The sequence below is a fragment of the Alosa sapidissima genome, chromosome 16, assembly GCF_018492685.1.
Source record: "Alosa sapidissima isolate fAloSap1 chromosome 16, fAloSap1.pri, whole genome shotgun sequence".
NCBI classification, from domain to species: Eukaryota; Metazoa; Chordata; class Actinopteri; order Clupeiformes; family Clupeidae; genus Alosa; species Alosa sapidissima.
Window position 1 is genome coordinate 14,858,871 of NC_055972.1, and position 72,089 is coordinate 14,930,959.

Below are 72,089 nucleotides of genomic sequence, written 5' to 3' on the forward strand. Positions count from 1 at the left end.
GTTTTTCACATTGTCATGTGTCATTCTATCTAATGCCATTGAGAGTTGAATAAATTACAACCATAACTGCAATCATATTGAACATGAATGTGTGCATTGGTATAGAAAATAAGTTCAGATATTGTGGCTAAAGTTCAGTGAATATTCAAAAACTTGGATGTTCATGATCATGTAAACAATATTCAAACCAATTGTAACCCCCCCCCCCCCCTCTGTAATATATATTACCAGTAGACAAGTCTCTTGCATGATGCTCAGGAATGGACAACTGATCATTTCTGACCTGAATGGCAAATCAAGAAATATTGACTAATCTAGTATAATATAGTGTTATAGTTGAATGATTGATAGCAATTGCAGATTGACCCACTTTCACCAAAAACTTTGGTTAATCTTTTGATCAACTGTCATACAATGATCATCTGGTATCAAGGATTTTTATTTGTCACATGCATAGATATACATTTGTAAAATATGTAGTGCAATGGCATTTAGCTACTTATCTTTCCTGTGCATAGGTGCCTATTTATATATAAGTATATACTCTTTTGATCCCGTAAGGGAAATTTGGTCTCTGCATTTAAAGGGGTGGTTCAGGATTTTGGACATAGGACCTCATTTCCAAGTAAGCAAGTGTGATATTTATCAGTGGAGACCGTTTTCAACACGTTTCATCCAGTCCTTCTAATTGCAGAGTTCGCAGGTGCTAGGCTAGCGCAAGTCAACGGTATGTGCTAGCCTGCCACTAAAGACAGTCTTACCCACTCCAAAGTACACCCGAGGCAAATAAATTATAACGCCAGACTATCGATGTAAATGTCTGTATTGACAGTGTTATTTCTAACGTTATTCTATCCTTGCATTTCAACGATCGCATTACATTTTGAGGGACTAGTTTCTTAGCAGCGGCGGAATTATACTTGCTCCGGTTAGTAGTACTGCGCCGAAAAGTAAACAGTAAAGCGCACTCCAATGGGGATACCTAGTAGTAGCCTTGGTAATATCAGTCCGCCGCTGAGTTGCAAAATGACTACTTTAACTTTAGGGACCAAAGTATAACTATTGCAACGCGATGCAAGGGTAGTTGTATTTCTTACACTATTCTATCAACACAGACATTTACATCGATTGTCTGGAATTTGCCTCAGGTGTACTTTGGAGTGGGTAAGTCTGTCTTTAGTGGCAGGCTAGCACATACCGTTGACTTGCGCTAGCCTAGCACCTGCGAACTCTGCAATTAGAAGGACTGGATGAAACGTGCTGAAAACGGTCTCCACTGATAAATATCACACTTGCTTACTTGGAAATAAGGTCTTATGTCCAAAATCCTGAACCACCCCTTTAACCCAATCCGTGAATTAGTGAAACACACTCAGCACACAGTGAGGTGAAGCACACACTGATCCCGGCGCAGTGAGATGCCTGCAACAACAGCGGCACTCGGGGAGCAGTGAGGGGTTAGGTGCCTTGCTCAAGGGCACTTTAGCCGTGCCTACTGGTCGGTGTTGTTACAAGTCCAAAGCGCTAACCAGTAGGCCACGGCTGCCCTTCAATTTATAAGGATACAGAAAAATATTTAAAAGAATTTAACAAATAGATTGAGAGAGAAGAGGGTAAAAGAGCAGTGTTTGTAAGTGCAGTATGGCAAGTCCATTTAATGTAGTTTGAAGAGTGTTATGTGTGTTCAGAATGTGGGTGGCTTGAGGAAAGAAGCTCCTCCTCAGTCTTTCTGTTTTAGCCCTGGGAGAACAGAGGCATCTGCGTTTTAAACAGTCCATTGTCAGGGTGTGAAATGTCCTTTAAAATATTCTGGGCCCTTGTTCGTAGTCTTTTGTTATATACAACCCAAATTCTGAAAATGTTGTGACGCTTTGTAAAATGTAAATGAAAAAGAATGCTATGATTTACAAATCATGCCAACCTTATATAGGATAGTTTAAAGACAACATATCATCTGTTGAAGCAGAGCAATTTCACTCCTCTACCAAGAGTACAGGTAGATGGCTTTCATTCATAGTTAGCATAACTGCTAAAATGATAAGCTTGGTTAACTAAGTCACATGGTTAACATAGTTAGCATGTTAGCATTGCTAGCATAGTTAGCATGTTTAGCAAAACTGCTAGAAAATGTTTAGCAAAACTGCTAGAAAATGTTAGTTAAGTTAGCTAAGTAGCATGGTTAGCATGTTAGCATTGCTAGCACTACTATAAAACATCAGCTAAGTAGCATGGTTAGCAGAATTACAAATCTTAGCATAACTGCTAGCAAACATTAGAGCCATTCCAACTTTCAGTTATCGTCAAATATCTACCTATACACAGCCATTAAACTATTTGAATATCAACATTCATTAAACTGCTAGAAAACGTTAGCTAAGTAGCATGGTTAGCAGGTTAGCATTGCTAGCACTGCTATAAAACATTAGCTAAGTAGCATGGTTAGCATAGTTAAAAATCTTAGCATAACTGCTAGCAAACATTAGAGCCATTCCAACTTTCAGTTATCGTCAAATATCTACCTATACACAGCCATTAAACTATTTGAATATCAACATTCATTCAACTTCCAGTCTGTCAACAACGTTTAAACTATTTACCTTCAACTTTTAAACGGTCTACTTTTAAACTATCATTAAATCTATTAAACTAGCTGTCTATCAACAACTTTTAAACTATCTACATTCAGCTTTTAAACAGTCTACTTTTAAACTATCAACTTTTATTAAGCTATGCAACCACCATGTCTATCCTAGCATCACCGTAGTAACCATCTCTGTATTATCTGTTTTAACTATACATGATATTTTACATCACAACTTTAGCATTTTCATGCACTGGTAATTCCTTGGAATTGCATTTATAGTTGTAGTTGTTGGCCCACCACCACTGTGTCATCTGCAAATGTGATGATGGAGTTGTGACTGCTGCTGACTCATGAGAGTCGATGTGATCTATCGTCTTTTGGACCCACTGCTGACTTCAAGGCAGCGCTGCCTGGAAGATGCTAGGGTTACACATTATGGCACATTATATCCCTGCCCAATTGGCATTTTCTTGATAGGTGGTGGAAAAGTTGAAGAAATAAATTAGAAGACCTGTTTAAAACCAGCAGATCAATGCATCTTTGGCTAAGGGAACTTCAGAATTTTTAAGGAAACCCAAAGCATTGAATTCTGTAAAATGGACCTCTGCAATTCCCAGAAGACTCCAGGTGCATTCAGAACAGTATTTATTATATTTCTTGGAATATCTCTTGGAATGTCAGCAGTAGCCTCTTTTGCTCACAACGGTTTTCATATACATATATCTTTTGCACAATAATGTGGGTGATATATCTGCTGATATATACAGTATATACAGTATGTGTGTGTGAGTGTGAGTGTGTGTGTCACTGTGTCACGGTTTTATGTTAGAGTTAAATACACAACATTGAAATATCTGATTGTGGCCTTAATTATGGAATACTACAAATGTTTATATACAATCTCACTAAGTAGCATTAATTGAGGCTGGACACAGTATCTCATACTGTATATACAAACCTTTCGAACATAAAATCAAATTTTGGTGTCTCTTTTCTCCATAATATACTTTTGAATTCGCCATCTGAGGGCTCAGGTGTTGCCATGAATCTTTTTGCATGAACAGCAATGGCACAAGGCCAATAGTGTTAGATGTGTGAGTATCTAATGTTAATGATTAACATTAGACTAATTTAACCCTTACTACTTTATATATTATACATTCTTTGTTTCTTGCATACATGTTGCATACTAATCAGGCAAAGGCTTTATACAATGTTTTAATTTAGCTGGATTATCCTGGCCCCTGGTGTCCACTTATCTTGGTCCACTCTCCCACAATGATCATCTGGTATCATTAGCCATAATATTTCCACTAACCCATGTTGCCATACAAACAAAATACATTGAATATCCATTGAATAAAAACTACTGTATGTAAAAATATGTGTGGGTTGTGGACAACTGAAATTCTTACAACATAGCTAGATAAACAAGCTAATGGCTAGAGGCTTGTCTTAAAAAATACTAGGGCTGATGAAAAGCTAACTAACTAGCTTACTAAATGATGCATCTGGCTAATCAACTGTATTTGTGCCACAGCTGTGCCAGACTGGTCATCTGCTCCAACTCCAGTCCCTGATTCAGCTCCAGTCCAGGTTCCTGCTCCAGCTCCATATTCGGATCCTGTCCAATCATCCAACCCAGAGTTTTATCCCTGTCTCATGTTTAGTTAACTTATCCCTGTTTGGGATATACATAAAGAATAATGTATAGAACGCCAGTCAATATCGGGAAATAGGTCCCGGCAGGGAGAACCGGACCCCGATGCGCAGCGGAGGGCTCTTGTTCCGCCCTGAAGGGACCTATTTCCTATGGGGGGCACAGAGTGGTACAGGCCACCCCCAGAATTTAGTTGGACACCCCAAGTGCCACCCCACTAATGAAGTGATTGTTGGGCATGTCAGAATAAAAAGTAGAATTGTTTTCCTAGCCACAACAAGTGTTTCACATTGATTTAATGTTGGCAAAATTATTACGTTCTATCCACGTTCATCTAACCTATATGGTGGAAAACTTCATTTTAATTGGCTACTGCTTTAGTACTTTCTTTCTTGTTGCATTGCATCTTCCAAGTTATATGCTTTCGATGTTCTACAAAAACAAACAAAAATGTTTGCTACTTCATCATGTTAAATTGTTTATTTTCAATTCTTCTTTACATAAAATAAACAGTTTGTTTATTAATAACACATCATTTAGTACTGAATCTATGGCTTAATATGTATTTTAATTTTATTTGTATGTGCCACCCCTCTGCCCCTGCCCAGCCCCCCATCAAAATGTTTCTAGAATCGCCACGGGCCATGATCGTGTTTCAAGAACACAATAATTTTGTTTTATTTGTTTAAAAACATGTCTTTAGTGGCCTGTCTGTTGAATGAAGAATATATATATATATATATATATATATATATATATATATATATATATAAACTCACAATATGTCAGCCATGATAGTTTAGTGAATATTCTGCTTCGGATCTTGTACATTGAAAGTATGTTGTGTTGCGTTCTCTCACAGGACTGGATGTTTTCAATGCTGGATTTGGCCAGGAGAGGGTGGTAGTGTAGTGTAGCAAATCCATGCACAAGGCCTGCACTGCATTCCTGAGCAGTGTGCTCTTTAAGTGCTATTCCACCTACTTCTTCACCCAAAAAGACATTCTCTGTATATCTGACACAGGCTGGTTGCCGGGCGCTCTCCGTGGTCCTGAAACTGCATTGTCATTAAAGCCCACTCAAACTACCATCACTGCTTAAACTTTTGGCACTCATCTCATTTCATCAACATATTATGACTCTTGCAGACTTCACACTCTGGTGGGCCAGCAATAGTGTTGTGCTCCACTGTTTTTGGGAGCCCTTTCCATCAGGATTTGCCACCGTAAGTGACAGCACCATGTAGGTCAGCATTTAGGATAGATAAGAGAAAGAGAGAAGAAGAAAAGAGAGGCTCAGGTAAGACAGAGCACATGGGGGAATTTGCAGAGTCAAGTAACTGCATATTTTTTTTGCAAATAAAAAATATGATGACCTTGCAAGACAAAATATTTGCCTCATTTTATCTGAAATGTAATTAAGTTAAACCTAATGACCCTCACCCACAGTTGGAACTAATGCTATCAGAGTGGCTCTCCACTGGGCAGGCATCAAACTAGAGAACACACCAATGAGATCATGTTGGTTGGGGTTGGTTCTGTGTGTGTAAGAGCATAGGTTAGCTCCTCTCACACTTACTTTCTCATACTATTAAAAACTCATTCATGGTTCAATGGGGTTCCGGTGTTGCAAATGAGTTATTCTCTGTTCTTCTGCCAACCAAAGAAGCAAAGCCTTTGTTTTGCTCTGCATTACTATTGCTATACCTTTTCACTTTTGTGCATTGCACAGTTAACATTTTCCGTGGATTGCAAAATATTCCTAGGACTGACCATTTAAAGTAGCATGATGTAGGAATTCCCCAATTTTCAACGTACTGGGTAATCATTTAGCGCTAAGGGGTTACCCAATTAAAATCCGACAAAAATGGTAATGCTGTTACCCTCGACAAAGTTACACAGTGCATCAGGCATTTTGAGTGAGTATAAGCAATGTCAGTTTAATGTCAGTCTCCTTACTGTAAGTCAATGTGACATCAAAACGAGTTTGAAGTCATTATTTGACAATAAAATAACTATATTTTGTTTTTTTTAAAACACCTTGCAAATTACTCCATAGTTTCAAGAACAGTTTTGTCAAAATATGTATGCACTACATTTGTCTGCTTTCCAGTATGATCAAAGAAGTGGCCAATTTCAATATGGGTATTGTGTTTTATGTCTTGATTAATCCCAGTGTCTCTGTGCCGAGTGTCTGTGATGTAGGTTTATTACCCAGTCCTCTGTCTTGATAAGATCAGGCCGCTGTCAGCAACGGCTTTATTGCACTTTAATAAATATTGACTGGCAGGAAGTAATGAAAGGCTGAGCAGAGACAAGGAGAAGAGAGAAGACAGACTGGAAGTTATCAATCCTTGACTAGGACAGAAACAGAAGCGCTTGCCTGATTTCAACGAACTAAACAGGCAGTTACAGGGATGGGTGGAGTCCTTTATCATTTCCATGGCTCTAGTTCTGCATCAGCTGATGTACTGTATATGTCATGCAGAGAGGGGAGAGCTTACTGAGTATAAACCTATTGACAATCATCAAGTCATTTGTGAGTTGAATTGTTATCATGGTTTTATAGCATGATACTACCCACTTATTACCATACTATAATCCACTTATTACCATAATATTATCCACTTGTTACTCTCACTGTAAAGTACAGTGCTAACAACCTATCCACTCAATCATCTAATTTTGGGGATAACATGGGCCTCAACCAAAACAACAACCCGCTGTGTCTGAGCTGTGTACTAACTAATACTCAACCAAAACAACAACCCGCTGTGTCTGAGCTGTGTACTAACTAATACTCAACCAAAACAACAACCTGCTGTGTCTGAGCTGTGTACTAACTAATACTCAACCAAAACAACAACCTGCTGTGTCTGAGCTGTGTACTAACTAATAAGCAGCTGTAGTTGCATGAGGCTGGTGTGTGTGAGCCGTGGGCTGAGGCAGGTCGGCGTGAGTGAGTGGGTGAGAGAGGGGAAGTGTAGAACTGTGTGCAGCCAGCGCGGGTGTTTTGACAGTCCTGTCACATCGTGCCACGGTGAGAGGGTTGGAGAATCACACTGCAGACATGGCTTCAGCTCCCAATTTACTCACAGGCCTCCCCCTCTCTCTTGCTCTCTACATCCCTCTTTCTCTCTCTATCTCTCTGTCCCTCTATCTCTTTCTCTCTACCTCCCTCTTTCTGTCTCTGTCTCTCCGTCTCACTCTCGCTCTCTCTTACTCTCTCTCTCTGTCTCTCTCCCATTCTCTTTCTGTGTGTCTTGATTTCTCTTTATCTCTTCACTCTTTTTAACATTTTTGCTTTCATTCCTTCCCTCACATGGTTCCCTCTCCTAAGGTCAATAAAGCGATAGCTTGTCAGGAATGAGAACATTGCCTCCTGTGAGGCACAGTGCTGCATTTGCAATGGAGAAAGTTGCATAAGCAAGGAAATACTGAGTGCTCTAGGTACACAATGTCAACAGAAAAAGACAGCTACAGTTTAGAATGTTTTTGATGGATATATCTGTATTCATCATCCGCTTTGAAATACAATGTCTTCTGACTGTAAATGACGTGTTGGAGACTGGCCTGTGTTCTCTCACACATTCCTTGACTGTGCTGCGAATGACACCTCTGTCACCAGCAACCTCAGTGTCATGGAGTTCATTCTGTGGCCACGGTCGCTTTCAGTATTCACTTAGAATGCTCACATTTGCCGCACCACCTCTGTGAAAGTGTTCTTTGTTGAATAAAACTTTATGTTTAGACTTTCTACTGTGCCGAGTGCCATGGTTTGCAGGGAGGCAATTGGACGTGTTTAAGTCCGACCTTGTTTCCAGTTCTGTGGTGACAGGCTGCTTCCTCTCTTTCTCTCTCGTCATAGCTCTCATGTCGCTCCATGTTTTTAGACCCTTTCATCTGATTTCTTTTCTTCTTCAGATCAAATTCCCTTTTCTCTAACTTCATAGACTCTATTTCTCTCTCTCTCTCTCTTTCTGTCTCTCTCCCTCGCCCTTCCCTTGTTCATTTCTCTCCTTCTAGCTTCATAGACCCTCTGCTCTTTCTCTTCTTCTCTCTCTTCAACTTCACAAACCCTCTCTCTGTCGCTCTCTTTCTCCAACTTCATGAACACCCTCCACCTCCTCTTTATCTGTCTCTCCAACAAAGTTAACTCTTTCTTACACACATTTACTCTCTCGCCCAAAACAACTCCACTCCACCTCCCTCACTCCCTCCCTCTAACTTCATAGACACTGCACTCCTCCTCTTCCTCTGTGTCTCCAATGAAGAACACTCTGTCACTCACACACACACACACACACACAGACACACACACACACACACACTTGCCATTTAATCCATTTAAACTCCCTCTCTCTCTAACTTCATAGAAACTGCGCTCTTCCTCTGTCTCTCAAACGAAGCACTGTCACTCTCTCTCTCTCTCTCTCACACTCACACACACACACACACATTTTCTCTCCCCCAACTCCCCTTTCTTTCTAACTTCATAAACGTGGCGCCCCTCCTTCTCGTCTGTCTCTCTAACTTCATAGACTCTCCTCCGATGGGACACCTGAGCATCTCCCCCAGCACCACTCGGTCTGCTCAGCAGCTTACTCTGCAGCCCTGGAGAAGAACCCCCCTCCTTTTCCCTCCTCTCTCCTCTCCTCTCCTCTCTTCCCCTGTCCTCTCCTCTCCTCTCATCTCCTATTCTCTTCTCCATCTCTTCTCCACTCCTCTTCTGTCTTCTGCACTCCTCCCTTCCTATCTCCTGTACTGCTTGTGCCTGCTGGGAGCCCCTGTGTGTGGTGAAAGTGATCAGATTACGGGTTCTCTCTGTCTCTCTCTGTCTCTGTCTCTGTCTCTCTGTCTCTCTGTCTCTGTCTCTCTCTCTCTCTCTCTCTGTCTCTGTCTCTGTCTCTGTCTCTGTCTCTGTCTCTCTCTCTCTCTGTCTCTCTGTCTCTCTCTCTCTCTCTCTCTCTCTCTCTCTCTCTCTCTCTCTCTCTCTCTCCATACTCCCAAAGTGCTGTCCTGGTAATTGCTAACTTTATAAAGATCTTCCGGTCTACCCATCGTTTATGGTTTTGAGTGTTTCCCACTGAGGAGCCAGAAGTTTTAGTGGCTGACCCACTTTCGCCAGCCGCTCTTGGGTCTGTGATATCTCGATTTGTGTGTTGGGCCCCTGGGGCTGAGTCTGTGATACTCTTTCACTTGTAGCTTCCTGTGCTGGTGCAGGGTAGCCAGGATGTACATATCTCTGTACTTCAGATAATTCCATGGGAAGTGTTTTGATGGCTGACACTGGATACTGTGTGTATCTCTCCTCGTGTGTGTGTCTATGTGTGTGTGGGTGTGTGTATTTCTCTCTCTCTATGTATGTCTGTGCATGTTATTGCTGATGTGCCAATAAGAAAAGAGTGATTGGAAAATTATAGTACAATTATAGTACTTGGGACAACATTGTTAGAGAAGACAATTCCTGTCTGTGGACTGCTCATGTCTATCTTTGTGCGAGAGAATGCTTGTGAGGTGTGAGTCTGCGTGTGTGTGTTTGAGAAAGAGAGTGTGTGTGTGAGAGAGAGTGTGTTTGTAAATGCTGTGGCAGGGATAATTGGTCTGTTGTAGGAAAAGGGCACATTGATGGACGGCAATTTAACAAGACACAGACTGAACAAGATAGGATTTCACAGCGCGCTGAAAATCCATAGTGCGAAGCGAACAGAACAGAACAGAGCGGAGCCGAGCTTTAGCTCCGGGGCGGCAGGCCTCGTCACGCCCGGCCGGCCGACACTGGGCACCGTGCCCATCTCCTCCATTATGGCCGACGTGGCAGTCTGCCCGTTCACTCGCTCACTTGCCGCCTGCCCCACTAAGAACCGGGGAAAGGAAGAGAAGAGAGTCTACTGTAAGCGCTCAGAGAGACCTAGATATGCAAAGTGGGCTATAGTGTGTGTGTGTGTGTGTGTGTGTGTCTGTGTGTGTGTGTGTGTGTGTGTGTGTGTGAACTGCAGGACGTTACTGAGTTTAATGGGAATTTGATTGTTGGGGATATTGACTGAAATTTCAGTTCATCAGTCAGTTTTTGAAGTTAATGTGCACGGCTGCTAATGCTGCATGTGGGTGTCGCCATGCTTCAGTAGAGACTTCCCAGTCATTAGCACTGTCTGCTGGAGACAGACAGAAAGGGGGGGGGGGCAGGAGAGAGAGAGAGAGAGAGAGAGAGAGAGGGATAGAGAGAGAGAGAGGGAGAGAGCAAGAGAAGGATGTAAACAAATTGTTGAAAATGAATAAGCGGAAGACAAAGTCTGGAATGTTGATGACAGTCAGGGAGGAACCTCATCACTGTCAGAATCATTAATGTCATTTACACAGGATGTGACAGGGTGCATCTCCCTAAGCTCAGTAGCTCTGTCCCAACATGTTTATTCTGAATATGAAGTATTATGAAGCACAGTAATAGGCCTGCATGTTGCTCCTTGATAATAAAGAGAAGTAATAATAAAAAATATGTGGTGCAGTTATATCCCTTATGTCTTCTTCTTTTTAACAAACTATTGTGTTTGAATAAGTCACTGCAGGCAGGTCAGGTGCTTATTGTAGTAGTCCGTGTTGCCAGTAGATGGCAGCAGCACTTTCCGTTCCACATGCCCCTCATCATGGGGATGACACACAGCCGTTACGAACATGACGTCATCTGAATCGTGCCATGGCCTTCCAAGCATGTGTGAAAACCAGAGGAGGAAATTCTCCATTTGCCGCTAGAATTATGCTAATATTGGGATGGTGGGCCAACCGTGCGATGCGGACAAAATGAGAGGAAAGTATTTCTTTCAGACATTTGGCTTGGTTTCTGAAACGTGATGTGTTCGTCATGTGCTGCATGTGCTTGTGATAGTATACTAATATGTGATTTTACTTGATACTGTGATGTCCTCAACTGTAACCGGCAGCACCTTATTAAAAGGAGTGTGCATAACATGGACACCATCATAACCATAAAATAACATGACACCTGCAAAGAATATTAAGGAGCATTCATGAATGTTAAAATGAATGAATGCATGAATTAATGAATGAGTGAATGAATGAATGAATGAATGAATGAAAAGTGTCATTATTTGTTTATGTTATTTTTTATGTCATTACTTTAAATGTATTTATTATGACAACTTGACATTAAAGGAGAAATTTGGTGAGTTTTTACATAGATCTCTACTTCTCAAGGTCATTGAGTACTGTCGGTACGAAAAAAAAACAATCAGTTTTACCTAGCTCAACTTGCTACAGCCAGCAGCTGATGCAGCCAGGCAGCTACAGTGCTACATTCTGTGGGCATGTAATGGGAGTTCATGGACATGCCCCCAGAGTGTAGCACAGTAGCTACCTGGCTGCATCAGCTGCTGGCTGTAGCAAGTCTGGGTTTTTTGGGGGGGTTTTTTGGTCCCAAGAGATCGGTGACCTTGAGAAGTGGAGATCTATGTGAAAACTCGCTTGATTCCTCCTTTAGAAGAACAGACATGAAATGAGTGGTGAAGAGAAGGTGGCTCATCGTGAGCACTGGACACATATGGTGCAGAACGTCAAACCCACAAACACCCCCCACCCCAACACACACAAACCTTACCAAATCTAAAGTGATAACACATCCCTCTGTAAATTTAAGCTAGCCGTTCTCAAGTAATCCGGATTTGAATTTAAATGTGATTTCCAATTTTTGCCTGACATTCTAATTGAATCAAACCCATCATGTTGAATTTACTTTCCATATCAATGATTCAAAAGTTGGTCCCAGTATGAACTATGCTTTGTAAACACAGTCACTTTAGGTCAGAAATGCAGAGGAGTATATGTTACAATCTTCATCAATTGGTCCAAAGAAGACTACAGTGAACAAAACTATTCATATAATGAAAAAGTAAAGGTGTCAAATTACCCTGAAAATAGCTGAGGCCCCAAAGGGTTAATGCCAAGTTGTCATGACAAAGCGGTCGCCAGGTTATGATATCTTGCATGACATCCCAAACAATGTCAACTTGACATTTAATAATGAAAACAGTCATGAACATTCATAAATGCTCCTCAATAATTATGACAGGAGTAATGTCATGGTACAGTAATGACAGTGTCATGCCAGTCTTATACACAGCCCTTCAAATTGTTACCCTATGATCAGTTCTTCAACTTTTAGATGTTCCCTGAGTTATACGATTTCCAATTATGGAGCACAAAAAACTTTAGTTCAGTATAAACTGCTTAGTACTTTGTATTACATAAAATATAACATGCGCTGTGACATAAGGCTGAAACAGGAGAGGAAGCGGGGGAGGGGAAGGGAAGGAGAGTGAGCTAGTGAGGGTGAGATGGAGCTAGAGGCCAAAATGAAACATTGTGTAAACATTGTTTTTAGGTCAGCGTCAGCCACTACAACTCTCTCCAGCCTGGTCCTGCAAATCCACCTGACTGAGCGGCCATTTGTGAGCTGGACTCAGGGGCAGAGAGCAGGATGGATGGAGAGCAGGGGAGATTGAGAGAGGGAGAGAGAGAGACAGGGACAGAGAGAATTCATTCCAGGAAAGTCATTGATGAGTTAGTGGCCCCCCTAGTGGACTTTGGACCGACCAGTAACAACTTCAAAGACATAAACAATGACTCATAACCAGAGGGAAGGATGACTAGAGAGGAAGGACATATCAGACACTATATTTATCTCCTTATCCATCCATCCAACCATTCATTTATTCATTCATTCATTCATTCATTCATTCATTTATTCATTCACAATTCATTTCTCTACAGTAATTATTCTGTTCTCCGTGCAACACCCTTCACTCTGGTCCATCATCCGCCCACCCCTCCATGACTCAGTGTGTGTACGGCCCAGCGTGGCGGCTCATCTGCGGGGACAGTGATAGATGGGGCAGCCTCGGAGGAGGCAGGACGCCGGAAGAGAAGTTCATTCCCGTTAGGGCCAGGGGCTTTGAAGCCTGCCCAAGGTTAACCCGCAGCCAAAGGCATGTCACGTCTCCTCATGACAGGACTCTGCCTCTGACGAGGCCATTCTTCACATTTCACATGTGTGTGTGTGTGTGTGTGTGTGTGTGTGTGTGCGTGTTTTACTGTCAACGGCATCTTGAGAGATGGTTGTGGACGATGGTAAATGTGACACTGTGAAAATGTCTTTCAGAATGTCTATGTGTATGTGTGTGTGTGTGTGTGTGTGTGTGTGTGTGTGTGTGTGTGTTGTGTGTGTGTGTGTGTGCGCGCGCGCGTGCGTGTGTGTGTGCACCCGTGTGTGTCCTGCTTCAAAACGCTGCTTGTGGAGTGGTAATCGTTAGCAGCATGTTGAAGTGATTTCTTGTAACCTCATCTAGCCGACAGACAAATCTAATTGGGTTTGTCATTGGTCTTCATTCCCTCCACTTGTCTCAGAGGACATGAGTGATTTTGTGTATGTATGTGTCTATGTCAGTCTATAGGTTAATGTTTGTGTTATAAAGCGTGTGTGTGTGTTTGTATTAGAGAGAGAGAGAGAGAGAGAGAGAGAGAGAGAGAGAGAGAGAAAGAGAAAGAGATTGGGAGTTGTGTGTGCATTTGTGTGTGTGTGTGTGTGTGTGTGTGTGTGTGTGTGAATGTGTGTGTGTGTGTGTGCCTTCTCATGTGTGTCTAGAGTAAACAGTGCTTTGAGAGGTTGAGCTAATCTTTGCTCTCCCTCCTTCACGCTTCTCTAAGCCCTTTGTCCTGTAACTCTTGGGCTACGACCCTACCCTCTCCATGGAGACAACTCAATAGAAACCTCTGTGTCTGTGTGTGTGTGTGTGTGTGTGTTTGTCCTTTCTGTAATATTTATTCCGAATTATGGACAGAAATAAAGAAGTATAATGTAGAGGGAGGAATAAGATGGACATAAAAGAGAGAAACTATGTAGTATGAGCAGCTACTGTACCTGTTCCTGACAAGTTATAGAGTCTAATGGTGAATGCCCCTGATTGGCTGGAATTGTTATACGTGTGACACATAAGGATGTAAAATGTAGTGTATTGTTGAACGTGAAGTAAATAAGCGGGCTGTCGCCTTGTTCATGAATAGTGTGCTTGTCTCTGATATCTTCCTCCATGCCATTAACACTACAAACTAAGTGAGATTATACAAAGTAAATGTGTGGGGTGATGCACATATCACCTGCTGACCAACATACTGTATTTCTATTTCATTGAAACGTCATGTAAATGTGGTTCATTGCTCACAACAAAATGTCTGTACTTCTGTAATTGCTATGTCGGTCATTACAACAGGCGTAACATCCCCACATCCACTAAGAAGACACCGCCAAACTCTCTCTCTCTCTCTCACACACACACACACACACACACGCACACACACACAAAGTTAACTTTAGTTGATCCAAACTTGAGTGTACTGTCCCACTCTAAATCTGAACCTCTGGAAATCTTCAATAATCATTGGCAACATCCAGCCAGTCGAGTCCCAGTCCTGCTCTGTGGACACGTAATTAAAGCTTGCTGATTCATAGCATATCTGTCTGTCTCGTACCGTAGCTCTCAGCAGGATTAATGAGCGCCGACTTCATCATGAAAACATCACGTTGTTCTCTGTGGCGATGTGGCAGTGCAGACGATTAAAATCACATTGTGGGGATGTGACATTTGTTTATAGTTTTTTTCCCCCATTGGAGCGCAGATCTAGAGCAACAGTCAACTCTGTCAACATGGGAATCGTTATCTTCGATTCATCTTAATTATATGTGTGCCTTTGTTTGTGTGTGTGTGTGTGTGTGTAAGAGAGAGAGAGAGAGAGACTACTCATATGAATGCGTGTAGCCCTGTCTAAATAACAGCAATGTACAAGTACATGTTCAAGAAAGACCACCAAGAAAATGTGCACATGTGTATGTAAAGATATTTAAATAGTCTTTTACACTGTAAGATGCAGACCTTATGTGAGCCTTGTTTTTTCAAAAATTGTGCCTGACGTGAGCTCGTCAGGTCTGGTGTGGAATTGTTCAATTTCATTTAATTGGTGTAAGAAAACAAGAAAGAATCTTAATTTGCATAAAAAACAATTGCCTTTCTGCTGGGGATGGGGTGGGATATGTGTAGGCAACCACCATCTTGGCGTTACAAACAGTCCCCGTACATTTCTATGAAGGATTATTTGTGCCTTGTCTCCACTTCTATAAAGTCTTTGGCAACGTTGATCTTTCCCTGATGCAAAGAGTTCACTCTCTTTGAAACAGTGGACAATCTGGTCCTCAGACAATGGGCACCCCTTTTTATAGCTAAAAAACTACAGGGCTACCATTTCAAAAGCTGGTGTTATTTAGTTTTTGGCATAACAAATAAACAGAACAACTGTAAGCATCTCACCAATTGTTATTTTGTGTTACACTAACTGAAACTATAATTTCCCCTATGTTTACTTTACTGAAAGGGTCTTGTACTAAAGGGATATTGTACAAAAGAGGATGTGTTAAATCAGATATCAGATAAACCATCTACAGATGCAGGATCAACACACTGTGTTAGAGGACCTTGAGTACTTAGATTTGCTCCCATTTCTCCCATGTGTGAGTGTGTGTGTGTGTGTGTGTGTGTGTGTGTGTGTGTGTCAGAGAGAGAGAGAGAGCAGGCATCCTGAATGACTGAGTGCAGCTGGAGCTGACCTTTTTGGCTCTCTCTCCTGTCTCTGTGATGTGCATCAGAGGAGCACCATGGGGTCTGCTTCGACATGACTGACTCACCAGGAGGGCAACAGCACACACACACACACACACACACACACACACACACACACACACACACACACACACACACACACACATACACACATACCCAGTCCTATTTCATTTATCTACTTGAGTGACATGATAAATGTCACAGGAACATGTTTTTGATTATGTAATAGACAACGTTGTTAAGTTGAGCTCAGAAGGCATTGAGACAGTAGCAAGTGATATCTTGATTTGTGTTTACACATCATCATGTTTGTCTAAGGATGGAGAGGCTGGGTCCCACAGCTTTGCACTGACATATCGTTGGTGGAGAGCTCGATGGTGTTTTATGCCCCCAACTTTGTCTTCCAGGCAGCGCTGCCACCACTGACATAAAGGCACCTAATCCTAAACCTAACCCCAACCCTAACCCTAACCTTAACCATACGCGGAGTTAGTGGGGGGGCAGGGGGAGCACTGCCCCCCCTGGTGAAAACGGGTAATTGCATTGTTTCAAAAATTAGTGAAATACGTCTGGCATGACCAGATATTAAATAACACAAAACAACAATATAAGGAACAGGCTGCGGTTGATGATGGGAGCAGCCAGGTTTTCTTCTCTTGCGATCCTAGACATCGAAAGCGACATTACGGCCAACCTGACGAGGCATGCAGGACGCAAAAAACGAAAATTACTGTTGCACTAGTATGGACATCTTGTAGCCTAGCCTACTGATGGCGGTGGATGACTTTTTTTTCTGTGTAATTGGATTACAGCAAAATATGAATATTTATTTCTTAACATGTCTTAACGTAATGGCGTGATTGCGCTTCGTTTCTGCGTTTGGAGAGGCATCAGACTGTAGGTGAACACTTCCTTTGATTCTTGGAGTTCTCACTATGATTTAAGTCTGTCCTGCACTCAATAGCCTACAGTTTGGAGTTTACTTACTTTACCTTTGTAGAATCGAATTTGAGTTTTCAAATACTCGTTCTCCTTAAGCTAAGCATACATGAACCGATGCATCTTGTTATTTAAATCTCCACTCTGCTAGGTGGCAGCACTCAGGCGTCGGAGGTTTACCAACGTTCCACAAGCACAGCTACTGTAAGCTAGCTGGCATCCGTTACACTAGGCCATATACTGTAGTTCGTTTTTAATAGCAAACAGAAATGTCAAGATGGCAACAGGTCATTACATTCTTTAATTGACAAAATATGATTGTACAAAATATTCAATCAGTGTGGCGCAAATGAGGCTAGAGGCGGTGGATTAATTTATCAAAAGTGTGCAGCAACCAGACTCTATGAGCTAAGCTAGGCGACACCCCTGTTTCAAGACAACCGTGCTGCATTAGATTTCATAAGGACGAATTGTTAAATTGTTACAATGTAATTATATATATCTTTGTTTGTTTTCTCCATATGTGCTCATGCTGTGTTCCCCAAGTGGTAGGCTGCTACAATTTTTTATTTTTTTTGTCTGCCCCCCCCCTGGCTCGAATGTCAAACTCTGCCTATGACCTTAACCCATGCCTAACCCTAGGGCCTTCCAGGCAGCGCTGCCTTGAAGACATTGGGGGCATAAAACACCAAGAAACGGATGGAGATCAGAGACAAGCTTTCTTCTACAGTATGCGTCCTACTTGTTGTGAAACTAGAAATGTGATATGACATTTAGACTCATTTGCGCAAAGATTTTTTCACCACATTCCGCATGCAATAGACATTGATACAGCATGTGTATCACAGGTGACTTAAGGCCTATTCACAGCAAGAATGATAACGATAACTATAACCATAACGATAAAAGCGTTCACACTGAACAACGATAAACAAAGTCTCTCCTTGTGTTAATGAATGTGACGGTTCTGATTGGCTATTAGCTTTTTATCGTTCTGAAAATTGCTCTGAAAGTGATCCCCAACGATATCGTTCTTCATGTAGTTATCGTTATAGTTTATGTGTGAACGTCATCATGTTGCAGAAATATGGCAATGTTATTCCAGTGTGCCATTACCATTACTCTACTGATAGAACCATTGTAGCATATGATGTCTTAAAGGAAAACTATATATATATAAAAATATATCTGATTTTTCATATATATCCCCGAAGTGTTACACTGTAGCTGCCTGGCTGCTCTGGCTGTTGGCTGCAGCAACTTGAGCTAGTTAGCACCGCTTTATTTCATTTTGTTTTCGTACCGACAATACTCGATGACCTCGAGAAACAGAGATCTGTGTGAAAAATCGCCAGAGTTGTCCTTAAAGTATTCTAATGAACAGAAACTCCTATATTATGCCTGTTTTGAGGCCCAGAGCAGACGGTCTTTCAGAGGTTGGCTGAGCTTCTTGTCTGATCCAGTGCACTGCGGCGGTCCCCTGCAGTCGTGTCTCGCAAGGAAAGCAGAGGTGTCCCACTGGGGCTGGGTATCAGCTTCGTAATAACAGAGGTTCGAAACAGAGATTCGTAATAAAAGTTGTTATGAAAGCCCACAGACTTTAACACTGTTTCTCTTCCTTCTGGGTTCATATGGCCTTGGTATCCTTTCTTTCTTTATCTTTCTTCCTCTCACACTCTCTCTCTCTCTCCTTCTCTTCTCTCTAATTGTTTGTGTAAGAGTATATTTGCCAAGCCTACACCAGAATCCTTTGCATTGATCAGTTTGCTCACGCATGCTAAAATCTCTTTGGAATTCAGAGTAGCCATTAACCATTCCCCTGAACACTTTTTCCGTCCCTAAACCCCATGAGCAGTAGAAAGTCACATTTCAAATCAATTATATTACATGTGGGGTTTATTTGTTAATCCAATTAGTTTCATTACAGTTGTTGTGGGCAACCGAGGCAAAGGCACAATCAGGCTATAGGAAATAATTAACCAGGAACCAGAAGCTTGATGCCAAACTCGAGTAAACTCAAATTGTTAATCTTCTATTTGCTGAGTGTTTGATTTAAAACATCCATTTGCTGTGAAAGCCCAAATAAACGGGGCCAAGAAAGGGCCAGCAGCAGTTGTTCCCATCATGACAATGTTCATTGGCACCGTGTGTCCCTCTTGTGTTCCCATTCACTACCAAATGTCTTTAATGTGTTCACAGTGGAGGCAAATTTCATTAACCTCACATCAAATTTCAAAGAGCAAGAAAACAAGTAATCAAAACTCAAAAAAGAAATAAAAACAACAAAAAAGAACCCGTATATATTGGCCAAACCAGGCCTATGTCTGTCGGCCACAGCAGAGGGGAGGCGGTATCGCTGGCATATGTTTTGCGATGCCCACATTCTCGCGTAGACCAATGCCAACACACTCATGCGCCACTTTGGCAGCGCAGCTTGGCCAGATGACAATGCAGCTGCGTGCTGAATTACAATCAGAGAGCTGAGAATCACGCCGCAAGCCGGTCACCGCCCTCACCTCACAATCACACACACACGTCATTTGTCACTCTACTTGGGAGAACAGAAAAAAGGGGGAAAAAAACACACACACACACACAACACAGACAAACACAGAGGAAGGTTCAGAGAAGCAACACATTGACAAAGAGCTGTTTTGTTTAATGTTGTGTGAGTGTGTGCTTTTGTTATTAGTCTGGTTGTTTGCTGACTCTCTTAGGGTTGTTTGTGTGACTTTGCTGTGTGTGTGAAATGACATCACCCAACGCAGGATATTGTCACCCTGACCTCGGCGCCAGATTGACTTTTGGCTTTCCTGTGGTCACTGGTGTGGCCACACGCATTTGATGGAGACATATGGCCGCTCAGCGCACAACCAAATGCTCTGATCGCCTCCGGGCCCTGAGCCAGGACACGAGCATGCACAAACTCACATATGCACACACACACACACACACACACACACACACACACACACACACACACACACACACACACACACACACTTGTAGAAACACACATAGACACTTGCATACTTACACTTAAGCACAAACACAACAAATATACAAAGTACACACATACTTGTTCATACACACACGCACACACACACGCACACACACACACACACACACACACACACACGCACACATACATACGTACACAAATTCCACACACATGCACACACAGCATCCTTCTTCACCTCCCCATCCTGGCTGATGATGATTGTGGCTACCTGACCTTGTGACCAGCCCCCTGGGAGAGCCCTCTCTCCAATCCGCTGGATTATAATGATTGGACAGCTGAACAGACGGACGGGTCAGCGGAGGGGCCAAAAAGAGCAGAGGTTTGGCCCTTTCCTGTTTGCCAGAGAGCCTGCAAACTGTGGATGGCTTATCTGATTTAGAGGTTTAAAAAAAGGGATTGCCCATGAGTGACGGAGGGAGGAAGAGAGAGATAGAGAGAGAAAGAGGGAGGTGATTACAAGAGATGCTAACTAATTTTGATCAGGTTATGACAATCATGATCTGGCTGTCTTAAAACATTGTACAAGACACATAACACCCTCATGCGTCCTATGATGGGGGGGGGGGGGGGGGGTGGTCTAAGTCATCTCCAGTAACCTACACAACCTTGATCCCTGATGACAACTGCATTAACATTTTAATTTTCAAGTGCTGGCCCATGCTCAAAAAGGAGGGGAAATATCACCACAAAACACTCTGTTCTTTGTCTTTTTACATACATGTACAATGGGACGTGTGCATATCTCCTCTCATACTGTAGCTTTTTACATACATGTACAATGGGACGTGTGCATATCTCCTCTCATACGGTAGCTTTCCCCTAAAACTGAACTCCCGCCACCCTCCGATAAATGCACATACTGTAAGCACTGTAGGAAGAACGCAACTAGTCACTACCCATTGAATTCAACACGCCAAATGCAGTTTTAGGGGTGTGTAGTGAGTCTGTACATGACAGTTACTTTAAAAAGGACACTTAAATGTTTGGAATACCCCTCAGCCTGAATGCCCAGGCATTAGGGTAGGTGCTTAAGTTTGATTATGAAGGTCACCGAGACTGTGCAAATGTCCTAACCTGATTGTGATTGGACCTGAAAAGAAGGCCATTATTTACTTTGGGAGTAATTGCGATGTGATTTATGAACCACAGGGAAAACATAATCTGACAAATAATGACAAGATGAACTGTCTGTGTAATTGAAAGGATCACTCTTCCTGTCTCTCTTTATCTCTCTCAATCTATTCAGAACTTTCCAATGCTGCTTCTGAGCAATCTGTATTTTATAATCATATCTTTACTCTGTTAAATGTTTCCTAATCAGTCAAACCTTTTCAGTTGATTAAGACAGCTATCCTTCACTTCGCTCCAGGTCATTATGGCAACATGTATTGATGCAATGTTTAAGTAATTCCTCTAGGAGTTATAGGGAAACATTTGTTTCTGAAATGTAACTTCAACTCTGGCTACATATTGACATAGGCTAACAACAATTATTCATAAGTTACACCTTAATTCATCCACACATGAATGTATATCCCCTAGAATGTCCATATAAATATTTTCACAATGATGTTAAGTTGCCAATGTTACACTGACAATGAAAAGTTAGCTTGGAACGTTCCCTAAAGGTTCACTGAATAAAATAGAGGACGTCCTCTAAAGGTTTTGTTTTATGTAGCCTTCAGCGAACATTCCTGGAATGTAGTCTTACAACTGTTTTGTGCAACCGTCAGCGAAGCTTTAGGAAACGTTCCCTCATAGTTATATTAAGGTTATATTTTTTATTATATAATGTATGCAGCGGATATAAGATTTTGACTAAAATTATCTCTCAAAGACATTATAAAAATTTCTCTGCTAGAGTTTTTAACATAGTTCAAAGAACGTTCCTCGGAAATTCCCGGAACCAAAGATTTGCCTATCAAGGAACGTTCCGGCACTGTCAAGAAAACTTTCCTGAATGACCGTGAGGGAACGTCAGCAGTGAACATTCACGCACCCTTCAGCGGACATCCGCAGAATGTTTCCCGAACCAAAAATTGTTTGCTGGGTACTTAGCAAGCTAATAAGGCCATGAATGTTAGCTAGGCCTGCCAGACACAACGAGATATTGGCGATATAGCATGTAACTGTTCTGTAACATTGAAGAGTTATAGAAACATAATTCCTTGTCACCATTGTGTTCATAAACAAACTAAATCCCATTTGAGTTTAAAATGAATATGTAAAATGTAACTGTTAGCAATTTTCCACATAGACTCTTTGGTGCGCTGCTAAATTGTTTTCCCCCTCTTAGGAGTTGTAACCAGGAAGATGACAAAACACCAAACGTATCTGTAATTAACATCTTAAGAACATCATCCCAATACCATTATCACCTGACCATTTTCAGCTGTCAACTCTCATAATTTTCTAAAATGTTAAATGTTTTTTTTTTTCTTCTTTTCTGGGTTCATCATCTCTGTGGTAGAGACCTTCATGTATGGGAGACGGCACCTGGAGTAGAACCTACTGTGTGTGTGTGTGGGCTATATTTTAGACTAGAAGGGAGGACGATCTGTTCTGGTCAACTTTGGATAGAAGACATATGGCCTAGATGGAAAATAACACAGCCGGTTTTAATATGTCGCCCCCTTATTTCAGTAGGGGACATTAAAAAGGCTCGTTCTTCAGAATGACTCTGGAGCATGACTATAGCACAGTGCCTCCCTAACTGCTCCTCTCTGCCTGACGGTCATTACAGTTTCACTCCATTTAATTTTATTTTGTATTATTCCAGAGTAGCTGCGAGCAAATGTGTTTCAGGAAAAGGTAAATGGGGTGATATAATTTTCATTGAAAATGGTTGACTGCCTCTTATGCAAAAGCTCTGTCCGATTGGCTGAGATAAAAATGGTGCTCTTGAAAAAAGCGCACATGCACAGCTACAGAAGGAGCTGCCATATCTTCTGCTTCTTCAAAAACCATTAACAGAATATTAATATATTTATATGCTTTTTCACAGCTTTTTATGATTATGAGGTAATGTCTGTGCTGTGGATGATGTTCAGACATAAAGTACACTTGCTTTCTCTCTCTCCTTGTCACATAGTTTCTTTTTTTTCCCTCTCACTCATGCACAATTTCTCACACAGATAGAAATGCTAATGTGACTCAACCTGTGATGACTACCTGCCATCATATTGAGGTTGACATATAGGCTCATACTGAACAAATCCTCATAGGTGACACAAATTACTTTTTTTGTCAATAGTTATCCCAAGGCCTTGGGTGACTGCCCTCAAAAGCTCATATCCCGACCCACACTCCCGTGCACAACAGGGTAAATGATACAGTTTCACAGGCAGTCACTCAACTACTCATAGACACACACACACATATAAACAAACACACACACACACACACACACGCACACACACACACACACACACACACACACACACACACACACACAGAGCGGTCATTAAGGATAAATGTAGAAGGGTAGACAGGTGGCCACAGGTGGGCCTGTGAGGTCAAACAGACGCGAGAGGGGTCATATTTCATCTGTGGGAGAAAAAAGGAAAGGCCTAATGAAAACATTCTCTCATTTACTCCCTGCCTGTTGTGCTCTGACTCCGACAAATTAAGCAGTGCTGGAGGGCGTCAATGAGTATGTGTGTGAGATGGGGGTTGGGTGGGGTTGTTTGTTTAAGAATGTGTTTGTGTGTGCATGTGTGTGGGTATATATATATATATAGTATAGTAGAGTATACTCTTTTGATCCCGTGAGGGAAATTTGGTCTCTACATTTATCCCAATCTGTGTATTAGTGAAACACACTCAGCACACAGTGAACACACAGTGAGTTACATTACATTACATTACATTACATTACATTTGGCTGACGCTTTTTTTAACCAAAGAGACTAACAACATGGTAAACAGTAAGTTTTAGAACAATTCTCACAATTTTAGGACAGTTTAAAAAAACACATTAGAGTACAGTAAGAATAAGTGCGTCGGTGAGTGCTGTATTTTAACAGTTACTTGTCAGTTTAAAACGGCTGGTGAGTGCTAGGATCAGTAAGACTTGTTGTAAGTGTTGCTATGAGAGTAGATGTTCTCTAAAGAGCTGGGTCTTCAGGAGTTTTTTGAAAGTGGAAAAGGATGTCCCTGCCCTTGTAGGAACTGGCAGTGTGTTCCACCAACGAGGAACAACAGATGAGAAAAGTTTGGATTGGCTTGAGCGTACCGGTGGTAGAGCTAGACGTCGTTCGTCAGAGGAGCGCAGCGGTCTGGAGGTAGTGTAAGTCTGTATGAGGGCATTCAAGTAGGTGGGAGCAGAACCGGAGACTACTTTGTAGGCAAGCGTTAGAGACTTGAATTTGATGCGGGCCGCCATAGGTAGCCAGTGTAGCTGGATGAGCAGCGGGGTAACATGTGCCCTTTTGGGTTGGTTGTAGACCAGGCGCGCCGCCGCGTTCTGGATCATCTGAAGAGTTGAAGCACACACTAATCCCGGCGCAGTGAGTTGCCTGCTACAACAGCGGCGCTCGGGGAGCAGTGAGGGGTTAGGTGCCTTGCTAAAGGAGTGAAACTTCAGCCACTTCCTACTGGTCGGGGCTCGAACCGCCAACCCTCCGGTTACAGGTCCAGAGTGCTAACCAGTAGGCCGTGGCTGCCCCTTGTGTGTGTGGTTGTGGGTGTCAGGAAAATAACTTGACTGCAGTGTGCCAGAAACAAAAGAACAAATATTTGATGATGTGCCACAGATCAGCCCCTCTACAAACTGACCCAAAATGACAACAGGAACACTGTCATTTGCTCCCACACCGTCAGGATTGCTCTTCGGTGTGTCAGCTGACACACTTCACCAGCCACATGACATAGTGCATTGTGGGAATGCAAACTGGGAGATTTTCAAAACTGTGGCAGTCTAGATATAACCACAACTCTCCAAGGGGAACTGGGAAAAAAACTAGGAAAAATAACTTGTGGTCCAGTGCATTCTGGGAAGCTGATGGCCGCTGATGAAGGGACAGCATGTCCCAGTTCCACCAGGGCTCCCGCCGAGTGCAGGGGTCACAGGGTGTGCAGATCAAACGTGACGCTCAGGCACAGGAGGCTATTTTCAGACTCGGCGAAGAAGCGAAAAAAAAGAAAACAAAAGCAAAAACAGCAATCGATTGTTTCTTCACCTGAAAATGTCAAGTCAACAGGAAGAAGTAACACCTACCTCAGCTAAGAGACCTCATGAACCTACAGGAATAAGACTAACATGTTGAGCTGGAAGCTGTCCATGCTAAAAAAATGTTAGCAAGTGGTTGAAGTGTGATGAGAGAGAGAGAGTGTGTGTAGTGCAGGGCACTTTCAAGAGGACATTTTGTAAACACTGGTAACCCAAGAGCAGTCTGGGAAAGGAGGAGGTGGAGGAAGAGATGGGGCTTCCCATATGGAGGGTGATCCTCTGTGGTAAGCATGTGAAAACACAGCTTGAGACGGAGACGGAGGGGGTGGGGGTGTCACGAGGAAGCAGAAATATTTGTGCTGATGATGATAGTTGAAGAGGAGGACGAGGGGGAGGAGGGGGAAATTGTGCTAATTAAAAAATACCCTGAAACTTCACTTCAACACTAATTACACACACTGCCCGTCACAAGGTCAAATGCCTAGGGCAGGAGCATGCCCACAATCACACACACACACACAAATACAGATACACACACAGACACTTATGCACAGATTTGCATATGCCAGACACTAGAGATAACATAAAGTGCACTTACATAATTCTGCCTTGTACGATTTACTGTAAAAGCTCACAAAACAGACACAAAACAGCAAAGATAATCTCTATATACAAGCATGCATTCATACAATGTATAGTGCACGCACGCACAAACTCTCTCACACACACACACACACACACACACACACAAACACACACACACACACACACACACACACACACACACACACACACACACACACACACACACACAAGCTCTTTGATGAAGAGTCATTGCATAGAGTATAAATGAAGAGTACAATTATATGATCTGCAACCCCATGCATCATGCATCAGATAGAGGTGAATCAACTCAAAAGGTAAATCAATTAATCTGTGCCAGCAGCATGGTATCTGTGTAAACAGCAGTCTAATGAGATGGTGATTCACTGATGATGTGATTAACATCCTACCACACTGCTGGCATGCTGGCTTCCTAGCGTTTCTTCAAGAGATGCCTTACTGTGCTTTGTGTGCTTTGTGTGTGTGTGTGTGTGTGTGTGTGTGTGTTGATGCTTTACAGTAATGTGCTTAGAGTGAGTCTGTGTGTGTGTTTTATGTGTGTGTTTCTCTGTGCCTGTGTGTGTGTGTGTGTGTGTGTGTGTGTATGTGTGTATGTGTGTTGATGCTTTACAGTAATGTGCTTAGAGTGAGTCTGTGTGTGTCTATTATGTGTGTGTTTCTCTGTGCCTGTGTGTGTGTGTGTGTGTGTGTGTGTGTGTGTGTGTGTGTGTGTGTGTATGTGTGTGTGTGATCCCACTCTGCATACAGTCTTTAATTGCTGTCTCATGCTCCCTGCACTCTATCAGTTGTTTTATTTACAGCAGTGAAATTTTGCTATCACCACGCACAAACTTTTATGCATTTCATGAAAAAAACAACACTCTCTCTCACACACACACACACACACACACACCAAAAGAACCACCAAAAAACATACAGAACCCTGTTCTAACTCAAACTACCGTCCCAGCACCTCGGTTTTGACTAGGTGCCCCGTCACTTTCATTTCCTACTGTCCTCCCTCTGCTGATGAATTTGTGTGCTTTCCTGTCTCAATTCATCAGACTTCACAAACACCATTCATCATGGCAGCCTTGCTGTTTGTTTTTTATTAATGCTTTGCTTCAGCAGAAACTCTCTGGGGATCCGTAGAAAAGCCTGTAAGGTAACACATCGGAGCCCCCTCCCCAGTTTATCTGTGACTTTTGGGCAGCCATACAAAAGCACATCATCACTCACACTCACAGATTACACTTGCGTACCACAAAGCCCTTTCAAGGATGAGCATTTATCTTTCTGGTTCGTCTCACTGGACTCCAGCAGTGGGGATAGTAAGGTCTTTTTTTCTCACCTCACCTGAGTGAGAGGTTATGAAACAGATGAGAAGATGAGAGAGGGACTGAGAGTGAAAGAGGGAGAGAAGGAGGATAGAGATGTACAGAGAGAAAGCAAGAAAGATCAACAGAGAGAGAGAAAGAGAGAGAGACAGAGAGAGAGAGAAAGAGATTCGGGAAGAGAGGTAGTTGAACTCAGTTTTGCTCACGTGTGTGTCTATTGTGTGAGCGATCCTCCTCCGTGTCTGGACTGTTTGTCTGCGGGGTTTTAAAAGGACTGCGGACCTTGGACTGAGAGAGCGGCGCAACCAAGCGGAGAGACATTGACTGGAGAGGAGGGTAATTGTGATAGACGAGGTCATTAGATGGCCGGGGCCAGGCACGCTTTAATGTGGCCAAACGCAAGGCATTGTGGGGACAGGCTCCCAACTCATGCTGTCTGTTCCTTAATGTGTTCTTCTGTTGTTCATCAGATCTGTCAGGCGGGCGTAACAGAGATTGATTAATCACGCCTAGATTACTGGTCATCCTTTCTTACCTTAAACGACAGACAGCGATAGAGTAGGAACATGTTAGTATGTGTGTGTGTGTGTGTGTGTGTGTGTGTGTGTGTGTGTGTGACTGCATTGGAATATTGGTCTCCTACTGCACACTCACCACAGCCTGTACATTTGTTGATTGCCGTATTATGTATTTACTCTCTGTTAAATGGGTTATGCATTGTGCATGTTATCTCAGACATATGTGCTTGCACACAAACACACACGCACACACACACACACACACACACACACGCATGCACACACACACACACACACACAAGCATGCACACATACATACACACAAGCATGTACACACACACACACACACACACACACACACACTGCTGACAGATAACTATACCAATACGCATAGAACACACACTGTGCTCTGTTTAGCAAACTGTTCGTGTAGAGAGCACAAGGGACATTTCACCGCCACGGCCGCTATGACATAACTCGTTACATAAATCGTTTCCCTCTTGCACAAAACAAAAGCCACCGCAACTCCTTCTGTGAGGTGTGACCTTCACTCGTCTCCTCCGCTCGCTCTGCCAAAACTCAAGTGGAGGGAACGTAGTATCCTCCTCCGTGTGGCCACCGCCCTGATTGATTGCTGACATTTTCACTCTCTTCTGATATAATATCGTAATCACAGGCCCCCGACCTGGGAAGCATCATCTTCGCATCCAATTCCCACTGACCTTTTCCCCCGTCGTCGCACATCTTAATTCCGCAGCCGTGCGAGTGTTTAACATTTACGGGCGTGAGCGTTTCCGTGCGAGTGGTGGAGAGGACCGGATACCCCACCTCGCCACGACATGAAATGACTCCAATTACCGGAGGAGGGTCTGACCGTGCAGGGTAGAGACGTTAATGAAGTGGGCTTTTACTGTAGATGACTAACACATGGACTTGGTTGGATTTGAAGTGTTTTTTTATTTAAAATTCAACAGATAAGGGGTAGGTATAGACAGTTTCTTGGTGTTTTATGCCCCCAACGTTGTCTTCCTGGCAGCGCTGCCTGGAAGGCGCTATGGTTAGGCATGGGTTAAGGTTAGGGTTAGGTTTAGGATTAGGTGCCTTTAAGTCGACGGTGGCAGCGCTGCCTGGAAGACGACGTTGGGGGCATAAAACACCATCGAGCGTATAACGCTGAGGATATGGTGCATGTGTGTTCATTGCGGGGATTTCATTCAAATATATTTGGCTGATAGATGGAGGTTAAAATGCTCTCCGTTTCGACCAAAGGATGTCTGTCCATCATCATTGTACTCGGAGAAAAAACGGAATGTTTCATTCATCCTGCATTCCAATCATCCCAGCTCTCTCCTACTAAGCGCTGCATTTCGGTATGTGGGTTTATAAGTCATGGAGTCAGGCGTAGAGGTAGCGAGCATGACTCAATACACTCAATACGCGGGGGAAGAGAGACGGGACTGTGGAGAGAAGAGCTGGCATATATGAACTCACTGAATGATTCAGGTGCTCGCCGTGGTCGCGCTCCGGCAGAGGTGGCGCGAAGAAAAACAGAGTGGGAGTCCTCTCACAGGGAGGCTAAACTGCCACGTTTCACAGGCTCAATGCTCGCCTTGAACGAGGTTTAACATTTTATTGGGTTTTTCCGCCACCCTCCGCAAGCGCGGTCACTACGTGGCATGGACTGAGCAGAGTAGACAAGTGCTGCAGGGTTGCCCTTCTGTTGTTTCATTTTAGAATGAGCAGTGGTTCTCATGCACAATAGATGGAGGAGGAAAAAACTCCACCATTTTACCTCTCTGGGCCACATAGGTTATGTCATGCCAGGCTGTCTCTCTCTCTCTCTCTCTCTATCTCTCTCTCTCTCTCTCTCTCTCTCTGTGTGTGTTTGTGAGTGTGTGAGTCACTCCCACTCTCCACCTTCTCTTTAATGAGAGAATGGTTCATGGTCATATGGTATCTGGGTTTTAAATCAGCTTTTTAAAAAATAAAAATAAAAACAAAACCTTTTAAATGTGTTAAATTGTGAACTTTCAAATAATATTCAATCATTTCAGGAGGAAGACAAGATCTACAATGAAAAAAATCTGCCACCGTGTGCGAGAGAAAATGAGTAAGAGAGTAAGAGAGAGGTAGAGAGAGAGGGAGAGAGAGAGCAAGAGGGGGAGAGACAGCATGAGGGAGAGAGAAAGAGGGAGAGAGAGAGCATGAGCGACAGTCACATGAAAGAAAGGTGATTATGAGGATTGTCCAGGTCCGACAGGAGGGGTGGAAGGTTGCGTTGGTGATGGTGGCAGGAAGAGGGGAATAAAGGAGAGGTGAAGCTCAATTAGTGCAGTAGCCAGAGCCTTGCAGCCCTGACGAGACGCGACAGCCCCTGTCATGTCCACCTCTCCAGCCTCCCTGACCTATTCCACAACAGAGCGCCAGCTGACGAAATGCCACGGCCCACTCCAGGTTGTCCTTTCTCTCTTCCCCCTCCCTCTCTGTGCCCCCCCCTCTCTCTCTCTCCCTCCCTCTCTCTCTCTGTTTCTGTCTCTCTCAGGAACCCTCGCTACCCTCCCCTCCTCCCGGATGGCTGAGGATGGGAGGCAGGAGGGGAGGAGTGAGGGGGAGAGAGCGGGAGCAGGAGGGGCAGTGGAGAGTCCCGGCGGTCCCTGGGGAGGCGTCAGGAGACTCAGCAGGTGCTGTCATCCTCGTTAGAGTCATCACTCAGCATGGACCGTCTGGACGAAGGCACCCTCCATTTTTAACCTACTGTAGGCGTGTCCTAAGGGGGGAAAAGAAGACATGCAATCCAGAGAAACTTATTTCGTCATGAGAGTTTATACATTTCCAAGATTTTAAGTGAATGTGACCAGTTTGTGACATGTGACATGTTTCCCTGCTGAGTTTAGACTTTTTTTTTTTCAATATGGCATTCTCAGCAGATGTGCTGCTAGTCTCTACATCCTGCATGAATAATCAATTTCCCAGTGACACCGTTTCGGGTTAATACGGTAAATATTGGTATATCGAGGCTTTGCGGTGGCAGAGTGGGGTCGTGCTGGTCCCCTGGGGGAATGACTGAGTGACACGTTTACTCTCTCAGATCATCCTGATGGCGCTGGCGGCCGGCTGCAACAGCTGTGGGTTCATGGCTGTGCTGGGATGTGGCCGTCTGCGCGAGAGAGGCTGCTGGTTTTGGTGCAGTCTCTGGGTGAGGGGGAAAGTGCTGACTCGGCCTTGCAGGAGGTGTGAAGGGAGTAGTAGGGGGGGGGTAGTGGGGGTTTGCAGGTATGGCCCTCATTCTGTACCTCTCCTGATACACCACTCTCATTCTTGCAGTGAAAGAGTGCACTCTTAAAGCGATAGTGTTGAAAACAACACAATTTGCATTGTTTTTAACACGTCTCTTTGTGTTGTTTCCTTTTTTGTTACACAATATGTGTTGAAATGAACTCAACTTGCGTTGAAAAGAACACAACTTGCATTGTTTTAATCTAACGCATCTCTGTCTCCAGATAGGGACAACACATTCGTTTTAAGAGTGTGTGTTAACCCTCTGTGGCATATTATTTCCTGTAAAGATGAAGAAATATGAAATATGATCAACGAAATACCTGTACAAAAATCATAATCTTTGAATTCAACTTCACAAATACAACACACATACTCATTTAACAGCAAATAAATCCATAGTGTTAAAAAGGTGTTGCACTGTTTCCCAGTAAAAGTGGTATATTTAGCCGTAACCATGGCAGTGGGCTCATTAGTACGGCTTTTAGAATGCGGTATAAATGAGCTTCATGAACTGCGGTGAGAATATGCCAGGAGACACCTACCCCCTCCACACATGGTGTGAGGATGTGTTAGAAGGTGTGAGGACAAGGGTGCTATACTTACTACACTGGAGACACACTTCCACAACTGTTACACACACCCACCCACACACACACAAACTCATACTCTTTTTTATCCCTTACTGAGACACACATGTTCACCCAATGAAACTCCAGTTGTTAGGTGTCAGTGCCTTTACGATTTTTTTTTTTTTTTAATGATCAGTCTGGAAAACAGCATAGTGAATATAACCTGATATATTCAATCCAATTCCACAGGATGTTTGGCAATACATCTCACTACAACACAAGCTGTGCACAGCATGCACAGTCAAATGTAATACTGCAAACTATTCAGTTCATATTGCAAACCTTTACTGAGGCGCATGCGTTAACATTACCATCACATTATTTTGTATTTTTTTTTGTATATTTTTTTGGCCTTTTATGCCTTTAATTTACAGGACAGTAGAGAATGACAGGAAGCGAGTGGGAGAGAGAGTCGGGGTGGGATCCGGAAAGGATCCCCGGGGCGTGAATCGAACCCGGGTCGCCGGCGTACGGTGCAGGTGCCCCAGCCAGCCGCGCCACGACACTGGGGCCCCATCACATTATTTTTAATTGAATAGTTAATGGCACATTACTGTAAATGTACAGTATAAACAGGGTATACAGTGGATGGCTATAAGGTAGACTGTTATAGCTTATAGTTACCTTACCTTATAAGGTTGTCCCTGTGAATCTGACTCACTCAGCTTTCATCATCTACCTCATCTCGGGCCTTCCTCCCCCTCTACCTGCACACTCACCTCCAACCTCGACCTCTCTGGTCCTCTGTGGCTCAGGACTATGATGGCCAGTCTACTCCCAGCAATGTGAAGCAGAGGGAGGTGAAAAGGCCACAGCCAAAAGAGTCCCTCTCCATGCTCCATTGGGCCACACTTTCCAACGAGCACTACCACGCCTCCCACCAGAAACTGCGCCCACCAAAAGCGCTCTTCACATCAGAGCCCACTCAGTGACCGGGCCGCCACAGACCCCCACTAACAGCTACTGTCGTCCACGCTGTCGGACAGTCCTCCATGGGTTGGGTAAAATGGTAAACTGGCATTTTCACCTGTCCCAGTTGAATCAGACCCAGCACTCATATCATATCAGCAATCATATATCTTTCTCTTATATGTCCTTCTCTCCTTCAGCAGTATCGCTTCTCGCAAGTCTGAATAGGCTGGGACAGGAGGCATTGCACCTCAATGAATGCATGAATAGCGACCCAACCTATTCATCAAACCTGGCCTATATGCTACACAACGAGCATGAAATCCACATGACCCAGGCGCGTTTGCCAGTGTTAATTAATCAATGTGGCGGCGTGGCATGTTAATTAGGGGCATGTCAATCAGCGGTAATGAAGCAGCGGATGTGCCTGGTGAGGAAGTGAGCGCTGGGCAGGTGGGCTGGGCAGGTACTGTGTGTGGTGGGAGCTGTAGACTGGGCCGGCTTATGGGATGATGGTGGTGGTGGTGGTAGGATGCTGCAGAGATGAACTGTCACTGAGAGAAGACAGGAGAAGCCTTGAGGTCACAAGGCTTGTGCTTACTGTAGTAAAGCTGCAGAGAGACTTCCACATATTGCAAAAGGTCAGAGGTCATTTTTCTGGCTGGGTCTGGCTGGCTGAGTGCAATATAAAAGAAGTACTGATGTCAGCTATTCCAGTGGGAAAAGGAAGCCTATTGTATTGTCATGTTTGTGTTATGGGCAGTACATGAATAATATTTAGACCAAGTCTTAGTCTTCTTTGAACACAAAGAGAAGGAGGCAACGATTTAACTATCCCTAATTGACTTCATTGCATTAGACAATATTAAACAAAAAAAACAAAAAAACTCTTAAACACTTAAAGAAACAAACATCTGTATAAACTAAAGTCCCTTAGTTGTCCATCTATCTTTCAGCCTATGCTAGAGCATTTTAAAGTATTTTTCTAGTGGTCAAAGATACTACATACTGTACGTTAGCATCCATTCAAATATCTGAACACAATAGATACACTAAGATCTCAATACATGGAGCACAGAAGGTTCTTAATCTAGGAAACGAGTTTGGAGGCAGTCTTCACATACGCAGCCTAAAGATAGCTCTTGCGATAATGGATGCAGGGTAAACAGTGTTGACATGGGGAATGGCTTTCACTCATGTCTCCAAGCCTCGTAAGTGTGTTTTGTGTGTTTTCAGCGAGTGAATCTCAATGACATATGTGTTTGATTTTTTAGCACCTGTTTCGTGCCCCTCATCAAGAAAACACACATACACACACACACACACACACACACACACACACACACACACACACACACACACACACACACACACATAAACACACACACACACATGCACACACACACACACACACCTTCTCTCCTCTGACAGTTCACCTCCTTAGCATAGCACATTCCTCATCCTCATTAGAACACAGAGATCCTTTACCAGCACAGCTGCTCCCTTTAAAATGTCCCTGTCACACACACATTGCACCACACCATACCCAAGGCTATAATATGCATATTATACAGTACTACATCTGCTAGGCACGGTAAACACAGACATGCTTCTCAGTCCACAGCCACCTACTTCTACTCACACACAGCATAACTACTTGCACACACTAGGAAGTGTAGCACCATTTGGTGTCTGTTAGCCATAAAGCTAGCCCAAAGAGGCTCATAAGGCATGCTTGGGGGTGATTGTGTTTTTACTATCTGTGCTGTGTTTTTACTATGTGTGTCTTGGGTTTTTTGGTAGCCTGGCCACGCCCACCTAGATCTTCTTTCAGGGTGATCTAGTCTGGAATACCATAGTTCATAACTGTTTCCCTCAGATGAGAAAAAAATGTCAGGCCATTCAGCGGCGAGAGGGGAAGACGAAACCAAAACTTATTGTGATACATGTAAACAGCAGCAACAAGAACTAGCTATATGGTGAATGTCAGGTGATTGTCTAATTTCATTCCAATTTCACAATGATCATGTACAGTATGATAGCCTGGTTAACACCAGACCACTTCTCAAATCTCAAATACTAACAGGTTCGTCTAGGTTCTCTCAGGCTGCATGGAGGATGTTCTGATGAAGAATCTGTTGTCACCATCATTACCATAGCCAATTCGCATTATTGCATTCAAAGAATCATATGTGGTTAAAAGTAACGAGTACTTCATGCTCATATTTCAAATGTAGTGGAGTTATTAGTACAGTATTTGTCTTTCAAATGTAGTGGAGTAAAAGTCACAAGTTTCCAAAAATATTAATACTCAAGTAAAGTAAAGATATTTAAAAATCATACTTAAGTACAATCAAGTAAATGCACTTAGTTACTGTCCACCCCTGACAAGAACGAAATATTTTTTATAGTTATCGTTATAGTTATCATTCTTGGTGTGAACGGCCCTTTACAGTTATTGTTCTTGTTGTGAGCGGCCCTTTATTCCTAGATTAGAGCGAGTGTCATGTGAGCATTCTCATTAACAGTCTATATTGTGGGTATATCAACCTACTATGGATATTGATATTACATTGAATTAAACCTAATAAATCTGACTCCGCTTAATGTGGACAAGTTTCAGTTTGCAAAGTAACTTAAAGGTGCTCTAAGCGATGTTGTGCGGTTTCTAAGCTAAGCTGCCTGTGCTCTGAATACACTGTAAAAAAACACGGTCTCTGTGGACAGCCCAAGCTCCAAAAACGGCAACAAAAATAAGCCTGGACCATAAAAACATAAACTGTTCCCTCCAATCACCAACGAGATGCTTGTTTTGGAGATATTCAATTGCACGGGGGTTCAATTGCAACAGAAGTGACGTTACCCAACATCGTTTAGAGCACCTTAATGTATCTGTACAGCTAACTGTACATTGGTGAATTAAGCAATAAGCCCCGAGAGGTCGTCTACTGTATATTGTGGATATAGCACAGCTGAGGGATGTTGTTAGGCACGAAGCGAGCGAAGTGAAGCGAAAATATACAGTACAACGGCATCGAACGTGATTCAACCAATCATAAACATGGACCGGAACTATCCGTTTTATAATGATCAATACACGCAGAGATAGATGCGGAGAGAGAGGGTTAGGTGTTTGGTCTCTTACCTACATGTATCTTAAAGGTTGATAAGCCGGTGAGGTCCCCTTTGGTTACCTTAACTAAAACAGCTGATTCGTAACAAGAAAAATATGTGTCATGGGAAATCTGGAATGCCATATAAACAATCTTTTTTGCTTTCCAGGATCATTATATACACTACATTTTTCAATCCACTACTCATACGATCACTGATTTTCTAGCACAGCAAACCAGACTTATAAAATACCCAAGTACATCCATTTCTTTTCTTACAGCTTGTGTATAAGATACTTGCAGTATGCCCTTTAAGACACTTCACACCTCCACAGCTCTCATATCTATAGTGCACGTCCTTGGTGAAAAAAAGAATACCTTTCTGGTTTTGTTGAATGAATGGCAAACATTCAAGCAAAAAAAAATAATAATAATTTTAACTTCTCTTTTTAAGAAATGTCAGTAAATTTAGCAACAAAAATGTACTGTGGCCAAGTTCTTGAGGAAAGCATGAAGAATGTCTCTTGCTTTGCAAAGAGTGGCTCTGCTTCAGGTCTGAGGACATTCCTCTTCTCTGTCTCGCTCCTAACCTCCTCCTGACATAGAAGAAGATGCACAACTTGACTCTTATCAGAGCAACCTTGTTGAGCTCTGTACAATCATACAATTCATGGCCTTGCTTATTACATTCCAGTAAAGTATGATGGATGGCACTAGTGATTTTACATAGGCTCACCTTACTCCCAGCTTATGCATACTCAGGATGCTTGTGAATGCAACATGTTTTATGACTATGGGGATTTGTCATGGTCAAACACATGCAGGAAATATTCAAATGTGTGAAACATGGGCAAACATATCTTTGCTTTATTTGTCCACCGTCTGGCTAGTACACTGGTCAGTGCTTACAAAGGTCAGGCACAGGCAATCAATTGTTTTATCAAGACGTCCCACCTCTGGACATTTGCATAGCCTTAATAATCTGAAGGCTACATACTATGCCTGCATTCCTTCTACCTATCCTACTTCTTTCATTTCCATCCCCTGTACTCATCACAGAACTGTGACCCTTAACCCAAAGCTGATCTTCTCATCAGTGTAATAGAAGTGACTCACTGTTACTATGTGTAATGCTCCTTTTTATCACAACCTGTTTGGCTCCAATATCTCTTTAGCAAGCAGCTGTAGGTCTGGGATGATGGATGACCTGATCCAAAACCCACAGGCTCATAATTACAGCACAGTGAGGGTTGATATGGATCTTTGTGATCCCAGCTCTGGAGAAGTTACACTCACACCCCTCCCCGAACCACCCACCCACCCCTATGCACAGCTAGTGAAGGAAGGGGATTTTATAAGTAGAAGCACACTCACCTAGACCCTCTAGGGGCTTTTATGTCCTGTGGAGTTGAGGGTGAATGATGGGGAGTTGGATGAATTGGGCCAGAATATTGAGACTGGGGGCTTAAAGCTGCTCTACCAAACAGAGGCCACATGGTCAAGCTTTCTGCTGTGGGATTAGTGTGTCTTGATGTCTCCGCCATTCACAAACATTCACTCCTTTCAGCCTGTTGATGAATGGCCCATCATTCTTTCCTTCTTTCATTCTCTCTCTCTCTCTTTCTCTCTCTCTCTCTCTTCTCAATTGTTGTTTTTCTCCCTTTAATAACAGGTGTATTGTTGTCCAACCAGCAAATGATGAAAATCTGTCTGAGTATCACAATGAACCCATCGATTTTTCACTTTCATACCAATCTTATGATTTTCTTTTTTCCTTTTTTATGACTCTGATCTCATCATAAGATCCAATAGACCTCCAAATGACATGCACAACTGGTCAATAACTGTCTGTGAGAAAGCAGTACCTCAATTTCAAAAACCGTTCTCCTTTTAGAACTAAATGCAAAAAGCATGTTTCATCATATGGGGTTTTGTGAGAGATTGATGTGTTGATGATGGCCAGACCGACGTGGTTCTGCCTGAGTGTGCTCCTGAGTTCCCTTCTCACTGCTGATGACAGATGGTGCCGGAGGAGAGAGACTTCAATAAAAGGAACCGATAACTTCCCATCATGGAGACTCACAAAAGCCTCCTTATGTTTGTTTTTTTATAGAGAAAACAGCAGGTGCTGCTTTATAGCCTGGGTGACAAATAAGAGGGCTGAAGAAGAAAGAAAATGTGTGGTTGTGTGAGAGAGTGAGAGAGAGAGAGAGAGAGAGAGAGAGAGAAAGAGAGAATGTGTGTTCATGAGTGAATGAGAGAGAGAGAGAGAGAGAGAGAGAGAGAGAGAATGTGTGTTCATGAGTGAATGAGAGAGAGAGAGAGAGAGAGAGAGAGAACAACTGGTCATGGAGAAGGGGAATGACAGTCAGATATGAGGGCGTTTTAATGGAGAGGTGCACTGATGGGGGACTCTACCCTTGGTCATTCGAATCTCTCCCCTCTGAGTCTGCATCAGAGGAAGTAGTTAAGCCCCGGTGATTTACGGAAGTCTCACCTAATGAGAGGGATTGGGAAAGACAGCCGTCCGTTAAGAGTCCCTGCACTCCCCAGGGCAAGGGGGAACATGAAGGACCTGCTATACACTTAGCTGGGTGCACTCTGGAGTCAGGTGCATTTCCTCAGTCAATTGGATTCCTTTAAGTGTTACTGAAACATTGCCAGCTCCTTTTGGCTGATGCTATTAATCTCAATTGACATGGATGACATGAGTGGTTGGGGGTGTGTGTAACAAATATGCACCAATTCTCTCTCACTCCTTCTTTTCTCTTCTCATTCTGTTCTATGCCATGTACTACATGTACATTATATGCCATGTACTACTACATATGAACACAGATAAACAAGCCCATACACACACACACACCGTTTGTAAATGACGCCCATTGTGCTTAAGGTTTAGCAAGCTCAGTCAATAGATTTTGTCAATAGATTAGAAATTGTGCTACAAGTACCAGTTTTTATGTCTTAGCAATTACAAAAAACTGTAAACATCGTCACACATATACACATACCCCCAACCCACCACCCCCCTTCTGTTACTAACAACTTACAATCACATGCAATATCCTCCCCAACGCTGGAGAAACGGCACTGTGTATTCACCCAAAATGGTGAACACTCACACTCTTCTTAGAAACAAACAACAGCGCTGTTTTCTCCCCTTCCCTTGGTGTGGCTCTCAGCATCGTAAAGTTCACAGCTGTGAGCCACGGGCCCGCAGGGGTGTGTTATGAAACAAGGATAATTGATGATAACTTATGATTGTGGCGCACGTGGCCCCAACTGGGGTTGTGCGGTGCTGTTGATTGCGACGCTTAGCCCAGCCGTTCGGGGAGCTTCCATCGCTGATTGTGTTTAGAGCTCGCCGTGATCTGATGTAGATCCACGCCAAGCGGCCCAGGCTTAAGCGCCCCAGAGAGAAATGAAACCCTAATAACCGCTGCATCCAAGGGACAGGCAAAAACACAAGTCAATTAAAGCATCCGTCTCATAACGGAGAGAGAGAAAGAGAGAGAGAGAGAGAGAGATAGAGAGAGAGAGAGAATTACCTCACGTGTTCAAGGAAGGCAGAGGTTTTATATGCATGGAAACCAATCTCAGACAAAACACAAATAACTATAAGTCCATTTGCATCTTTTTGTTGTAGACGGAAATGTTTTGTTTGCAAAATGCATTCCCAACAAGAGTGCCCCAGTATGGTGAATATATTAATTCGGAATCCACACATTAGATTGAGAGAATTGGCTGAGATGTCTGTTGTAGGGCGTCTATTTCTCCAAGCTCTAGTGAAAATAAAAGAATGACGTAAGGCATTCGGTGCATAAATGTATATTGATCCTGATCAATACTGGCACTGTGTGTGTCTCTCCATATCGACCTATTCAGTGACCAATGTCAATTTCTCAAAGGTGGGCAGATGTCTGCACATCCGTCTCTTTGTGTAAGTAATTTACTCTAACTAGAGTGAATAACATGTTCACTTTGTCCACCACTGCAAACACACACACACACACACACACACACACACATTATACCTCCCAGAGTTTGGTAACCTTCAGATATGCTGCATAAGCTGTTTCCCTAAGCAACCGCTCGTCTAACCTTTTCTCCAGTCTGTGTAGCTCCTTCTGTCGGTTTCAACCCCCGAGTTATGCTCTGTCAAATCAGGACTACTAGCAGCACCCATATTATGTGTTTGCGTGTTTAATTATTTAACTTAATTAGTCTGTTACATTGCCCCCAATTTAAATTCAAAGTAAATATCCCATTGCATGCAATAGCGTCTGCTATGTCTTTGCAGCGACAGCATTACATTCCTCATGACATCATAGCTTTAAAGACATTTAGTGCAATATGCATGTATCTCTGGGAAGTCATACTTAATTATTTATGAAACAATTTAGCCTTTGCTTTGGTTTGTGGGATTTTACAACTTATCATGAGGCATATAGTATGCAATCACTTAATATAATAGTTTTGTTTTTTCATACCAGTTGATTTATTGCTTTTTTTTTTAATTCAGAGAGTATTAAGTTATGCACACTTTTCTAAATGGAATAAATGAAAAATTATGCTAATAAAAGCTGTTCTCTGATGAAAAAGCATTGCTGTTGAACCAACCAAGGCAAATAGTGTGATTCAAAATATCGGGTGCAGAATGACTGATTAGATTGGACCACCAGTAGATGTGTGGTGCTCAGATATCATCTGTGTTCCCATGGGCCATCTAGATCTGATATCCAGTCCTCTTTGCCGCCCACCATAAAAATGAAGTATTTGATGGGATAGGGCCTGAGATATTGTAGTGCAGAGAATAGAAATCTCAGGGAAGGTGGTGAGATGTCAATTGAGATATCTGATGTACTACTCACCCGCAAGCTCCTCTCTAAAACAAATAAACAAATACATAACAATCTTATCCAAAGGTCAATGATGTGAAAGATGATGATCAAAGATTGTGCCCATTTTATTCTATTGTCCTGACTGTTGTGGAATTACAGCCTGCAGCAGACTATAGGCTAATATTAGCATTGGCAGTTCTGACAAACATCATGCAGCCATGCAGGAGAGTGGTCTCCAGAGACACACCCATCATGTGTGAGAGCGCTGCAAAGACTCCTGGGAGAACAGGGCAGTAATGGCACGAGTGGCATAAATCTGCTTAACCTTTTACCAGCAGAGATTAACTGTTTAATTGAATTTACAGACATGGCAGTGCAAGCACGGTGATAGTTTTTAATTAAATGCTCGGGAGTTTTCATGGGCCAGGGTAAGGATTTGACAAACGGCTGTGATTCCTACCCGCTCGATTCACAGTTGTTCGATGTGCTAGTGGAGAGTGGTTTTATAACCTAGCACTGCAGATATCCCAGAGAACCTCACGTGCAGTTTACACAAGGCTATTGTTGAATTGTTACTCATAAACAGGATAATATAAAAGGATAAAGCAGGGGGCTTTTTGTTCTCTTGAGTCTTATGAAACAGCAAAACAGTACACTTCTATCTAACATGGAAACATAACACATGACAGTGCCTGCACAGAATTTTGTCTAGGGTTATGGTGTTTGAAAGACATGTTTAGCAAATTGTGTGACAAGCAAAGATTTAATGTGTAAACAGAAAAAATATAATTGTCTAATCCCAAATGGCTGCATATGGCTGTAGCAGTGAATTGTATAGGTGTTGTTTACGTCACAGTGAAATACGCCATGATGGTCCATGAGCTGGCTTTCACACATTCTCTCTGTCTCTCTGCCTTTCATCTTGAACAATCTCAGCCTTGGCTCTCGAACAATCTCAGCCTTGGAGCGCTCTGTGCATCATACTCAACAGAGCGTGTCATAGGCCTCGCACAAGAGCGCTCAAACGTGTGTGCTGTTAATGTGAGCCATGCTGTGAAGAACATGAGTTCTCCTGGTGGAGCTTCTGGCGTAAATAACCTTGCTTGCGTTTCTCACACAGCATCTGAGCATCTTTTTTTTTCTTTTTTTTTCTGTTTACACATTAAATCTTTGCTTGTCACACCATTTGCTAAACATGTCTTTCAAACACCATAACCCTAGACAAAATCTGGAAAACCATACCCTAATTCTCAGTGTTTTCAATTTCCTAAAACACAATTTGCAAAACAGCACAGCACACACAATTTTCTACCTAACACACAAAAATCTAACAGGAAGTAACTTGATGTAGTTTTTCAACATACGAATGTTTGCTTTTATGATGTGTATGACATTTTGAATGTTGTGTGTCATTTTGCTGGAGATTTAAGGCATTTTGCATTTGTGAGCAATTTTGGGTTTTGTGTGTAGAGTTTTGAAAAATAGACACAGAGTTTTGAAAATGTGTGTAAACAGTTATAAAACAAACTGTAAATAATGACAGACAGAGAAAGAGAGAAAGAGCAAGAAAGAGAGAGTTGAGAGCAATGAGGACATCAGGAGATGTTATGAAGGTAAAAGTAAAATAGAGAGAAGAATAACAATTAGACATGCCCTTGAAAGCCATTCAGCCAACAGAGTCAAATGCCTTTCATAACAGCCCCTTGATTAGAAAAGAAAAGGGTGCCAAGGCAGTGCACTGAATACTGAAACCCAGAGCCCTCTTGTTTGTCTCCCTTTGGATATTGTGTACTTAGACCTTGAATGCTTTGACTTGTGTCAGGTAGTGGGGAGATAAAGAACGCAGGTAATGCGGTAGGAGCTTGATGGCGCTCGATACGGCAGAGGCGAGCAAAGCTTGTTGTGGTTTGAGATCTGAGGGTGTTAATGAGTCTTAATTGAAACTTTGTGGGCCATGCGATTTGTATTTCACAGGGCAATTTGTCTGCACACCACTGCAACTCTGGGTTACACTTTACTTGAATGTATCTACATAAGAGTGACATGACACTGTCATGAACGTGTCATAAACATTATAAACAAGTCATAAACATTTATGACATAACACTTCTGTCAAGTGTCATTCCGTTTTTGTCATGACAAGTTAGGGTTAGTGTTTGGGTTATGCCAGTGTCATGTCACTCTTATGTAGAAACCTAAAGTAAAGTGTTACCCAACTCTGTCCTGTCTCTGGCCTGTCTATCGCTCTTCTTCAGCAGCCCAAATGCTGTATTTTTCTTCTTTGTCTTAATCTTTCTCTCTCTTTCCCTGTCAGCCTCTGTCCCTCTCTCTTTCCCATTACCTTGAAATGACAATGATTTCCCTTTGTGCACTACACTATCAGAGTACACATTGCATTATAATATTTTCTTGAGCAAATTCTCAAATTAAGTCCTTACCTGAGGAACTATCCCACTGTACATGCACTGCATCCAGAACTGGAGCGGTCATTGCTCTCATTTACCAGTAAGCAGGTTACATGGCCTCTATGTATTAGCACTTGTGTTCAGGGGTGTAGTGGTAAAATAAGTGGTGGGTAAACTATGAATTCTGTGATCTCGGTGAGGTGGACTGCATCATGCGGTATCGGATTTTTTAAAAAGGCATTCAGAACATGTTTGATGATGGTGGAGGTTATTGTCCAATGTTTATAAAAACACAAGTGGTATTAAATTGTTCCTAGAGTGTTTATGAGTGTACATATTGTGAATGTGGATAATACAGTGTGATTTTTGAAAAGTTGCAATTGGTGGATAAACTCTATTCCTGAAATTTCAGAGGTGGATAAACTGTGTTTACTTGTGTTTAGCCTCCACTACATCCCTGCTTGTGTTGTCTGCAGGAGAGGGTTATGACATGTGGCCAAAAGACAAAGTTGTGCCTCTTTCCCAGATGGTCCTGCGCTGGAGAGGTGAGCCGCCGCCTTGGCAGCAATGTCAGAGAAGTATGAGCCCAGAATGGTGATTGTGCCACGGCAAAATGGCAAATCGTTCCCTGGGGACATACGCACACAAAACAGTGAGGAGACAGCATCCGGGCTGTGGAATGAGATTACTTGGGGAGAAATGACTCGCAGCTGAAATACTTTCTCCACAGAGGAATGATTGCTGTGTGCCTTTCTAGTAAATGCTGAGTGCTGAAATACATAATTATTTCACTTTATCTGAGACATTTTTTCTGCAAGAAATCTTATGCAAGGTCAAAAGACACAGCAGAATCTGAATTATAAGACAAGATATGTGTCATATGTAAGATATGTTTTAGATGTTTTATATGGCACCATGCCTGATGTGGTTGCTAAAAATAATGTCACATTGTTACACTATTTCTATGGGTTTTTAGAGAAAATCATGACAGTGTGTCAGTATTATAGTTATACATTTATAAATGCACATATCCCATGAAATTGTAAAGAGGATTTAGCATTCCAGTGCCATGTTTTTATCTTTGTGGGGGTGTCAGCCATTTAGTGCGTAATGTCTCAGTTAGAGAGGTGTGGTTAGAGCGCTACAGCATCACCCATCATTGACAGGTGATGGAGGAAGAGAGGGGGGGGGGGGGGTATTCGGGAAGAGAGAGTGCTCCCCAACCATTAAATAATTATGACTCTACACCATCTTCAGCCTCATTACTTCTCCGCATAAATCACCATGACGATGGAGTGTGTCTTTCGAGAGTTCAATGTGCCCGTAACCCCCACCCCCCTCCAAACCTCCAGCCCACCTCACCTCTGGCTTCACCTTAGGGACCTGACCCCGCCACCACTAAAGGTCATGATGAGTTTGTGGTTGGAGGAAGGCTCTTGGAGATGTTGAAGTGATGAAAGCTGCAGTAATGATGTTTGTAAGTGCGGACTCTGAGGTGGAGCACAGAAAATTCCATTTCAAAGCCAGCCAGCCAATCTGTCTATAATGTACTTACAATAAATAAAGTAAATAAATATGGGGTTTCCCAACTGAATGTTTGATATTGTTAGGCGTGACTGTTGAGCAGATTTCAATTATTATTAACTGTGACAAGCCGAATGCTCTCGATTAAGTGTTCTTATGCACACAGATTTGATGCACTGATGCATTAAATATAGCATGAAAAAAGATCATTAGTCTGTGATCGAAAGCAAATGTCCAACGAGTTTGAGATATTAGAGTGATAAGGAAAATCCACTCTGATTTACAGGGCTTATCTGAGACTGGCTGTGTATCGTGTGTGTGTGTGTGTGTGTGTGTTGTTTAAGTGAGTAAGAGGGAGAAAGATAAAGAAGAAGAGATAGAGATTGTGTCAGCTTGTGTGTCTCATTAAATGTGAATTTATGGTAGTGGTGGTGATCATGTACATTTGTATATGTGTGTGTGTGTGTGTGTGTGTGTGTGTGTGTGTGTGTGTGTGTGTGTGTGTGTGAGAGAGAGTGCACATGCGTGTTAGTGAGGTTAACCGAGTGTGTCACGGTCTCCTCGGGCCAGTCCATTCGGGAGCGTTAGTAGTTCCGGCACGTGTCCAGCCCCAGTCCGCCGCCCTCCGCCCCTCTCCGTCCTGCTGGGGCCGCTTCATTTATCCCCGACTTCCGGGACCTTCCGCCCAAAGGTTAACATGTCGTCATAAGTCACGCCAATCAGAGGCAGCGGCACGGCTACAGGCGAGGGTCACGAGCCCTGGGCCCTTGCCGCCGATTGGTAATGCTGCTCGCTATGAACTCCTCCGGGCTCCACCTGAATGCATTAGCCCTCCAAGCTCATTCATCTGTATCCGACTCCACCACAACACCCTGCCATTACTGAGTGGCTGGAGTCAGGTGGTGTGTGTCAGGTTAGATTCACTGATACATCCTTGTATCAGGTGTGCTAATGAAAGATGAGAGCACCAAAATCACACACACTCACACACACACACACACACACACACACACACACACACACACAAACCTTTCTGTCACATCTAGAACACACATGTGGTATAAGACGTGATATAAAGATAAAGGTGACGAGATTGCTGGGTAGCAATGCTAACCACTACATATACTCTGTATACTGTATATACTGTATATGCATGTGATATTATACACTTTATGATGAAATGTGTAATGAGCACTGGAACTAGACATATCTTGGTATCTCGAAATATTGAAATAGACATGTCACAGGGAAATGACAGGAGAAGAAAATAATCAAATTTAATATTCAAACATGGCAATATTGGTTTCAGTTACTTGTCAATAGTGGATGAAGCATTCCTGTGTGTGATCATTCCTGGTGAATGATTTGCTCATTATGGAAGAGGCACTTTAGCAATTGATTTTCCTCTGCTTGACGGTGAGACTCAGCAAGCCCTGCACCACACATACCCTTGACCAATCCAGACGATTATATCATGGCAAGGCAGTAGACCACATTAGCTGCCATGTCACTGAGAGTCCTAGAGGCCAGTTCCCAGCGCAGGGTCACTTTTAGCTTTCTTTGGCTAGACCGGCCCTCTGCCGAAGCGTCTCGCCGATCTCTTTTCAGCTTGCATTTATTGACGGCTCGTTTTTTAAGAGACTCTGCCACTGTGAGTCCACCCAGGGCGGTGTTGACCCCGTTTGGGCGAGTTGTCAGCGGTGACTTCATCCACCAGTTACTCTCTGACTCTCTGATGTCTTCCATGCTGCATCTCTTCCAGCACGTTGTTACCCAGGACCAGTCACACCTCATCAGTGTTTTCAGACGGAGTGTTTTTGTCAGTTATTCGCTCCAGATTGACTGCGTGCTTTCGCCTCCTTCAGGAAAGTGTAACTTACGGCTGAGTGTCTCGGACGAGAGGGGGGATGGTGAGAAGATAGAGGAGAGGAGGAGAGGAGGTGTCCGTTGTGGAGGAGTGATTTAATGTCCACGCCTGCAGTGGAAGTCCACTTAGAGTCGGTAACAAATGGCCGATCGCTGGGTGTGGGCGCTTTCCCTGGCAGCTGATTGAGCTGTGATCATCGGACAGATTGAAGTTGCCAGGTCGCGGGCGTAACCCCACTCGCCGATGAGGGATGGACGCATTAATCACAGACGGCCTTCACGGCCGCCGCCACTGCCTCCACGACGGCCCGCCTTAAATCTGACAGGTGTAAACAGCGTGAGAGGCCGGCCGTCTGCACCGCTGGACCCTCCCCAGGCGTCGTCTGATCACAGGAGATGTTTTACAACCTAGCGGTCACCTCAGGTTCCAGACTGCCACCCATGCAAGCCCACACCGATGCTGGCCTCAGGTCAGACTGTATCTCATCCTTGATATATGATGTCCAATAGACAGAGGGCTCTAGGCTTTAGCTCTCCCCAAAACTACAAATACGAAAACTCAACTGATCCGTACATACGTCAGTGCTTCACTTCTACAGTTTGAGTCACTGTGTTAGTGGCCACATAAGGGATTAGCTTCTAAGTGGTTCAACGGTAGAGCCATATTTCAGTTTGGAAATGATCTCTGGAGCCTCTGCTGCAGAGATTAGCAAGCCCGTTTGCAAGAGTTAATTAAGTTGGTAATTAGTGCCATTTCTTCCACACTTTGTATTATCCGTTAGATGGCCAAACTGTGAAATGTTTCCCAGGAAGATTAACCTTTTCGTATAATTCACTCACTTCCTCCAACTGATATTTTCAAAAGTAATTATTTCCTCTCCCAGATAGTGAGGACCTTTACTGGAATAGTGACAAAAACATTTGGCAAAGTTGTGACCCTTTCAGATCACACAGCCATTGAAAATGAGTGTTTTGGCAGCATAGCTTCTGTAGGAGCTATTTAACATTCAACTGTGTAGCTTTCTTTTGGCTCCAGGAATGTACATAGAATCATCAACAAAATTAGTTACACAGAAACTGCCATGCATTGTACAACCCAGTAGCTGAAATCTTGAGTCTGAGTCTATGTCTGCTGCCTTGCACAACAAGTCCAGTCGCAGAGGAAAAAAAAACAATGCGCTTTCACCACACGTGTTTGTCTGTCTGTCTTTATGAGAAGTGGGTTTGGGCATGGGTCCAAGCCAGCCATGTCACAGGATTATGTCTTACTCCAGCTCTGTTGTGTTATCCCTTTCAGAGGCTTTCATACACAGAAAAACACTGAGCCACCTCTGGACACTGACTCCAATTCATACCGGCATAATTGGCTTAGGAGGTTAAATGGACAACCTAACAACTTAATGTAACTATATACCATTGCACTGACACAATATTTAGAGAGAGAGAGAGAGAGAGTGAGAGAGAGATGAGTGCACTGGAGACAAATCAAACCTTTAAAATGATAACAGGCTAGTGCTTGTCAGACAGGCGGGGCCGATGTGATTGGTGCGAGTCTGACTGGTGTCAACAGCCATCGTTTGGAGTGTTCTTTCATCTGACAGAAAGTGGAGGAGATGGGAGCCTGAATGGAGGAGGGGGCCAACCCTTATAAAAGGAGCTAAAGGAGACAAATACCGATGGAGGATGAGACTGTGAAACATAACACAGAAAGTGTTTGTTTGTAATGATGTCAGACGTTGATCAGAGAGAAATGTGATTAAATAAAGAAGCATGAACTTAACAACTTCCATTATACATTTTTTTTTGTTTGTTTTCCTTAAGTACAGTAATTTCCTGTGTATTAGCCACATTGTGTATAAACTATAGGACAGTGTTTTATTCAAGTTAAAAAAAAAACAAACATATCATGTCATATCATATTAACTGCCCCCGTGTATTAACCTCATAGCGGAAGAAATTTAGCAAAATCAATGTATAAACCGCAGCTAATAGTTGGGATATTACGGTATATAAAAAAAGCTTTTTGTATCTATATACAAAATACAATTCTGATTTAGTTGGTGTCTCTTGTGATCACATCATGGTGTTCACTTGCTGTAGTCTTTGTTTCAAACCATATCACACACGGCATGTTACGAGCCTCACTGAGTTGGTGCTCTGCTGCTGAGGGATGCACAGTGACACGCTGCTTCAACCATGTCAATTCAGGTTTCCATGGAAACAGGAAGCTCTTGCCATGTGACATGAGAATTGTTTTACAGACTAGGGGACATTTGATATGTAATTTAATGGAGACTGAGTGACTCGCCCACAGAGAGAGCGAGAAATTAGATTATCCGTGGTAATTTACTATGTCAAACAAATGTACGTAATGACATGCTTTTCTTAATTGTACGATTGGGATTTTGAGCCTGTTTGGTCTTAGAGGTATGCAAAATAGATTTCTGGTGAAGAGAGAGCAAGAAGCCAACTCTACTATGTAAATGGACAGTCCTAGGAAGACACTAGACTCAATGTCTTCATTGATCTGACCCACAACCATCTGTGGGGTCATCCATTATGCACTATAGTGAGTGGGAAGCTCACGTTAAATTCTTCCATCTCCCTCAACCTCCACCTCCAATTTACATTCTCCTTTCATTCTAATTTCACAGGATTATATTGGTTAGCATGTGATTGTAATACCTTCGAGGATTACTTCATTCAAATCTATTGACACGTAGTAGGAGTAACTGACTGTCTATCTTGCAGCCCCCTGAGAAATGTTACATTATCAGGCTGTAATTGCCTGACTTTGATCCGCTATTGGGGAAATTACCTGAGGTATTAAGCTGATAAAAGTGGGACTTTTATCTGATCATACAGTAAACTCCACTGCTCACAGCTCTGTAGATGAGAGACAGCCCAGGTTTAATTGAATAATTAGCTGTAACTGGTACATGGTTGCAACCCAGGTGTCTCCAGTGTGGGATTAGAGATTGATGTTACAAACGTATGGAGTCCCCCCTCCCCCTCCTCCTAGACCCCGAATAACAGTGGTTTCTGCGTGGAAACAGGAATCTCTTTGAAGGACAAGCAAAGGCTCTCATCTAATGATTGATTCCTATGCCTTTGTTTGCCCCCTTTTTTATTTTTACGAAAATGGAGCACACAGAGACTACCATTTGTTTCTCTCAAAGGGGAGCCAAAATCTAATGAAAGTGGTGAGCAAAGTAGTGGGGGTGAGAAAGTGTGGTCGGTCTGCTTGACTGGGTCCTGGGTGAAGTCTTAAGGTGGTGTTCCACACCAGCGTTGGTGGATTAATGTGTAATTTAACAGGACAGTGTCTCCTCGCCAGGCAGATTTGTCCTGCAATGACACCCAAGGTCTTAATTACATTCAGTGACTGAGACTGGAGCACCGGCAAAATCTCTAGCTGGTGTGACCTTCATACCTCCCTGGTTACCAGAGCCTTGCATTTCTTCTCCTCATTTTCTTTATACCTTTTGATTTTTACTTTTGCACAATGGGTTTGGTGTGGTAAAGTGTTTGCTAGTTACATATCTTCTTTGAGACACTACAATTGAGCCTTTAGAGTTTAGTGACTTCTTTAGAATGTATCTATAAATATGTTGTGCCCCAAATCATTGAAAATTATATTATGCATGCAACATGACAATCCTTGCATGTGAAACTTGAGTACACACTCTTATCACTATTAAAAGCATGAATGGCAATCTTATGAGGTAGCATCAGGAGGAAGCTGGACAGCACTGGTCATTCCTCCCCTCACTCTCCACCTCAAGCTGGTGTGTGGTGAGCGTTCTTCATCATGGCTGCCATGCATCACCCAAGTGGGTGCTCCACATTGGTAGTGGATAATGAGGTTCCCTCTTCACTGTGGAGCTCTTTGGGTGTCTTGAAAAGTGCTATAGAAACAGTGCAAGGTGTTGTTGTTGTGCTGTGGTTATCCGGTCAACTAAAAGCAGGTGTCAGGCTGTCATAGTTGAGGATGCAGTCCTTCAGGGCTGGGATCACATGAAGCTTATCCCAGACTGGGAGCACCAGACTAGGAGTGACCAGGATGGAGCACAACAAGTGGAATTTCTCACTCACCTGCCTGGACACTTGAGGCGCCATAGTGCTGTGCAGTACTCAGATGGGTTTAGGAGACAGCAGCTCTCAAACACACTGCATGACTCTTACACAGAACCTGATGGCCAAAGCACAGACCTTGTTAGTTTTGGAGGGAGGACATCAGCCTGCAAACAAATAATTTAGACACCGCAGCGTGAGCGGGGATAGTGTCTAGTAATCAGCAGACACCGTCACACAGTGTATCATTAACCCACCAGCCTGTGTCCTGAATATACTTACTGAATGTCATTAAACAGTAAATTTATACAGTTCTCAGGCAAACTGACCAGATTAGAGGAATCATAAGGTCAGTAAGATCATTAGAATCCAGAAGGACATTACACCACTAGCCCTTAAGGAACTGTGCAGCAGAGTGAGATCATTAGTGTGACCCGTGTGAAAAACACACAAATCCCTTTGATGCTGTTGTCTTGAGCACAGAGGCTAATGAAGATCTGAAGTGGGATCCTCGAATTGTATGGTGTCGTGGTAATGAATAACCCTTCTCTCAATTGATAATAATTGGGCAGCCAATTACCATAACACTTGTGAAAGTAGCCATCACCTTTGCCAAAGAGAAGGATCAATATGCACACTAAATAAGAAAGCGCACACTTCAAAAACTAGGCTAATCAGAGTTTCCTGGGCATTGAGATGTATGCAGATGGTGCAGTGTGTGGCAGGTTTATGCGAGGCATACCGGCAGGCTTGTTGGTAGTCCCAGTGTTACCTGTGTCTGACGCGCACAGCGAGAGCACCAGGCTGTTTATGTGAATCCAATTATTTGTGGCAAGCGAGATTTCAAACTCCTGTTTGTCACGCCTCATTATGCAGGGTATCAATTCCCTACACCGGTGTAAAACTTTTGTCTGAAGAAAGACAGAGCAGAAACAATGTAAAAACACTGCCCAAAGTGGCAGTGTGCTCCCAGCTGTTCTCTCTCTCTCTCTCTCTCTCTCTCTTCCTCTCTCGCTTGCTCTCTCTCTCTCTCTCTCTCTCTCTCTCTCCTTCAGTAACTCAGAACCTAAAATGTAATTAACAGCTGAAACCAAGGTCAGGCACTTTTATGTTCTCATAAATCAGACGAGAAAATGTGAAATTGTTTACAGAGCAGTAGCAGTATTGCTGTATGATAACTCAGTTTCAATATTGACTTTGAGCAAGTATAAATTGTGTACATATTACAGTCTATGTATGCAGTATGTGTTTGTGTGTGTGTGTGTGTGTGTGTGTGTGTGTGTGTGTGTGTGTGTGTGTGTGTGTGTGTGTGTGTGTGTGTGTGAGTGTGTGTGTGTGTGTGTGTGTGTGTGTGTGTGTGTGTGTGTGAGTGTGTGTGTGATGGTATGTGATAGCATTTACCATATATCCCATCATAATGTTGTATTTATTCCTAGATTACTGTTTGAACAAAGGCACTATTACTGCCCATGTAAGCCTTACATATTGTAAAGTGAGTCTATGTAATTACTTTCCCTTGCATTCATAATGTCATGCCTCACACTGCTCGAATTTCCACAGCTTAATGGATTACGAAATTAGAGCTCATTTAGATTAGAGCATGCGGCCTGTAATAAATCTGCAGGAAGAAAAGAATATATTGCAGACTTCACATGAGGGCATGTAAAAAAAAGTGGCAGTTATGAGAGAACCCTTTGACGTGAGTTATTCTCTGAATTGTCTCTGTCTGATCCAATACAAACCAGATCAGAGCTGCCATGAGTGCAGGGATGGGGAAGGGTACAGGAGAACATGAATACAGGGTGAGATCCCAGTGCTCTTTTATCTGCAGAGATAGACAAAGAAATAGAGAGAGAGAGAGAGAGAGAGAGAGACGGAGAGTAAAAGAGGAAGAGGGGAGAGGGAGACTTGCCACACTTTCACATATGCCTTAATGGATAGCATTTTTCATTGGGGTCATTAAATTGCAAAGAGATCAATGTTAACTCTGGTAGGCAGTATTTGCTCTTTAAGATAAGAATTTAGAATTGTATGGTCAAACAGTATGGCTTCTTATGTTCATTTGGGATAAATGCTTTAAAATGAGACATATTGTCACGCCCATTTACAAGATGCTGAGAATTTCAGTAATATCATTAAATACATATAGTTGACAACTTTGTTCAGTTTTTCTCATATTATCAAATTCTAACTACTGTTTCTTCAAGAAGACGTGCATTCAAATATGTATGGTCTGCTCAGTTGGAAAGGTCAGCTGACATCACTTGTGCAGGGAAAAACAAAAGAAGAATCAGTCAAATACAATTATGTGAAAATGGAGTTCCCATATTGCAGTGAGTCAAATGCTTACTGACCTAAGGGGCTTGTGCAGGTCTGCATTTTGTTATGGTCATGCCCAAGAGCAAATGCGACTGTCTCTATCAGGGCACATGGCTGAGCAAACAAAAACAAGATAATGCTCTGCGCTTGAGTCAGCCAGTGCATTTTCAAAACATGTTTTTGAATACATGATTGGCTGCATATTGAAGTATGAGGCATCTGTTTTTGGAAATGGAAACTTGGACAAAAACCGTAGAGTCATTGAACAGTCTAATGTAACATTCTAATGTCAGCTGCATGACCTTTCTACAATTCTATTTCTTTGAGATATATAGATCACAAGAACATGATTACGCTTTAAATCCCTACTCCTGGCCTCCGTAGGTAGCTTTCAATGATGTCTCATCATGAAATATTGTGTTGAAGGAACATTATTTCTATAAGCATTTCATGCAGTGTCTTTTGATCTGCAACTTTGTAGAGAGCATGTGTGGAACTTGCAAATTTAAGAGCAATCAAGGATTTGCAGGACAAGAGGAATAAGTCAGTTTCGTCCAAACTACAAAATTGACAACAGTGGTCATAGTAGAGGTCAGATGTCAGATGTCAGCCATGGTGGACATGCTTGCATAACACATACACACACCCACCACAGAGAGAGAGAGAGAGAGAGAGAGGTTAACTCCTGAGAGTTGTGTGGGTAAGAACACCCCCAAAGACCTCATTAGGCATTGGTCAAGCCTGTACTGTACACCCACTACAGCCAGAACATCACTTTACTGCCCAAAATATTGTAAGTCTCCTGTGGTTTGTCCCCGTACTACTTTCAGAAGATGTCTCGAATACAGCAGCAGAAACGTAGACTTTAAGCCTTCTTGATTTTTCATAGACCAAAGAAAATACAAGAGTTAAATCTCTGCAAATACCAGAGGAAATCACTTTGGTAGCATCCTATAATATTTGGTGGTATTTAATTTGGCTAATCAGAGATGATCTTTATTCCATTTGTATAGCAAAGTAGAGCGAAATCAGTCAATAGAAATATGCATAATGTGTCTGATTCAAAGATCAAGTGTCAATGATTATTAATTATCGTGAGATGATTTGGGCCAGGGATTGATTATGCACAACGAATTGCAGAGTGCTATCTCACATAGATGTGCACAGACTGTGTTGCCAAAAATGCCCTTTGAATTATGACACATTTTGATTTTCTTCCTAACCACCGAAAAGCATTCAGATGAGAGACAATGCACCCAGAAGGCCTCCAAGAAAAACAAACGGACTCCTCCACTCATTCTGATGTTCCGTTCTCTCTTGAGATGTAACCCCTTTAGCATTGATACGCACGAACCCATCCTTATCCAACATTGATTTGACTGGTGGCCGCACCCCAGTAATAGAACAATACAGACACCAGTCACAGCTGGCTTACCACAGTCGAAAAGTTAGAGTTGAAAAACAGAGAGGTTATACCATCCCTGCATTTGCTTTGAAATGGAACAAATCAGAACTATTTCGTCAAGAGGATCTCAAGGGCATATTTTAGATTTGATGTAGTACACAGCAGGTTTTTGATAGGAAACTGAACATGGGAGCCTAATACACAATCATTTAAACCGGAACTCAGAAGACATAGCTCAGAAAATAGTGTTGTTATGCTGCTAGAAAATCTTTATGTTGCAGGTACCAAGAGCATTTATGTTACTTTATGTTGCAGGTGTCAAGAGCATTTCATGAGTTATGTCGTCATTACAAAACTTATTCAGAATGCTGCAGAAAATCCCACTCACTTTGAATGGGATCCATTGTATGGCAAACAGTTTTTCAGAGGAAGGTACGATATAAAGGTACATAACAAAAATAATTTTAGACATTGTGTGAAGTTTCTTTTCTTGTTTTGGTAAGTACTGTAGCAGCATAATAGGTTAGACAATACATTGTCCACCGGTCAATATCGGAGCAAGACCTGTCCCCCGTCAGCACTTATTTTTCAATATTGACCAGACAATACATTATGCCTTAATTATTGAGATGTTTTTTTTCCCCTTTTGTAATAGGCATCACTTTTAGATATAAATCCCTCACTGTGGCTGCTTTCCACATTGAACTCCTCTATGACTTCTGTCCCTCCCATTCAACAGAATGATTAAACAATCTGCTGGTGTAAGTCCTCCTGTTTGACCTTGACAGTTTACGGGGGACATGTTTTATTCATGCCGGACTGCACGACTCAAATAGTTCCCGTAACCCAGGGCCAGGCAAAGTCAACCTCTAACAGCATGCTCAAGTCAATTAATGGCAAATCCCCATTCACTAGGCCCTAAGCAGGGGCGAATCAGCGTCAGTAATGCCTCCCCTTTCAGCTTCAGTACATGAGAGCATTTCATGCATTGCTGAGGGAAAATTATAAACTTCAGCGTTGGTTGTAAGAGCCTTACCCATTATCAACAGTGAAGCTATGCGGTTTTATTAGGGCTCAGTAGCAACTCTAATGCCCAGGATATGAGAAAAGTCGCATTGTGGTAGCGAGAGTCCCTCATTTTGTGAAAATAATGCTTTGGAGTTTCTCTCGTCGCATTCAACTTGATCTGAACTATTAATCCTGGCCTCAGCATAATGAAGCGTGGGAATGGGGTACAATATATCGCAACAACTAGGAACAGGATCATTATGTTGTGGCCAGAACATTGTAACACATCTAAGCCCCCCTCACATTGATCTTGCATTATAAATATAATGATTTTTTACCATGTATAGAAATGTGGCAATACATCTGTGAACTATTCACACAGTTTAATGTGTTACAGCCATTTAGTTTTATTACTAACATGGGATGACCACTCTTCCCTCCAGCAGTGAATAATGTTTTCTGCCATTGTGATACGACAAGAAAGTACTATTTGTGCCTTATGTCCAACATATAGTATGCACCATATATATGATAATGACATGATAATTGAGCCAGTTACTGGAAGAACAACACAGCACGTCCCAATCTCCTCAACTCCCAGCTCCAACCTTTTCAAACTAAATATGCATCATCATTATCTCACACAAGGGATGTTACAGAAACTGTATGACAACAGGAGGTTGTGTTGAGTCTATCTTAATATATATCATGTCGTCGTGTTGAGACTTCACTGTAGTAATCCCACTCTTTGCTCTCTCTCTCTCTTTGTGTGCTGTGTGGCGATGGCCGTCTCTGTTACTCCCCCCCCCCCCCCCCCCCTCGGTATAGATACTCTGAGTTCTGTGGGCCTGCAGGCAGCAGTGTGTTGCTCTCCACTCTCCCTCATTACGACACAGACAAGCCAGCCTCATTCGCCACCGATCCCCCCGTTAAAAGCCCTCTGTCTGGCCATCAGTGAGGCTCTTGTGCTTTCCTTCCAATCATATTCTCTCTCTCTCTCTCTCTTTCTTGATCTCTCTCTTCCTGTCTCTCACTTTGTCTATGTTCCTCTACTGTCTTTTTCTGGCTCTCCTTTCTAGTCTTTCATTCTCTCCCTGTCACACCCTCTTCTGCGCTCTGTCTTTCTCTCTCGCTCTATCTCCCTTTTTCAACCTCTCTCTCTCTCTGTCTCTCTCTCTCTCATTCTTTCTCTCCCCCTCTCTCTGTCTCCTTCTTCTCTGATGCATTGTTACGAGGGAGGGGGCTGTATGGGTCACAGCTTAGTGCTGGTCATTAGTTCATTTTGGCTCCTCGTGTAAGTGATCGCCGCACCCTCATTTGTATTCATTCTGCCTATGATGTTTTGTTTTTTTCCGAACTCTTTTTTTTATCAGGGGGCTAAACTGAGCTCCACACGCACAGTGCTGGCGTCCCTTTTTTGGAGTTGTTTTTATTTTGGGGGATTTTAAATGGAAATGCCTAATGGGCTTTGGCCTCTGGGCTTAGTACAATAAGGCCTTTCTTTGCCCAGATTTGCTCATCTGTTTGCTCATATTGCATGTCACCACATCAAAGGGAAGTGGCACAAGTCCCCTCCTGCCCCCTATAAGCTGGCTGTATTACCATGGTGCATGTTAACTACTGTCGGGAGTGGCTCTCTCCTTTCTAGCTACTTCTGCACAGAGACAGACACATGAATATAAAGCTCAATTGCAAAAGCATATAGTGGCATGACGGATAGAGAGTTGGCGTCCACCCCCGCACCCCCCCCCCCCCTCGCCCCCCCACCCAAATGCTGTTTTCTAATCAGCAGGCTGTCAACGCAGCGTGCCCTAACCAGTCCAGAGTCCATTCTCACTTCATCATCGTACTCTCTCGCTGCCATCGCGCTAGGGCGCGGGCCACCGTCATTAGATCCTGTGAAGCTGGACACATGCCAGTCCTGCCGTTAGCGCAGCGTGGGTGCACTTTAAAAATAAATGCATGCACGTGGCGTAGCAGCCACAGCAAATGCAGACTGCTCGGGAAATCCATTAAAAGGCATCGCACACATGTGTCCATCTTAGAGGTGTCACGAAACAAGTTGTAGGTCCAAGCCCGCATGCATTAAAAAAGCCTGTGACATTATCCTCCATCGCTGCTCTTATGTTCGGTGCAAATGACTTTGGCTGGCACTGAAAAACGATGACTGATGATGTTGACAGAGACAGAGGCGCGACTGAAGTGAAGATGAGTCCACATCCTACATTAAGGGGGCATCCTTGGCGCGCTTTGCGCACTGGCGGAAATTAGTCACCTCATTCAAGCGGGCGTTCAATCAATCACGGTGTATTATAAATGGATCTGAGATGAAGCCCAAGGCATTGACAGTAACCTTGGGTATTAATGCTGGCACCACACACACACATACAGTATATACACACACACAGACACACACACACACACACAATCACACACACACAATCTCAAAAGCACTCACACATACACTGACACACGCACTCTCTCTCTCTCTCTCTCTCACACACACACACTCACAACGCACGCACACACATACACACAATTACAAAAGCATGCACACACATGCACACACACACACACACACACACACACACACAATCACAAAAGCACATGCACACACACACACACACACACACACACACACACACAGGATAACAGTTCAGCTCAGCTTGCCTTGTCAAGCCAAAGACAGATGTGTTTTCCATCCCCAGTGCCGTACAGATGGGTTTCTTGAAAAGGTGCTGTCAAGCCCTGTCTTAGCCTCTCAGTAGAAACTATGTGTACATGGGTGTGTGTGTGGTGGGTGGGGTGGTGGATGGACAAAGGCCACTGCCTCAGACTGCTTTGTGCCCCAAACATTGACACTGACAGGGAGTAGATGTGCTAACAGATCTCTATCTACTCTCTATCTTCCTGGGAGATTTCCCCTCCTCCTCGTCATCCTCCGGTTCCCTCTCTCCCTGGCCTTTTCTCACGGATTAACTCTGTTTCAGGCTTTGATATAGCGGCTGAATGTAAAAAAAAGGTCATTGTCATGGAAATTCTCTTCTGATGATAGACGTTGTATTACTAGAACTGTGTGATTGGAAAATGGCTGAAAATGGCTGGAAAATTTCCAGTTCTTTATTTTTTTCCTATGTAGAATGTGGTGTGTAAAGTGGTTGCTTGCAAGGCTTTTTTGTAGCTGACTGTTGGTGCTTCATGTTAGTGTCAGGCTACTGCAGCTGCAGTCCTATGAAAAACATAAAGGAATGAAGACACATCAGAACACATCCTATGCTTCTGGAATTACGTTTATGCACCTCTAAATACCATTTACGTTCCTCCAATGCAACTTTAAAGATGAACTGAACTGGAATTTGAAGTAAAGGTGATATAACAGATGTATTTTATTTCTTCTCATTGGTACAATGATTAAAATGGCTGAATTTATTAAAAGGGATACAATTGTACGTTGAAAGTGTTGTTGTTGTTACATGGGCGCCGCCATGTTGGATTTCAACAATCGGCTACGTCACTGGCATGGTAAGCTACTCAGCACTAGCACTAGCAGCCATAGCAGATAATGAGTCTGAGGCTAGCTGACATGACTGAGGAAACTAACATTAGGCCTAGCTGAGTTACATATTGGCCATAAGCTGTTTATCGTAGGCTAGCCTACATCACAAAATCTCATACAAAATGAAACCAAACTAGTGAAACAAAGGCGAACACTTTAACAGGGGAAATTAATTGGGCATGAATCATACTGAACCCTATTTTGTCAATGAGCAGAAACACACGGCATTCAAACTATTGATAAGATGTGCACTATGGAAACTGGTCTGTAACTTTGGATGAATAAATGCCATTGACTCGCCATATCCTGACTTAAAAAAAACCTTTTCTTGCTTACTTTATCGCAAACTCGGTGGGGCAGCTTGTAGTCTTTTTCAATTCGTAGAAGGGCGAGCCCACTGTCTGTCTATGTGCCATGGAGCCTAAGTTTCAACTTCGGCTTCGTTCACCCAATGCAGTCACTGGTCGCAATTACAAAGTCCGGGAAGGTTCGTTCAATCTTTTAAAGTTTTAAGTGCAGTAGCCTATCTGTCCCCTTTGGAATAATATCTCGAAGTAGCCTCTGATGAGGTCCACTACGATCCAACCTAGGAAAGGGCTAGCAGCTAAACACCTTGGAAACACTCTTATGTCAAACTCCACAAGCTAGCACTCCGACCATAGAGAGTATAAACCATGACTCCGACGATATCACAGATCGATAATAATGCGTTTACTAGCTGGTAACTAAATCACAGCGGGTCTGTAAACAGAATCCAATGTCCCTTTCTACTCACCCTGAAGCCAGTTGTTCACCGTCTCAGGGCAGATTGTTGATGCGAGGGAGTTTAACTCGCAGTGCTGCTATCCAAGAGACTCGTGCAATATCAACATCCACAAGGTAAAAATCTGCAAACGTTCCACTAACGTTAGCCTAAAATAAACGGCAAACTCGTGTATCCTCCGTGTATCTGGGGTCAACTTGGGGTGACAAAGTTTTTTAACAGTTTCAAGGGAGGGAGAGAGAGCCCGTGTGAGTTGCTGTTACGAGTGCCAGTAGTCCAGACTGCGTTAGCTTACATTGCCTTGACAATGCGTGTATAGCTTATTTGTATGCACCGTAGCTTCGCATAGGCCTAATGTAGTGGTGGTGAGTGAGTATGCAGTTGTGTGGAGGATGTACAGTAGGCAATGTGTGTGTGTGAGAGATGGAGGGAGACAGAGAGACAGCGTGCGTGTTGCTGTCTCAAGCGCCCCTCGTCCAGTTTTCTACATGACCTGTAGGCTAGGCCTACAGTAGCCTATGTTGTGCCGCACAAAATGTGTCTATGTTGTACATTGCACAAAATGTATACGCCCCAAAATAAACATATACATAAATAAACATATTTTCCCCGTCACTTTAGCTTCCTCGAACATTTTCCCTACGTTTCGCCACTGCTTTGAAACAGATAGATTCCAGTGTCCATGCTCCGGCAGCGCCCACACAGTCATTTTCACCCAAATGATCCTACTGAAGGTTGAGCTGGAGCCTGAAACCGATCGTCCCCCATCTAGTGGTAGTCAAGACACTACAGGCTTGTCCCTCACAGGCTCAAATGTGTAACCCATGCCATTAAAATGACTAATTTTCGTGTATACATAATATGCTGCAGCTGTTGCCTATAGAACTTCTCAGGTCCTACCATGCCAGTGACGTCATTGAAACGGGCAGCGTTCTAATACTAACAAACGCAATTTTGGTGTTGCTTAAAAATTGATTTTTTTAATTACATTTTTTAGTGTCATTTATTTTTAATTGTCATAATCAACACATTATCAATGTTGATTATTTCAGTTCAGTTCATCTTTAACTTTCCCTAGAGTCAGTATCTTATTGTTACCGATTTAAAAATCACGCTGAATTACAATATGTCCACTGTGACCGATCACAGTGTTCGCCTCTTGCAGCAGTGCACAAGCTACCTAAATGGGGCTTGCTAGGCAGTTGTCTAGCTGTTGATTAGCGTTGTTTATGTGTGTGGATTCTTGTCAATGGCAAATTAGTATTCCATGTGAAAACGCAAGGTTCTCCCTGCAGATGTCAGCTAAAGATCTCAACCACAATGTGAGTGCAAAACACAAAACAAGTTACACAATTTGTTAAAATCTTTAAGATTAGCTATAGCAGTTTGCTTAAATGTCATCCTCTCCATTCATATGTCTCAGCCTGACATTAAATATTGAATCTGATATCTGATAGGAGTTCCTCTGGGTTATCTTCAGATATGGATGGCCCTTCTAGTTTCATACTCCATTGTGATCAAAGCTTTATTTTATGTCTTTCTTTCATGGGCAATGTCTTTCATAGTTTCATAGCTATACACTTACGCATTTCATAAACTTTACTACATTTGATAACCTGTTTCATCTTCCCAAACTTCTTTTGACTGTCACACTTCATGGACTAGCTATATCTATTTCTGTCATATTCTGTCTATTCTGTCTGATAGGCTTACATACTTCATGGGGTTTAAATGGACTTCCATGGTCATGTTTAACAATGAATTCCAGCTAAGCTTTCAAGGTGGCAACCAGTACTGTTCCCAGGGAACTCCCAGGGGTCTCAGTGATCCCCATCACCACTCTAGGAAAAATGTAATGCCTCTAAGAACAGGTTTTTTTTTTCCCATAAGCATTGAGCAATTGGGTTATAGGACATGTTTTGAATGTTTTATCTGGTAGCCCATGTAGTGGTGCATTTTACCGTGATCACAAAATTCATAGTTTTCCCGCCTTTTACTTATCACTACACGCCTGGTCTTTGCCTCACATTACAAGCCACAGATCCATTTGTAAGGGGGAAAAGCAGTAATCTGCCAGCCTTGTTCTTCTCCTCCGACACAAAATGGAGGATCATGCCTCTCTAGGGCCATTGTGCTGAGAGGACAGCGGATGCCGAACAGGATGGCATTTTCCCTCCCCTCCCCTCCTGTCAGGCCGCTCTGTGACTACACAATCAGATCCAGACACCAGGGCCACTCCAAAATATCAGCTCCCACTGAGCAGAAGAGCTCGGGGTCCACATCCAGGTCCTGAGAGAGGGGATGGACGGGGGGCTGGACAGGAAGGGGGCTCATAAACAGGGCTGAGCACTAACATCCAGGGAATATGGTCCGGGCAATCCTACTGGCCATGTGTGGGGTTCATGGGAAATTTGCAATTGCAATTGGATGTAGTTGTATACATATTTTTATTCTCCAGTTATTGAGAATATTTTATTTTCAGATATTGAGGGGTCCTGAAAAGTTTGAAAATTATAATTGTATGTAAGAATGCATTGTATTGTGTGGGGGGGGGGACGCATTGTATATTTATTTACATAATTAAATAACTTATTGGTCCATATTGTACTCTTTATACTTGAATATGCTACAAATAGTGCACATACTGTAAGCAGACAGAGGCAATACTTGGGCTCTATTGTATGCACACAGCATATGGTACATTAATTTGCAGGGCAAGACATCTGATCTAAACTTAGATCTCCATTATGAGAGATAATTTAAGGATGGCAGATCTGTGTCATTCTGAAATGATATTTTTTTTAGCTGAGGCCCTATGGCAACAAAGAAACTTAATTAGTGTGATAATCATAGAGTATACAGCGGTGCAGGAGTTGTAATTAAACAGATAAAGCATTCCTGAAGTAAACTTTAATTAGTCTAGCATAGCATACAACTCCGCGTGGGAGAAAGTATGGAAAATGTATAAGGCGTTTAAAAACAGCTAACATGAGCTCTATTCTAGGAGGCAGCAATTACGCCTCACAATGATTGTCATTCCTTCACAATTAACTTTACCATATGGTGATGGACTGGGCTATATATACAGTGTGTTTTAACTCAGCAGAGTACTCAACTCTCAACAGGTTAAAGGAAAAGTTCGGTGTGATATTGACGTAAAGTGTGTTGAAACATGATACCGAGTGTGAACTTTTGTCTCATAGCTCGGCTTGTCCCCTGCACTCTGAAATCTGGCGCTAGTTAGCGGATACTACCAACAGGTTTTGATTGGGGGTGCATCGGGCATCGGGCTGGCCATGCAAATAAATCACTGTTTTACACCATTTACGAGGTTCAAAGTAGCTCCACACTTCATTGGTAGACTTCCGAGGGCACATTTAAAACGAGACATTGAGAACTTTGAAAAAGCACTGGTAGTTTATTTACAAGACTGGAATGCATGGATTCCAGTTGCTTCCAGTAGCAACAACTGGAATTCATGCATTTCCACGGAATTATTTTTGGAATCTGATATCATACCTGTTCATTCGTACTCGCCGCTCGACTTATCGTGACTAATTTCAAGATGGCGGCGAATGGTAAACTTCCTGAAGGTACTGTCTGTATAAATCGTCTTGTAAATAAACTAGCCACAGTGACTGTTGGAGGCTTATGAGGTTTGTGTGTCTGCTCATTTCTCTCCCTTAGGACAGGTCCGGAGATGGACAAAGGTGGACACATCTATTTGCATATCACAGACTTTTTTTTCAATCATGCAGGCACTCTGGCCTCTTTTCTTGGCTGTGCACAGCGTCCCTCCATTTTGTCACTGTGCAATATCAATCTTGCTTTTGTCAGTTAAATGAGAGGCCTTGTTCTTGGTTGCAGTTGGCTGATTTTCTTTATAAAATGAATAAGCCTTGACTCAGTGAATGTGACGCCTGTGCTCAGATGCTGAATGTTTTATGGAGTAAAGGAGGCAGTTTGTCTGGCTGATGCATATTGTGGCTTGATCAAAACCTGACATTTTTGGCCAGATCTTGTAGGTGTAGTAGTAGAATAGACACTATATGAATGTTCACTTATAGACTCCATAGAGTCACTCTGTGCAACCCCCTTCCTACGCCCCACTCCATCCCCCTCTCCCCCTCTCTGTGGAGTACATGAAGTCAATGGAAGTGGAAGGAGCCATCTCTGACATTCTGTTTCAATGCATCTTGAAGTAGAATTTGTACTTAAACTCCACTGTTCTCTTTTGATTACCATATATTTCACAATGCTCTTTTCAGATCTCATATTTCAGATAATTCATATTCTGAATATGTTTGGTGCTGATATTGTGAGTTAAAATCAACAACCGAGGCTGGCTGGCTGGTTTGCGCGTGATTGATGGGAATATTGAGCCTTCCATCGCACCACTCCCAGGAACCAGGCCAGCCGGAGATGAGAAAGGAGACGGAATTCAGCACTGTGCATGGAATACAGTATTCCATCAACCACCCCGACTCAAGCGAGGGCTTCATCACAGCAGATTCTCCGCCGTAACCCCATGTTGAGTGAGTTTTGTTCACTGAGTATGGGTTTCTATGGGTATAACAAAACTCCATTGTCCCATGTCTTCCATTGGTGTGATTGTGTTTGCCGGCTTTATCCAACTACAATCCAGACAAAAACAAACCCCGGGGAATGAGGGAGTATTGATCTCTCTCTCGGGGAAACAGGTTTAACCAGACAGGCCCAGCTGTAGAGCTTTTTGCAGAAGCCTGTTTGTGCCACAATCGAGTCATCTCCTGTTAGAGGATGCTTAATGTCTTCTGAGAATTGTAAAGAATGGAAGTACAAACAAGAACGGCACATTTCAATTCTAACAACAAGATTATGTCTATTGGAAGCCTTCTGAAAACAAACAGACACAGCTTTGGGGTTAAATGTGTATCATCATTTCAATGTAGAGCATTTCATTTTATCCTATCAAAGACACCTGCTGTCACACATTTATGTAGCTACACATGGAGCGATCTGGTCACATGCTTTTACTTCTGACATAGTATATTTGTATGCAGAATTCTGACATGTGATTATGTATGGATAAATATTGTTTAGCCTTAAATCAAACTGCATTTACATGCTTACAACCCAATGGCATATTTGAACAGTGGAAGAGGCACTGCATGTGTGCAGACAGTGTGCATAATTGGACAGTTAACATTTCATCTAACACTGTGTGTGTGAGTGTGTGTGCATGTGTGTGTGTGTGTGTGTGTGCACACAGGCACACTTATGTGTGTGTGTGTGTGTGTGTGTGTGTGTGTGTGTGTGTGTGTGTGTGTGTGTGTGTGTGTGCGTGACAGAGAGAGTGAGACAGACAAACAGTGACAGTGCCACAGCCTGGGAGGGGGAGGAGAGTATTTTTGGTAACTGGAGGGTAAGAGAATGCACACAGTGTTTGGCAACAGATTACAGACGTGTCTGTGCTCAGCGCCTGTGGATTTGGTCCAGAGAGAGAGAGAGAGAGAGAGGCCTGTGGTCTGGCCACCCAGATTAAGAGTCCTAAGGCAAGCGGTCCTAAAACGCTTCCCCATGTGCCGGCTGCCCCAGTCGGGGGGATTAGGGTCAGTGTAAACATTGCAATCGTCACTCTACATTATTGGGATCGCACGTCAGCCTGCTCTTTCCCATCTCTCACCACCTATTTCATCATCACCATTATCATTACTGTCATCATCATCATCATCGTCATCATCATCATCATCATCATCATCATCACCATCATCATCATCGTCATCATTATCATCATCATCATCATCATCATCATTATCATCATCATCATCATCATCATCATCATCATCATCATCATCATCATCATAATCATCATTATCATCATCATCATCACCCTCATTATCATCACCATGACGGCTTCAGATGCAAAATAAAAAATGCAAATATTGACAGATACTCAGATTATCAACATCACCTGCTGATACTGTTAACCCCAATTTATGGTAAGGATTAAGGTTAGGGGTTGAATTTAGTTAAGGTGATGTTCAGTAATTATTCAACAAAATGTTTACTTTATTTTACACCCAATTAGAATCTAGATGATATATTTGTCTTTGTGGATGGACTATCCAAGCGTTACCAACATTTGTTTTGGCAGGCTAAAAAACACTTAATCAGTGGGGAGGCATGCACCTTTGAGCAGTTATGTCTTCCGCACAGACATAATTAAATACTCTCAGAGGATTGTTTATCCTTATTTCTGTCTCTCTGTGGCTCAGATTGTGTTGTCTGCCTACCGCCTGTCTAGACATCCCATCACAGCCAAGATGTTTTGTCCCATGATATGTGTGTGTGTGTGTGTGTGTGTGTGTGTGTGTGTGTGTGTGTGTGTGTGTGTGTGTGTGTGTGTGTAGGTGTTTGCGTGTGTGTGTGCGTGTGTGTGTGTGTGTGTAGGTGTTTGCATGTGTATGTGCGTGTGTGTGTGTTTGTGTGTGTTTGTGTGTTTGTGTGTCTGTGCATGTGTGTGTGTCGTGAAACTTGTTAGATAGAGACACTGAGAGGGAACATTGCAACCTGTTCCAGTGTTGGTCTGCAGAGATTTGCGTAGTCACAATAAATGGCTACGAATAAATCTTTGAATAAATTTAATCAGCAACCTGGCTACCAAGAAATGACTCATATGCTTTCTATCCGAACAGCTATTCATAGAAGAATGATACAAATGACTATGCATTTAATGTAGACATGTCACTCAAAAACCTTTTTGAATACATTTTTGTTAGCATACCATATGCATTTTTGCACAGTGCTGGAACATTTTGGTACAATTGTAGCTCAAGTCAAAATGGCTATTGTAACTAAATAATATGTAACATAATTTAGTATGCAATATATTTTGAAGATTGAAACCAACTTGTTGAAACGGGTCCTTTAAGGAATATAACAGCAGACACACAGTTCTTTCAAAATAGTCTTGAATAGTAACATTCTATCTATCACGTTCTAAGATTCTAACCATATCATTATGAATCATTACATTTTGTTCACATAACATAACATTCTAACTAGCGAAATTATGATGGCTTCTGGTAGTTTGATCAGTAGTGTGAAGTATACAGTATGCACAAAGTGTAAAAGGGAATGTGTGTAAGCTATTACAGTATTATAACATGTTAGTAAATGAATGCTACAGTGATATACAGTGTGTAATTGCATTGCTCTGTTAAGTTACATTCTCACAATTCCCTTCACACAAAAGGATCAATAAATAAAGACTGGACATACTGCCATGTCAAGTGTTCAAATCAGCACAAGGTTTGCTTAAAACCCATCCGGTTGGCAAGCATGCATTCCATTTTGTATTCCTTGACTCACCAGAAGCTTTCATCGGCATTGAAGTAGAGTTGTCCATTTGTTTTGTCAGGGTCTGCTGGAGTGGAATGTTCCAGGGTGACCTGGCGTCTGTGAACCTGAATGTGCTGCTCTACAGGGGCTGTCTCATTAAAGCCGCGTCCTCGCCGGCCGGCCGGCTGGGAACCCTTCGATTAAAGAGCCGTCGATAATGTTGAAGCGGCAGGATTTGTCTCCCCCTGTTTATTTTCATCCGCTGCCATTTTAGTAGCGCTGAGCAATATTTCCCCTAATGAGTGGGGCCTGGGAACGCTCGGCTGGACACACAAAGTAAACAGAGCGTTCACTCCGCCCGACTCTGTGCTGAGGGTTGGTGGCAACAACCAGCGCCAAGTTCCCCCTCCTCTGGACACTGAAACTGTCTCATTTACTCTGTTAACAGAGCCAGTTCTCACGGCTTGAATCATGTCATATAATTTCACTCTCTCTCTCTCGGCTTGAATCATGTCATATAATTTCACTCTCTCTCTCTCGGCTTGAATCATGTCATATAATTTCACTCTCTCTCTCTCTCTCCTTTATTCTTCATTTCATATCAAACACAATTTTTGCCATTTTTTTCTTCTTGCTCCATGCCCCTCTGTTTCTGGCTGTGTTTCTGTATATTTCAAGTTTGTCTCTGTTCTGTCTCCCCTCATCCTTGCCCTGCCCCACCCCCTCTCTCTCTACTACACCTTTCTCTCTCCATCCGTCTATTTCAGCATTGGCCATGCTGTCCCTCTCCCTCTGTGTCTGTCTCCCAGCATCAGGATATTTGTCCATCTGTCACTTCCTCGCGCTGTCTCATCAGCTCGTCCACAGCGCTGTTTTCTGCCCAGTGGACAGCCACACCGTTTCCTCACAGTCAACACCCTGGCACGCTGACGAGATCTGTCAGAATAACATGCAACAAAAGCAGTCAGCCAGCCTGCACCAAAGCCAAGCGCTCTGAGGAGACGAGCCATCCACACAGTTGCGCAAACATCTATTACTAAACTCATTGCATATCGTCATCCCACGGAGAGAATTTGGGAGTTGTTCAGAATGCAAATGGTTTCTCTCTCTTTATCTGTTTCTTACACACACACACACACACACGCACACAAACACACATTAGAAAAAAAAAAATACAGAGAGAGGCCCACACTGCATTGCAAGTGAGACACATTTTCGAGACACACGTCTTTATGACGGATCCTTTAATAGATGATTAGTGATGCCAGATTTGCCGATAAACCCACGCTCTTGACAGAATGATATCTGCAAATGAAGAGGCACTGAGGGAATCCTCGCTTAGGCATCCTGATTAATCATTAACAGCGGTGTGGAACAGGGTTATTAAGAGGACATGCTTTCAAAGCAGCCCCACAAAGTATTAATCATCTTAAGACTCATGCAAGGGAATGGCAATTATTTAGTGCTAAGAATGGCACCAGATTGAAACATTAAAACATTAGGCTATATATGGTGAAAGACTGTATCCACTTTAAATATTTTCTGGTTCTTCAATATTTCCTATTGCTTAGAGGAAAGGATATCTTGTTTATTCTTCAGAGTAGTGTGGTGCAGCAGTTACTATATTCTTATTTTGTCTTTAGAAAAACAAAAACAAATGGCCATTATTTAAACAGGAAAATATCAACATATATGCAACGCTTATATGTGAACTTTGTTGCTCTGTTTGTCATGCCATGAGTTCAGAGTTTAAGGAGACTCTAACCTTGATGGTGGCATTTTTGTTACGCTGGATGCATGTGTGTCTTCAGTGGCAGAAAGAGACTCCACAGTGTGTCTAATAAAGTCATCAACCCCCACTGTGTGGTTATGTCAGGCCTTTGTTCCCGTGGTGACCCGAGTCACTCAGCAGGAAGTCTCTCGTTTGCACACTGGTGATGATAGAGCCCTGATGAGACATTGTGTCACAACACGTGTACAAACAGACACACACACACACACACACACACACACACACACACACACACATACAGAGACACACACAGGCACAAAGACACACACACAGGCACATACATGTACACAGACACACACGCACACACACACACACACACATGCAACACTCCCACGCACACATACACCCACGCATCACTACAGGAGAATTCCGGTGTGATTTTGACCTAAAGTGTGTTGAAACATGGTACCGAGTGTGAACGTATGTCTCCTAGCTCATTTCGGCTTGTCCCCTGCACTCAGAAATCTGGCGCTAGTTTGCCAATGCTACCAACAGTTTTTCGATGGGGGTGCCTCGGGCATCGGCCTAGCCATGAGAATAAATCACTGTTTTACACCATTTACGAGGTTCAAAGTAGCTCCATACTTCATTGGTAGACTTCCGAGGGCCTTGACATTTAAAACGAGACATTGAGAACTTTGAAAAAGCACTGGTAGTTCACTTACAAGACGATTTATACTATACAGACAGTATCTTCACAGAGTTTAGCGTTTGCAGCCATCTTGAATTTAGTCACGATAAGTCGAGCGACGAGTAAGAATGAACAGGTATGATAAGGGATCAGATTCCAAACATAATTCTGTGGAAAATCATGGTGTGTGTGTCTGGGTGTGTGTGTGTGTGTGTGTGTGTGTGTGTGTGTGTGTGTGTGTGTGTGTGTGTGTGTATGTGTGAGTGTGTGTGAGAGAGAGCATATGTGTTTATGAGAGTGTGTGTGTGTGTGTGTGTGAGTGAGTGTGTGTCTGTGTGAGTGTGTGTGGGTGTATGTGTGTGTGTGTATGTGAGAGAGAGTGCATATGTGTTTATGAGAGTGAGTCTGAGTGTGTGTGACTGTGTGTGCGTGTGTGGGTGTATGTGTGTGTGTCAGAGGATCTCTGTTGTCACCTCACACCATCTGCCTCATTACCTACATGCCTGCGGCCATACTAAAATCTCCAGCGCGGTCTCGTCTGCTCGGCCCGGCTCTCCTGACACGCCTGTGACATTTCGGCATGCGCCGTCGACAGTGGCAGTGGCACGGGACGCATATGCTGGAACGGCACCCTCCCCCCCCTCTGGTCGTCGGTCAGTGAGATCTCATCCCGCTTTTAAGAGTGAATCACATTTCACAAGGTTACGACCAGGGCCCTGCTCTCGCAAACGTTAATCGTTTCTCCGCTGACACTCTCCACGCCTCGCTTTTTTTTGTCAAGGGTGTGTGTGTGGGGGTGTGTGTGTGTGTGGGGGGGGGGGGGGGGCACCCTGCTGAATATAGAATATGGTACACGCTGTCCGTTAGCCTTGAGTGAAGCCCAAACAACAGAGGGATACTTTGAGCCCAGTCAGAATCTGTCGAGCACACATTAGGAAAACAAGGCTGTCGAGTTTCTGCATGGCGCCAGCAGCGCTTCCCAAACTGTCACGAGAGATTGAACCGAGGATTGTTTAAACAAAACGTACAGTATGCCTTTGCACAGCGGCACAGAGCGGAGGGAAAAAACAGCCTGAAGTCAGAGCGGGTTAGACTTTGAAACGCCTTTTCCACCTTATTCAGGGAGACAGCTAGCAAAATAAAGGCTCCCACCCGCCCGTTCACCTCCCCATGTGTGGATGTGTTTGATATGGCCGGCTTCAAAGCCGCCAAATATACTTTTTCTTAATTATGCCCGACAATAATTATTTTTTTTAAAGGGCCTAAGTAAATCATTAATGCTGCCATCAAAACGCTGACCGTGGCTTTGGTTCTCAGAAGAGCCCGATGCAATAGGGGAGGTTGCACAAGCCCTGCCATTCAACACAGTTCACTAAAACATCCCTGAAGGAACAACAGCTCTTTACCATGGAGATATACTTATTTCATGAGTTGAAAACACATTTCAAAACATTTCAAAGTTTACTGTGTATTATTCATGACAGATATTTTACTGTGTATTATTTATGACAGATATTCCAAACAGGCCAACATTTAGATCTCAGTGTTCCAATAGGCTTCCAAGGACTCATGACATGTTGAGTTAAAACTGGAAAGGAAAATCACTTTGTTTCTGCCTGAACAGTCCCCTGGAATTGGTCACCTGCTCCCTTTTCTATTCCATTTCTATTTCCATGTCATTTCCTGAATGTAATTTTGTCTGGACATCTTGTCCACTCTAAGCCAGTGTGCCTCTGCCCTTTGCATACATTTCATTAAACAGCTCAATAATGAGGCCCAGAGTAAGTGGCCATAAGGTCAAATGTACATCTTAGCTCCCACTCTAAGCCATCAGTGGACCATCACTCCTGCAAGTAATATGTTTCGGAGAGGAAGTTTTTAGTCACAGTAAATGACCAGATGGCACGCAGACTGGATACTCATCATATTATCACATGGCAGACAGCCTAGTCTATTTCTCACCATGCTACATATCCACACCAATAACCTTCTGCCTTGTGGATTTTGCAGGGTCCCTCTGTCATCACGTGGACGTCCCAAACCTCTACATACTTCTCCCACCATCTGTCTCTGATTGATGTGTTCTATCAGTGGTGTGTTGTCTTTTCAGCCTCATCCAGAATGGCCTGGTCCAGTGCCTGACTGTTATATTGTCATGGCCAGTCCTGAAATAAGCATTCCCCTGTGTGCCTTAGTTCCTTTCCTCCAATCAGGAGTCACAGTCATGCCCTGAAGATGACCATTAGATTGCCTGACATATTGGCCGGTGAATGGATCCACCTGCATTATTCATCGTTCAGCTCAGCCAATTACCGAGTCACATAAACAGGCAAAGTTAATGCACAGTTATTTGGAAAGGTGGGGTTGAACCAAGCACATTGACTTCTTCTCTTCTTTGTTTAATGGTCAAATTAACATTTAAACATGCCTACTGGCAGCAGCATGTTACTGGTATGGAGAGAGTCTCACTCAACATAACATTCATTGGCTATCACAGGTGCTATGTGTTGAGGCTTTTTACATTTACTTACAGTAATACCATATAGTTGCTGGTTACTTCCACAAGCACTGATTTTGCTGTTCATTTCTGTAATTCAGGAAAGATCATCTTGTTGTTGTGACCATGGATTTGGCCTGTTCAGTTTGAGTTGCCAAGACCAGAAAAGAAGTTATCAAGCCAAAACTTGGAAAGACCCCAGAAAACATCAGCCACAAGCTGAGCATTTTGATGAGCACAAGAAATGTTAAGTCTCTCTGCTCTCCCAGCCTCTCTCTCAAACACACACACACACATGCAAACACACAGACACACACACACTCGGGTGCACACACTCACACACACATAAAGACTCTCACACTAACATCAGCATCTTGGGAAGGGAACGGGCTGACTGGGTTTAATTTGATAGTATCGATCCTCACGGCGGGACCGAGCCAGAGGTGAAGAGGCTATCAGAGCTACTCAGGTCCTTCATTGTTACATCACCGCTCCTGCCGCTATAAGCATCACCCCTCCAGACCTTACTGGCCGATTACAGCACATAACAGCGTGGCGTAGGCTACACGTTGAATGGCTTTTTCAATCTACTATCAATTTGACTTTATTAGGGATGATAAAAATGCTACAGTAAATGCC